This window comes from Rana temporaria, chromosome 3 (assembly GCF_905171775.1).
Source record: "Rana temporaria chromosome 3, aRanTem1.1, whole genome shotgun sequence".
Lineage (NCBI taxonomy): Eukaryota > Metazoa > Chordata > Amphibia > Anura > Ranidae > Rana > Rana temporaria.
The window spans coordinates 111,402,410-111,463,357 of NC_053491.1; the positions used below are offsets into that span (position 1 = coordinate 111,402,410).

Sequence of the window (60,948 nt, forward strand, 5' to 3'; positions counted from 1 at the left end):
ATTAAGCGCAAATGAATTTAAAATATGTGTGAGATCATGGAAAACATGCTTACTATTTTCCTGTTCATTAGTAAATGTGTTCAAAAGAAACTATACCTTAAGACCACAAAACTAAATATGCAAAAATTAAATTAGGTCAAGTATATTCAAATATAAATAATTTGGAGAGAAAACATTATATAAATTCAATAGTAAATAAGAATTGAGATTCATATATAGTTATGTAACATGAAATAAATGTTTTCTTTGTTTAGGGCTCATTCACACTTCTCAGATCCTGTGCACTGTGTTAACGTACACACAATAACATCGTTGTAACACATTGTACATTGTGTTAAGGCACACAACATGAAAAGGCACAAGAACAGACCAAGAATATGACATGCAGCATTTTTCCCGTTATGCAGAGTGGACATAGTCACAGTCCCGCTCTCCTCTATATGGGCAATCAGATGGAAGCGGACTGTCAAAATGAATGGCACAATAATGCACTAATACAAGTAGCTTTCAATAATGTGTGCATTTTTTACAGTATTCCTGTTCAGGTGTCAACTCAAATATTTACATTTTCCCTCACCTTCAGTCCAAATTCTAATGCAATCTTTCCATATTGTACAGGATGCCAGGGATAGGTCCTGGATGGGAGATATATTTCCCCACTATTTGGGTTGTTGTCTCCTTAAGGTAGAGTTAAAAGGAGTTGTAAAATCAGAAAGTTTTTTTATCTTAATGCATCTCTATACATTAATATAAGAATCCTTCTGTATGCAGCAGTTGCCCCAGCAACCCCCAATACTTTCCTGAGCCCCATCTCTATCCGGCGATGTCCATGAGTTTCCCGGCCGTCCGAGACTCTGCCTCCTGATTGGCTGAGACACAGCAGTGGTGCCATTGGCTCCCACTGCTGTCAATCAAAGTCAGTCAGCCAATTAGGAGAGAGAGGGGACGGGGCCTGGCCGCAGCTCCGTGTCTGAATGGACACAAGGAGCTGCCCAAATAGCAAGCTGCTTTCTGGGGGGCACTCGACAGGAGGGAGGGGCCATGAGCAGCAAAGTGGGGCCCGAGAAGAAGAGGATCTGGGCTGTTCTGTGCAAATCCACTGCAACAGAGCAGGTAAGTATAACATGTTTGGTGTTTTTATTGAAAAAAAAACTAGACTTTACAATCACTTTAAGGGTCATTTTCATGAGGTAGTGTGGAGTGGTTAAAGCGAAACCTCAGTTATTTTTTCAAATTTCCATCTATTAAATTTCCTGCCCTTGTTATTTTAACTTTGGATAGTAAAACATGTTTTTCTGCCAGTAAAAATCTTATACAGCCCACTTCCTGTTTCTTGTCTGGTAAAAGGCAAGGCTTATGACACCATGCACAGCTCTCTCTCTCTCTCCCTCTCTCTCTCTCTCTCTCTCTCTCATGAGAGAGGGTGAGTCATAATGGGGCCAATGAGAGCTGCAGAGCTCAAGGTGTGTGTCTGTGTAAATCCAGGAAGTGAACAGGCAGCAGCTTCAGCTGCCCACAGTTAAAATGGTTGCAACCAGACTCAGTGGGGGGGGATTTCTGCAGCATATTTGGCAAGTACAGAATCACAGTATATATAAAATAATATGCAAAGTGGTTGGAGGGAAGCTTCAGAATGGCAAAGATGTTTTTATTACAAATTATGTGAGGAGACTGCAGTTACTCTTTAACAGCTATGAAATAGTGATTACTGGAATACACAAGATGAGAGTTTTTAGGCATGTACAAAGTGACAAAACCATATTTATCAGTTTAATTATACATGAAACTATTTTAAAAGAACAGAGCCTGTACATAAAACATTATGGCTGACATAGATTGCAAGTATTTCACCATATTCTCTCTACTACCCCATATTCCAATGTATACTCTTAAAATAATTGGATAAACCATCAATTTTCAATTGCTTGAATGTGAAATAGTTCAGAACATTTCAAAGCACCTATTCATCAGGGACACGGGGTAGATTAAAGCAGATGACCAAGCACACTTATCAGCCATATAGACAATAAACATCACATTCTCAGTGATGCAGTCATAGAAAACTCAGTAGATAGATGGATAATGAAAAATGTAGCCCACAAGGACCCAAGAATATGTGCTGGCAAAGGTATCACTTTAAAGAGGAAGTAAAGCCCCTAAAAAATAAATAAAATAAAAAAACCTGCAAGACAAATGCATAATGAGCTAGGATGCATAGCATCCTAGCTCATTATGAGGTACTTACCTGAGATTGAAGCCCCCGCAGAAGCCCTTGTTTGCCTCCTCCGTTGCCTCCATTACTCCCGGAGTGACTTCCGGGTATCGCGGCTCCAGCGATGTGATTAGCCGGAGCCGCGATAATGTCACTCGCGCGCATTCATGCATCCTTCACTAACGGCGCGCTCAGTGTGCCGTAGACATCGGTGAAGTCTTGTTCCCCTAAGCAGATGAGAAGCCCACACCCAAGTTTGGAACTGACATATTGGCAATGATGCCTTAGGCCCCGTACACACGGCCGAGGAACTCGACGTGCCAAGCCCGTCGAGTTCCTCGTCGAGTTCCTCGTCGAGTTCCTTGTTGAACTTGTCGAGAAGCTCGACAGGCTTGCTTTGCGTACACACGTAACAGACCAAAATTTGGTCGTTCTCCGGCGCGGTGACGCTCACGACGTATGACGCGACTATAAAGGGGAGGTTTGATTTTGTTGGCGCCAGCCTTGGGGCTCCTTTTGCTGATTCCGTGTTTACGCGTGTTAGTAAAAGTTTGGTGAGTGACGATTCGTGCTTTTCAGTCTTTGTGCTTTCAGATTGATCTCTGCCGTTCAGTTTGTGCTTGTGGGGGTCGTATCTAGGCAATCGGGACGTGCGGTCAGGTCGTATTGTTTTACATTGCGGTCCTGTCCCCGCGTTTTTCATTGTCAGGGTCGTTCTTCATAGGTCTTGCTGTTCTTCACTGCGGTCTGTTTAGTGCAATTCTGATTTGTCGTTCGTTCCTAGCTTTGTAGCCATGTTGCAGGCACCTAGTCGTCGCCGACTTCGTGCTAAGCATCTTCTGTGTGTAGGTCTGTTTGTTTATGACCTAGACGATGAGGAGTTCATGAACAGGAGGAGGACGCGTTCATGGACCAAGAATTGGTTGCTCCGTAGGAACCAATTCTCTCACATGCCTTTGCTGCAGGAGCTTCAGGAAAATAATCCTGTTGATTACAGGAATTTCCTGAGGATGTCTGATCCCGTCTTTCAGCACCTGTTGGCTTTGGTGTCCCCCTATATTACCAGGCAGGACACCGTTATGCGGGAAGCCATCAGTGCTGAGCAGAGGCTAGTTGCCACCCTCCGTTATCTGGCAACTGGGAGAAGCCTTCAGGACTTAAAGTTCTCGACGGGCATCTCCCCCCAGGCTCTGGGCCTCATCATTCCTGACACCTGCTCTGCCATCATCCAGGTTCTGCAGGAGGAATATATGAGGGTAAGTTTGGTCCTTTAATATCACATTTTATGTCTATAATGTATGCTAATGTCTTGTAGTTATCTCCTCCTTCCCTAATTACCATGTCTGGAATATGCTGTGAATGTCCCCTTTGCCCCCATGCATGCTGTAAACTTTATTGATGCCCCTTTTTTGGCCTACATGCATATTTCCCATCACTTACCTCCCCAGCATGCTATCCTGGGCCCCAACCTACCTAGTCTAGTCACTTCCCAATGTATTGTGTTATATCCATTGTAATGTCCCCTCCCCTCCAAAATGTGTTGTAAAGTCTATGTTCACCAATATTCAATCATTTTTATTTTTGATTTTTGTACTCCCAAACTCATCTAGCCCTCCCCTCCCAAATGTGTTGTAAAGTCTATGTTCACCAATAATCCAAATTATATTATTTTTGTAATCCCAAACTCATCTAGCCCTCCCCTCAAAAATGTGTTGTAAAGTCTATGTTCACCAATAATCCTAATTATATTATTTTTGTACTCCCAAACTCATCTAGCCCTCCCCTCCCAAATGTGTTGTAAAGTCTATGTTCACCAATAATCCAAATTATATTATTTTTGTAATCCCAAACTCATCTAGCCCTCCCCTCAAAAATGTGTTGTAAAGTCTATGTTCACCAATAATCCAAATTATATTATTTTTGTACTCCCAAATTCATCTAGCCCTCCCCCAAACTTGGGCACTGGCCCATCAGAGGGGGTGTTTAATGTGTTAATTGTCTAAATATATTTAGATATAATATGCTAGTTCCCAGAAATGTTATAATGCTTATAATGTCTTTGTCTAATCTGCTTGCAAGGTTATGTGGCTAATTTTTTGCATTTTTTCATCCCCAGCTTCCGTCCACACCACAGGAGTGGCAGTCTGTGGCTTTGGACTTCCAGACCCGATGGAACTTCCCCAACTGCGGGGGAGCCATCGACGGGAAGCACGTCCGCATCGTGCCTCCACCCCGTTCGGGATCCCAGTTCTTTAACTATAAGGGGTTCAACAGTATTGTGCTGATGGCGGTGGTGTCAGCACAGTATGAATTCCTTTTTGTGGATGTCGGGATGAATGGACGGATATCGGATGGGGGAGCCTTCAGGCAGACGGAGTTTGCGCTTCGCCTTCAGGATGATGATCTGTCATTGCCACCGGATGACCAGAATGTAGAAGGCCTGCCATTTGTTTTCCTGGCTGATGAAGCGTTTGCCCTGGGACCCCATCTTATGAGGCCATTCCCTCAGCGCACCCTCACCCCAGAGAGGAGTGTCTTTAATTTCCGGCTGGGCCGAGCACGCAGAGTGGTTGAGAACGCTTTCGGCATCATGGCCAGCCGGTTCCGCCTTTTCCTCACCTCTCTCCACATGGCGGAATATAAGTGGAATACAATTATTTTTGCATGCTGCATTCTCCATAATTTTTTGCGGAGACAATCTCCAAATTATAGCTCCATCACAAACTTTGGCGGGCCTTGAAGCTGGCCACACAGGACTGCCCCCCCAGAGTGCCCGTGAAGTGTGGGACAAATACATGGACTATTTCATGGGTAGGGGGGCAATACCATCTCAAGCCAATTTGCCATAATTTAATCTTTCCCAAAAATAAATCAAAATATTTTTTATAAACTTGTTATGTCTTGCTTGTGTTGCTTGGAGTTGTTTACTAAGTGTAAGTAAGTGTATTTTCATTATCAACTAGCAAACATTTCCCAGGTGATCCCCAAACCAAACACATAGAAAATTTAACGTATTTTAGGAAAAACACCACACACTTTTTGAGGTTCAAAAGCTCTTTATTTTCATAATTTTTTTTTTGGTTTGTTTTCCAAAATACCCTCCAAAAATTTTTGTTTTTTTTTTCTCATACAATATACAATAATTTTTGTTATTTTTTTGGTCTTTTTTCTCATACAATATACAATAATTTTTGTTATTTTTTTGGTCTTTTTTCTCATACAATATACAATCATTTTTGTTATTTTTTTGGTCTTTTTTCTCATACAATATACAATCATTTTTGTTATTTTTTTGGTCTTTTTTCTCATACAATATACAATCATTTTTGTTATTTTTTTGGTCTTTTTTCTCATACAATATACAATCATTTTTGTTATTTTTTGGTCTTTTTTATCTTAATAAACATTAAAATCTGTTTTTTTTATTTTTTTGTTGTTTTTTTAATTAAAGAAACATTAAAATCTGTTTTTTTTATTTTTTGTTGTTTTTTTAATTAAAGAAACATTAAAATCAGTTTTTTTTATTTTTTTGTTGTTTTTTTAATTAAAGAAACATTAAAATCTGTTTTTTTTATTTTTTTGTTGTTTTTTTAATTAAAAAAACATTAAAATCTGTTTTTTTTATTTTTTTGTTGTTTTTTTTTATTAAAGAAACATTAAAATCTGTTTTTTTTATTTTTTTGTTGTTTTTTTAATTAAAGAAACATTAAAATCTGTTTTTTTTATTTTTTTGTTGTTTTTTTAATTAAAGAAACATTAAAATCTGTTTTTTTTTATTTTTTTGTTGTTTTTTTAATTAAAGAAACATTAAAATCTTGTTTTTTTATTTTTTTGTTGTTTTTTTAATTAAAGAAACATTAAAATCTATTTTTTTATATTTTTTTGTTGTTTTTTTAATTAAAGAAACATTAAAATCAGTTTTTTTTTATTTTTTTGTTGTTTTTTTAATTAAAGAAACATTAAAATATGGTTTTTTAGAATTTTTTTTTTTTTTTATGATTCAGACTCTCCCCAAAACATTGATTACATTTTTTAATTTATTTTCCACCCTCCTTGTTCTTTCTTTAATTTTTCTGTTGGCCAGATGAATCTCCTCCACCTCCTCTCTGCAGGCCCAGATTTCTGAGATAACCATCTGGACAGTATGCCTGTCCAAGTCCAAGCCACCACCTGCTCCTGAAATGTGGGACAAAACCATTTTTTTAAATTAGGCAGGCCTACATCTACATTACCTGAAGCTGGGTTAGTTATATGTTACTTTACCTGATGTGGTGGCAGGCTGCGCATCATCACCATCCCTCGGGGGGTGTGGCTTGCTGGACTTCTTGCTCCCGTGTCGAAGCTTCATGACGCCCTACGAGCATGAAGAAAATGGAAACAGGATTTTTATAGCTTATAGGCCTGAAAGAGGAATATGATTCACTTTATACAATTTCTGGGACTATTGATGTTTTGAAAAACCCCTCAGGGCAAAACACAGGATTGAAGGCATTCACAAAGATCATGACAATTCTTGTAGCTTTGGTCTACTTTTAAACATGTAAGCCAACCAAGTATACACTGGATCACCTCACCTCTGTGTGAACCCCAAAATGGGTTATTAAAGGGGACAACAATTATGCAAATGAGTCCACATGTGTCACCGACTGCTGAGCAGACTCTCCTTTTACTGTATATATTTTAATTTAACAAAAATTTTTTTTGTTTTAATAGCACATCTACATAATTTTCAATATTGATCTCACCCCAATTTTTGTGAAATGTCATAATTTTGAGGATTTTAAACACAATATTTTGTCGTTCCGAATGTACGTCCACTTTGACGACAAATTCTTGTGCAGAAAAACATAATACAGTACAAAGAAAATAATGTAGCGCCAAAACTATAAAGAAGGGGGTAACCACTAATTGGTTGTGAGGATGTGACCTCTATAGTGAGAGTTGTATTGAGGAAAAACAAACTCCGTGAACTAATCATACATATATAACAGAGCTATATTAACTCTGAGTGCTAATAATATACCTGGATGGTATTAAAGAGCATACAAAAGAAAAATCTTAAGTGATAGCGTAATTATAAATGTGAACAAACACAAAAATAAAATAAAATAAAAGTTCTATAACCCTGTTGATGTCTGTGAGGACGAAACCGGTCGGTTATTTTTGATCCATACCACCAACACTGTGCCAGTTCATGTTATCTGCCTGCTGTAGTTTTTCTTTGATGTGCCGTGGTGAACAAATTTTCTCTATCGTTTGGGTCTTTTATAATTTTTACTATTTTTTATACATTGGACGATTTCCTTGCTGTGTACTATTTTTAATGAGATTTGGACTATCTCTTTGTTTGTGTCAAAACATTTTTTGATCAAGAATTTTAAATAAATTTCTACACTATGAGGAGGTGTTTTTTCCCTCTTTTCTCATATCCCTCATGAAATCGGGAGTTTCCCCTCCTTACCATCTTATGTGACGTTCCTGTGGCTGGTGTTACTAACTCTCCTTCTGGGATCCATCCGGAGCATCGGAATTGGGACATCCATCCACCCATTGGTGCAACTGAAGGACGGCCAGCATATACAAGCCTTGAGGACCTACCCACCATACGGTGAGCTGTGGGTCAACTAAAGCTGGTAAGAGTACCCTAACTTTTATATGCCAAGGAATGTCCTTTTGAAGATGTGCAATTTCTGAGGGAAAGGATTCTCCATTGATGTGGAAGAGGTGTTTTCCAACTGAAGCGACGAACAGTCAGCTCTTGGGAAGCTCTGGGAGTGCCCCCCTTCCTACTTTTCAGAACTTTTATTTTATTTTATTTTTGTGTTTGTTCACATTTATAATTACGCTATCACTTAAGATTTTTCTTTTGTATGCTCTTTAATACCATCCAGGTATATTATTAGCACTCAGAGTTAATATAGCTCTGTTATATATGTATGATTAGTTCACAGAGTTTGTTTTTCCTCAATACAACTCTCACTATAGAGGTCACATCCTCACAACCAATTAGTGGTTACCCCCTTCTTTATAGTTTTGGCGCTACATTATTTTCTTTTATCTGTTTACACTTATCCACTGGTATGTTGGCTGCCTATTTACACTATATATACACTTAGATTTGTTTAGCGCAATATATTCTTTTTATATAATACAGTACAACCTGAAATAAAAAACACATGGCGCGGAACAAATCTTAAAAAATATATAACAAACTTACTTCTTCTAATCACTCTCCTGATCCTCTTCATTTGTTCCGGCTCCCGTTTTTTGAGGTCACACCACCTTTTTCGGATCTGCTCCTTGGATCTTTTCACCCCAAATTTCCGATGGAGACTCCTCCTCACCTTCTCCATTATTTGGGCCTTGACCTTATTCGGGTACTTGTATGGCCCATGCCTCCCATCATAGTCCTCTGCTTTGAAGATGAGGACCATCTCCACCATTTCCTCAAAGGTCATGTTGGTGGCCTTAAAACGGATTCTCCGTGTGATCCCTCGTCCCGCCTGGCCTGGCTCCTGTCTTGCTGCCATATTATCCAACATGTGCTCCCAACAAAAAAAAGATTGAAAAGGGGCGGGAAAAATACGACACCATGAACGTCAGGGGCGGGGAGACGTGCGTAAAGTCACACATGCGCGTGTATAAAGGGCTACCACGTGAGTAAAAGGGGCGTTCACAGTTTGTGGAAGACGGCGGAGATAACGATCGGGTCAAAGACCGGTATGTAACTACATTTTACATGTTATTCTTGATTGAATGATTTTGTGGGCTACATCTTATGTTCATAAACTAAAACATAGCTAGTTCGAAATTTGAAGGTAATGGTCCGCTATAGTGCCGTCGCTTTGCTTATGCATTTTGATCCAACTACTGTTGTGTGGGCAATCTCGGTTCTCATCAGGAAGTCTTCTAAAAAAAAGTCGGTTTAAACATGATGCAAATGGTCACTTTTATGTCTTGACCAAACTAGATCGGAGTGCTTTTCTATAACGTTTCATACACAAATGAGGAGGAGATCTGGCTTATTAGTTAGACACAACGGGTCATCTGTTTCCTACGAACTGACCCAACATGATCTGCTGCCAATTCCTCCTTGTCGTTTTCGCGACGGAAGATAAGGGGCGGGGGGAAACATCTATTTTTTTAAGCATGGGCGGATGTCGTGTGCGGAGTGTATATAAGGCTCGAACACACGTAGCGTCCATACGACCGGGTTGCGTAAGAAAGACGTTTGAACGACAAGCGTGTAGGTATGCTTCGAACTTGGGACAGCAGTGGCATATTCAGGAAAGACAGACATTTAAAGGAGCAATAACCCCAAATTGTTTGGGGCAGAAATAACTAACTTTACATTATATCAGTCTGGATTTCATGTCCTCATTGTCCCTTTTTGCTTTTAAGCAGCTGTAATCCTTTGCATAAATCCTCACTTCCTGGTTCTCTGGCTCCCTCTAAAATTTATCAGGGGAGCTTGTCACTGTGGTCTAAGCTGTGTGTCTAAAAATCCACCGAAACAATGCTAATAATTTTTGAAATGAAAATATGCCCTGGATTTATTTGTTTTTGTTCTGTGTGTCTCTTTACTTCACAGAAACATTAAATCATTTTAAAAGCAAAAGTGAAACTAGAGGCACATTATATGTATGCACTTGTATGTCTCTAGACACTGTAAACAGTCATTTCCTCCAAAAAAATTGTATCCATTAGTGACCCTTTAAGGGCTAGCTGGTGAGAAAGAGTAATTAACTTTATAGACTGTGTATTGACATTATTTATTTCTCCTTGGTTTTGGACAGGAAAAGATGAACCTGTTTAACAGACCTGATTTTTTGGACATATTTATCGACCGGTGGAAAGAACTTCCTGTTCTGTGGGCCACCAAAGACCCCATATCACGAAACAGAGACTTGCGCAAAACCGCACTGGAGAGCCTGCTCCCACTTGTGCGGAGACAGGTGGGGTTTGATGTGACAACTGACCAGTTGGAGGTCAAAATTGGGACCTTGAGAGGCACCTACAGGAAGGCACGCAACAAGGTCTTGGCTTCGATGAGGTCTGGAGCTGGAGCAGGGCAGGTATATGTACCCAAGTTGTGGTACTATAGTAAACTGAGCTTCCTGGATGACCACCTGGAGGTAAGGGAGTCACTTTCGAGCCTTGCCCCCAGAAGGAACAGAAGGTCCAGCCTTCCCTCCAGCCTTCCCTCCAGCCAACCTGCTGCTCCCTCTGCAGATGAACCCTCTCAGCAGCCTTCCATCCTGGATGAAGATCCCGATTTGCCCAGCTGGAGCCAGGTATATAGTACTTTCAATGTGCAAATTTGTGGTGTTTAAATGTTGTTAAAGAGATGTAAATTAAGATGTTAAAGGTAAAAAAAAGTTAGAGCTAAAAGTGTTATCCAGAACATTTGTCAGTATTGGCCAGGAATTATTTTTGTGTGATTCACCATAAAACATGGGTCACAATGATTGGCTTAGCTAAGTCGTGACTAAAAAATATGCAACAGTCAGGAGCTGAAAAATGAGTATTATTTTAAAAAAAAAAAGTAAAACTGTACTTTTTTTCCATACACAGGACGAGACCAGGCAGCAGGAGGATCGGGAAAATGCCAGGCAGGAGGAGGACAGGGTGAGTGGCTTGGAGGAGGCTGCAGGCCCAAGTATCTTGGACGTGTTGGCAGGCCCAAGTGGCTTGAACGTGGTGGCAGGCCCAAGTGGGGCGGATGAGGTGGCAGGCCCAAGTGGGTTGGACGAGGTGGCTGGGCGAAGTACCAGATGTCAGGTGTCTCCTCTTCGCCTGCGTCCGAGAAGGCAGGTGAGGGATACAAGGGTGCGTGACGCCTCACTAGCCCTCATTTGGGACGCCCATGCAACCCTTCAACAGCCTCCCACTGCTCAGGAGGGATTTGTGACGGTGGTTTTGGCCAAAATGTCCGAAATGACAGTAGACCAGCGCCTCCTCTTTGAGGGACTCCTCATCACCCTCGCAAATCAGGGGGTGAGGGGTCTTCTCACGGAGGACACTGTCATTTGCCGCCATCCCCATCCTCACACACCACATAACTCCCAAGCTCCCCCACCTTCTTCTTCTCCTGCTCCTTCTCAAGCTCCCCCACCTTCTTCTTCTCATGCTCCTTCTCAACCTCCCCCACATTCTTCTTCTCCTGCTCCTTCTCAACCTTCCCCACCTTCTTCTTCTCATGCTCCTTCTCCACCTCCCCCACCTTCTTCTTCTCATGCTCCATCTCAACATTATTCTTCCTCTTCTTCTCCTGCTCCTTCTGAACATTCTTCTTCCTCTTCTTCTCCTGCTCCTTCTGAACATTCTTCTTCCTCTTCTTCTCCTGCTCCTTCTGAACATTCTTCTTCCTCTTCTTCTCCTGCTCCTTCTCAACATTCTTCTTCCTCTTCTTCTCCTGCTCCTTCTGAACATTCTTCTTCCTCTTCTTCTCCTGCTCCTTCTCAACATGCTTCTTCCTCTTCTTCTTCTACTACTCCTCCTCCTTCTACTGCTCCTCCTCCTTCTACTGCTCCTTCTACTACTCCTCCTCCTTCTACTCCTCCTCCTTCTACTGCTCCTCCTCCTTCTACTGCTCCTTCTACTACTCCTCCTCCTTCTACTACTCCTCCTCCTTCTAATGCTCCACCTCCTTCTACTACTCCTCCTCCTTCTACTACTCCTCCTCCTTCTAATGCTCCACCTCCTTCTACTACTCCTCCTCCTTCTAATGCTCCACCTCCTTCTACTACTCCTCCTCCTTCTAATGCTCCACCTCCTTCTACTACTCCTCCTCCTTCTACTGCTCCTCCTCCTCCTCCTCCACCTCCTCCTCCACCACCGTCGGCTACTCATCCTCCACCACCTTCGTCTACTCCTCCTCCTGGCATGAGTACTACCCCTGTGGCACCACCTCCAGCCAGGCAGAAGAGGAAGGCTGCTGAGAAGGCTGCAGAGAAGGTCAAAGAGCAGGCTGCAGGGAAGCCACCAAGGAAGGCCTTGAAGAAATCAAGAAAGTGACTCCCTTACTTCCATGTGGTGTACCAGAGTTCAGGCTGCTATAGTACCACAACCTGGTGACATCTGCCTGCCCTGCTCCAGTTTGTGACCTCGGGGAGTCCAAGACCTTGATGCGTTCCTTCCTGAATGAACCTCTCAAGTCCCCATTTTGGCCTCCAACTGCTCACCAGTCACATCAGGCCACACCTGGCTGTGCACAAATGGCAGCAAGCTCTCCAGTGCTGACTTTTGCATACTTAATTTATTTTTATAACCAAAATAAATGGTAAATTTTTATTTTACAGTTCATACTTGTCCTTGTATTTTTTTGATTTACAATTTTGCTTGTGAGAAGGCACGTTATTTTTTAAAATAAATTGGATATAAGGTGTAATTTGAAAGGGACAGATGAGATAAGACAAAGCAATAAGGTTTCTATGGGGGGAACTTGACATTACAAAAAAATAAAAGGATTTGCATTTTTGTGAACTTTAAAATTAAGGTGAATATTAAGAGCAGGATTTAAAACACAGGACCAAAATAAGGTGAGAATATTTTCAAAAAAAAATATTGAGATCAGTAAGAAAAAGGTTCCACCAAATTTTAAGGAACTCTGTGTGAATATCCTAAAAAAAAGAAAAAAATAATATTGCTGTTTTGTGCCCTTACAAAAAATTGTGTAAAGCGCTGCAAATAAACGATGAAATAATGTTGGAAGCGACACGAATGTGCTATCTCCATTCCAAACGCTAGTTTTACCTATGTTGTTCTCCAGTGTCTAAGTTTTTGACAGGTTTCTTAGCATACACACGACCGAGTTTCTCGTTTAAAAAACAGCCCGATGAAGAACTCGTCGAGCCAAAATCCACTCCCATCGAGAAAATAGAGAACCTGCTCTCTATTTGCTCGACGAGTTCCTCGGCGGCTCCATCGGGCCGAAAATGTACACACGACAGAGTTTCTCGACAGAATCCGGCTCTTCACCGAGATTCTCGACGAATTCTGCCGAGAAACTCTGTCGTGTGTACGGGGCCTTAATGTTGCAAGGTTTATGGACTGTTTGCTTTATTTTTGCTTGTTTTGTGAGTCCAAAAAAAGTCTGTTACTTTTACAAGTGTCTGGCTGGTGATCTCAAGCACGTCATATTCCAAAACTCTATGAAAAGCCAAAAACAAACTTTTGCCTTCAAATATAATTTAAGAAATGTATTTCTAGATCTGACATATTTAGGTCAGTAGCAGGTCATAAAGATAAAGTCAGCCTGTGGAAACTGCTAAAAAACTGTGCAGACCCATCTAAACAGAAGGTTGGAGTGTCTATAGAGCTGTGTGTGACTCCCCCATTACACGTAAGGCTGGTGTGAGTATGGGACTGTGTGTCACCCAGTCCATCTACATTCTACACAGAAGGTTGGAGTGTGTATGGGATTGTATGCAGTGCATCCCATCTACACAGAAGTTTGGATTATGTATGTTACTGTGTGTGACCCACCCTATTACACAGGAAATTTGAGTGTGTATAGGACTGTGTATTGTATGACCCATTCAATCCACACAAAAGTTTGGATTGTATATGGGACTGTGTGTCAACTACCCTGGTTTACATAATGGTATTGTGTGTGACCCAACCCATCTACTCAGAATTTTGAGTGCGTATGGGACTGTGTGTGATTTATACTCTGTGGGCCAGATCCACAAAGCAGTTATGCTGGCGTATCTATTGATACGCCGCGTAACTACTAGGTTGCTCCGGCGTATCTTTGTTTTTTATCCACAAAACAAGATACGCCTGAAGCTGGGTTAGATCCGACTGGCGTACGTCTTAGTACGCCGTCGGATCTAAGGTGCATATTTACGCTGGCCGCTAGGTGGCGCTTCCGTCGATTTCCGCGTTGAGTATGCAAATTAGCTAGATACGCCAATCCACAAACGTACGTCCGGCCGGCGCATTTTTTAACGTTGTTTCCGTAAGGCTTTTTCCGCCCCTGCTATATGAGGCGTAGCCAATGTTAAGTATGGACGTCGGGCCAGCGTTGAATTTTCCGTTGTTTACGTCGTTTGCGTAAAACGTTCGCGAATAGGGCTTTGCGTAGAATGACGTTCACGTCGAAAGCATTGGCTTGTTGCGGGTTAATTTCGAGCATGCGCACTGGGATACCCCCACGGACGGCGCATGAGCCGTTCAAAAAAAACGGCGATTACGTGGGGTCAATAGGAATTACCATAGAACACGCTCCCATCTCATCCATTTGAATTGCGCGCCCTTACGCCGACACAGTTACACTACGCCGCCGTAACTTACTTTGAGGATATGGAAATTACGCTGTAAGTTACGGCGGCGTAGTGTATCTGAGATACGCTACACCGGACGTATAGATGCGCCAGGGTACGTGGATCTGGCCCTGTATGTTGGAGTATGTATAGAACAATGTGTGATCTACTCCCTCTACACAGAAGGTTGAAGTATGTTTGTATTAAACTGTGTGTAACCCACCCCTCTGAACAAAAGTTTGGAGTGTTTATGGGACTGTGTATGGCCCACCTCTGCATAGAAAGTTGGTTGCATTATCTGACTGTGTGTGACCTACTCCTCTGTACAGAAAGTTGGAGTATGTATGGAACTGTGTGTAACGTAACCAGCCCCCTCTGCACAGAAGGTTGGAGTGTGCTTGGAGCTGTGTGTACCCCCACCACTTCTGCACAGTTATGAGGGACATATGAGACAATGGGGGTTTTACGAAATGGTATTTACGAAAGGCAAATCCACTTTGCACTACAAGTGCAAACTACAAGTGCAAAGTGCACTTGAAATTGCACTGAAAGTGCACTTGGAAGTGCAGTCGCTGTAGATCCGAGGGGCATATGCAAGGAAAATAAAAAACAGCATTTTAGCTTGCGCATGATTGGATAATAAAATCAGCAGAGCTTTACCTCATTTCAGATCTACCCCTCAGATTTACAGCGACTGCACTTCCAAGTGCAATTTCAAGTGCACTTTGCGCTTGTAGGGCCAGATTCACGTAGCTCAGCGGATCTATAGATCCGCTCGATCTACGTGAATTAAGATCCGCTCCCGCAAGTTTAGGAGGCAAGTGGCTAATTCACAAACCACTTACCTCCAAACTTGCGACGGCGGATCCTAAATCCCCCAGCGGAATTCAAATTCCGCGGCTAGGGGAGTGTCATATTTAAATCAGGCGCGTTCCCGCGCCGATTTAAATGCGCATGCGTCGTCCGGGGAATTTCCCGGCGTGCATTGCTCCCACTGACGTCACTAGGACGTCAGTGGTTGCGACGTGAGCGAGACTTGCGACGCGCGTGTTCGTGAATCGGCGTACGCAAACGACGTAGGAAAATTCAAATTCGACGCGGGAACGCCGGCTATACTTAACATTGGCTGCGCCTGATAAAAGAAAGGGTAAGTATACGACGGAAAACCGCTACGGAAACGACGTAAAAACAATGCGACGGGTCCGCGTACGTTCGTGAATTTGCGTATCTCGCTGATTTACATATTATTTATCGTAAATCAGCGGGAACGCCCCCGGCGCCATTTTTAAATTTAAAAAAAAGATCCGACAGTGTAACACAGTGTAACACTGTCGGATCTAGCCCTATCTATGCGTATCTGATTCTATGAATCAGGCGCATAGATAGGACCAGTTTACGTCAGAGATACGATGGTGTATCTGTAGATACACCGTCGTATCTCTTTGTGAATCTGGCCCGTAGTTTGCACTTGTAGTGCAAAGTGGATTTTCCTTTTGTAAATAACCCCCAGTGTGTCTCACTCCCTGTGTACAGAAGATTGGAGAATGTTTGAGCTTGTGTGTGACCCACCCTCTCTGCACACAGGATTGGAGAATGGAGTATGTATGGGATTGTGTGTGACCCACCACCTCTGCATAGCATGTTAAAGTGTGCATGGAGCTGTGTGACAGGCAAGCAACCTAAATGACTAAGTCCTATAGTATATGAATACAAATAAAATATAAATACTGGCAAATGTAGAGGAAGAACGTATCCTCCCAGTTGTACACATAAGCATTAGCTGTGGTTTATAATTGTATTGGGGCCATGTAGACATACATTATTTACAGATAAGCAACCAAAATTAGCTGCTAGAATGCTAATCTTGGCATGAATGATAGAAATTAACCCCCCTGGCGGTATTCCCGAGTCTGACTCAGGGTTACATTTCTGTGCTGCGATCGGTAACCCCGAGTCAGACTCAGGCTCGCCTTGCTGAATCCACAACTAGAAAACAGCGATAATAAGTTATAATCACTTGCAGAATTGTGCAATAGCGATTTGTGGGGAAATGCGTCAAAAAAAAATAAGTAAGTAATGACAGCGACAATTCTGCAACTGAGCACATTTCAGTGATTTTGAGTTGATTACATTATTGAATAATTTTTATTATAATTATATCATTATTTGTTATAATTATTTATTATATTATAATTTATAATTTTTTTTTTTTTAAATATCATACCCAGTATGCCTACTAGACTCTTGTTTGGACAGATTTAAGTGAGTTATTCCTAAGAATTACAGGCCTACAGTATAAAACGCCAAATTTCCTTGCAAATAATGGTACCGCTTTCAGCACCTTTTTTTCTGAAATAATCATACCGCCAGGGAGGTTAAAAACCAGTGACACATGGGAACAATATCTATGTTTCTGCTTTACACAAACGTATGAGAACCAGTCACTGTTAGCTATTTTAAACTACCTGAATATCCCATCTTGAATTATATAAATAGTAACACAACAGAGCTGTGAATCTCCCACCCCTTTCGTAATAATTATAACACCTCCAGCTGCCAATAGAATACACACCCAAGTGCTTGCAAATATCATACAAGTATAAATATCAGCATTAGCTTACAATTACACACAAATACAAATATTAAATAATTACAAAATGTAGGTATAAATCAGAACACATATGAAGTTCGGTGAAATGATCTGTAAAGCTCAAATCAAAATATTAATATAACAAGTCTTCTATATCTGGTGAGCCTTTGATTATATTATTGCATAAAGTTTTGAATAGATGGTGATCCCTTTTAATAATAGAATGTGAGTGTAATACTATGAGATTAAAGTTCTAATAGTTTTGGGAGATATTGCACTATGGAGATTTTTTTTCTTTTTAAATGTTATTCCCGAGTCATGGACCAAGGAGAGTGGTGAAGGAGTGAATTTCTATCATTTGTATAATTTCTGATTTATCACTGAATCTTGAAATTATTTTAAATTTGTATTTGTATGTAGTTGGAAGCTATTGCTGATATTTATATTTGTATGGGTCTTGAATTATACCAGTGAAGTCACATTTTGCATGAGTTGCTGGTTGTCCAGTATTTTCTCCCTCTTCTAACAGAATTTAAAATTAAAATTCACATGAAAAAAAGTAAATATTGTAGATGTTCATTGTCAAAAAGGGCAATAATCTGCTGTATATCGTACACCTGGCTCATGACCTCTATTCACATATTCAAGTACCAACTTACCCATAGTTTACAATGATCACAGGATCAGATCAGATCTCCACTAACCCTACACCCCAAACAATGCTTATTGGGGCTCTTTCCTGATGCAGATGCTTATAAAAACACGACAATGTTCTTGCACAAGACTTTATTTACTACACGGAAAGTAATAACTCACAATTAGATGCAAGCCCTCCCTCCATACTTCGGTCCTGGCTTTTAGAAATCGACATTTCTAATCTCTATAAAAAGCTATTTACATTCACAGGGCTGCCCCTCTATACTGTATATAACACAAATTATTTGGTTGCCATGTGTGTATGATCCCTCACTTAATTCTGTGGGATGTGAATAAAGTCTTCTATTACGCTTTTTTTTTATTTTTTTTACACTGTCACCCCATGGTAACCAGCAATTAAGTTGCCATTACTGACTCTGAAATCCTTTGTTTTCTGCTACCCTGTTATCTTACTTTTTGGGAGTTTCACAGATTTATAAAATCATCATATTATTAGGATATAGAGAACGTTTACAAGTGCTGGTCACTTTCAGTTTCACACATCTGCACCACCTTACATTAAAAGGAAAGAAGGCGTTTCCACTTAACAATAGGAGCAATATGACTACCCAATAGTAACTGTGACCTCGGCTATGGGTGGGTTTAAATGTGCAGTCAAAGTGCCATATCACACCCCTTCAGTTTCATTACTGTGGTCTGTCTGGTTTGTTGGTGAGGAATTGAAGATGACATATCATTTCCCTATCCTCTGCCTTGTGGCAGTGGCATTATGTGAAGGTAAGTGAGCATTTATTTTATATTTTACAGAAATATTTTTATTTGTATCATATTTTTTGTGTTTAATTATGGTCATAATAAAACATGTTTTATCTTGCACAGAAAATTTCAGTAATTATTTTGACCTGTTTTTAATGTCTTTTAATTGAACAATGAAAAACTTTTTCTAAATGAGAAAAGGGATAATAATCAACAAAGGTGTTCAAAATTAATTTTCTCTTATCAACAAATCTGAACTTTAATGACATAGTATTAAATAATATTTATAATTTTTTTTATGGCTTTTATCACTTTTTTTTATAAATGTCAGTGTTATTTATGATTTTTTATGACTTTTTTTTTACTTTTTAGGCAATATAATATATTTTACATTTCCATACTTCTAACGGTATATGTGTTACCTTCAAAAAGCCATTCCATTTCTACAATAACTACAGCCAAATGTTTTGAGAATGACACAAAAATAATTTTCACAAAGTCTGCTGCCTGAGTTTTTATGATGGCAATTTGCAGATTGTCACGGAGAGTCCCTCTTTGCCATAAAAATGATATCCCCTGATCTAATCCCATAAAAAATATTTCCACTACATTTGTGAAGGAGGCTTCAGGGCGCCCAAGAAAAGTCCAGCAAGTGCCAGGACTATCTCGCACAGTTGACTCAGCTGTGTGATCGGGGCACCACCCATGCAGAGCTTGCTCAGGAATGTCAACAGGCAGATGTGAGTGCATCCACACACACAGTGAGGTGAAGACTTTTGGGGGATAGACTGGTGTCGAGAAGGGCAGCAAGGAAGCCACTTCTCTCCAGGAAAAACATCAGGGACAGACTGATATTCTGGAAAAGGTACAGTGACTGGACTGCTAAGGACTGGGGTAAAGTCATTTTCTCTGAGGAATCCCCTTTCCGATTGTTTGGGGCATCCAGAAAAAAATTTGTCCGAAGAAGAAAAGGTGAGCGCTACCATCAGTCCTGTGTCATACCAACAGTAAAGCCACCTGAGACCATGTGTGGGGTTGCTTCTCAACCAAGGGAGTGGGCTCACTCACAATGTTGCTTAAGAGCACAGCCATGAATAACGAATGGTACAAAAACATCCTCCGAGAGCAACTTCTCCCTACTATCCAAGAACAGTTTGGTGACGAACAATGGCTTTCCAGGGAGCACCTTGCCATAAGGCAGTGTTTCTCAATTCCAGTCCTCAGGCCCCCCCAACAGGTCAGGTTTTCAGGATTTCCCTCAGATGAAAAGGCTGTGGTGATTACTAAGGCTGTGAAACTGATCAAATCACCTGTGCAAAATAATGGAAATCCTGAAAACCTGACCTGTTGGGGGGGCCTGAGGACTGGAATTGAGAAACACTGCCATAAGGCAAAAGTGATGACTAAGTGGCTTGGGGAACAAAACGTCAACATTTTGGGTCCATGGCCAGGAAACTCCCCAGATCTTAACCCTTTAGCTGCCAGGCCCTGTGCTTCATTTTGTACACTCAGGTGGCCAGACCATTTTTGCAATTTTTCCTTTGCTTTTTTATGTTTCACTTATAGCTTTCAGAGTTTGTACATTTTCTGAAAGCAGATGACTAGTAGAATAAAAAAAGGTGCTACTGATTTCTAAGATCCCACAATATTTGCGCAAATCGAGGGATCGAAATGTCAATAAAAGCCTTTGACACTTATGAAATGCTTTTAATTATACCTCAGTATACCATAGTAACATTTGACAAAAAGATCTAAAAACACTAAATTAGCAGCCTTCGCGAAAATGTATATTTGCATCATTCTCAAAATGTATGGCCACGGCTGTACAAATACAGTATTGAATAATATTTTACATGAATGGCAATGCACATACACCACCATGTTACTGTGCGTCTTGGTAACAAGTGCTTTAGCGATTTACTGTTTTGCAGCATTCCAAAGATATGATCCAGCTGTTTTTATGACAATGACATTTGTGAACCAATGCCTAAGGCTATAAGGTTAGAGGAGGCAGCACTAAGCCTCAAAATTTACAAATTGGCTCAACATTTTCTTTGATTTGTTTACCTATTCTGGTAATTTTATGGACATTTGTTTCTATATCTGAAAACATTTGTAGGGAATGTTGAAAAGAGTTAGAAGACTTATGGTTTAGGAAACGTAATATCCTATCTCCATTTTTGGTGGTCTACACATTTGAAAAGCAATTCAGAAAATTAAACTCCCATGCTGATTCAATAGAAAATTCTGGCATATGTTTAATATATATGTTTAATATATATATAGACAATAGGGGCAGACATTTCCTAAAGGGTGCCATTATTTAAATTTCCCTGGAGAATCATGTTATCATGTTATCAAAAAAATGACAAATTGTGCAAAATGATTGCTTTACTATGACAAATATATTCATTATTAGGATTTCAAAATTAAACAGCATGTAATTAAGAAAACATTGTTTAGTTTAGCTAGAGTAGGGAAAGCTTCAACCCCCCAGCAAGTTGTTTCTTGTTTCCTATGTACAGCTGTGGAGATTTCATTTTGCTTCTTCTCCTGAAGACCCCAAAAATAGGAGAAAATCTCTCCAAAGTGAATAGAAATCTCCTATTAGAGAGTTTCCACAGGTATTCTTATTGATGGATTTTCCCTCACATATTGCTCTGATGAGAACTCAAATTGTTTGGATTTCCCCTCACTGTCTGTATTGGTGACATTGGCCATCTGGACATATAGAAGGTTGCTCCTCAGTGGACATGGACAGCAATAAAACTTAAGTGTCTAATCCTCTTTATCAAAAAATAAAAATTCACTGTTGTATTACAAACTTGAGATCTGTTTAACCTACCAAATTGTAATTCTGTGCAGCCACTCTTGGGATCCTAGATTAGTCAGTGGTGCTCCAGATGAGTAAATACGAGAAAAAGAGGCATAAAAAGCCATGAGAGCAATCCTTCTAAGAGCATCATTCAGTTGAAAGTATAGCAAAAAGTGTAGTAAGTGTATACTTACATTCATAAGGCTGCTGGATATCCATCTTAGGGTCAAGCAACCTATTTCAGCACATGTGGAGAATATTACCAGGGTTTTCCAGAGATTTTTGCACTGTGTTAGGCTTCAATCAGACTAAGTGAAAAGAGGTAGAGGCTCCTAAATGGAACCCTAAAATGTGTGGTCAGCAAAAGGCGTCCATTAAATAAAAAGGTGCTTGCAAGTGGATTCTTCAGGAAGGTCAGTATTTATTGACAAAGTGGCTACTTTGTCAGGATAATTATATTTATTAAAATTCTATATCACAATAAAGTTCTTTCCCAACGAAAACTAACATTTTTTAAGGGCCCATTTACACCACTGTGTGTTTGGCTGCTCAAGGTAGCGCAGTCCAGTGCATTGACAGGGCACTTTGCCTGTGTATTATGTGTTCAGTTTACACCACCATGCTGCAGTGGTGTGCTCAAAAAAAAAGTATGATATGCTGCATTTTTTGGGTCAATGCACATTGGACTTAAAAAAAAAGGCCAGTTCCCTTGGCAGAAAAAAAAGGTTCATATAGAGCATTTTTGTACGCGTGTTGAGGAGCGTTTTCTATTTTTCTGCCAGAAAATTTCTCTCAAAATCGCAAACCAGAAGGTTTTTTTGTCTGCCTCTAAACGATGAGCTTTAAAAATTCCCCTAAACGTTCTAATGTCCATGGACATATAGCAGAACATTGAGCTGCTTCTAAGGCAAAACACAACTCCTGTAGAAGCAGCTTTTTTTAAGTCCTCTGTGCATGGATGCTTAGGCAGCACAGCATGTATGCACTACACCACTTGACAACATGCTTTTTGGTGCATAATGATAAACACAATGTCAGTTTGTGGCATTTCAATAAAGTTGATGCATTGTAATTGGCGCATTGCCCTGTTCACTTTTACAGAGCATACCAGCAGCCTTGGTTTTATGTGGTCGATTGGTGTGAACAAGCCTAGAATCATAGTTAGGGAGGACCTCCATGGCTCAGTCACAGCAACTCTATATCTTTTAGGCTCCATTGGTGACTTTTTGCTGATGTAGTTGGTCTCAGTTGCCTCAGACTTCATCCAATCAGGCCATATTGTCATTTTGCTACAGGTGGAATCCCTTGTTATTAGTTTATTCTATATTATATAGTAGTGGTCTCCAAACTGTGTCCCGTGGGATGGATGTGGCCCTTTGCTTGCATTTTTCTAGCCCTTGGGACACTATTTCCACCCAATAATACAAGGTACCATTCCTCCCACTGACACCAATGATGGAGAACTGTTCCTCTGCTGAGTCCAGGCCCTATTCCTTTCACCAACACCAATGATGGGGCACGATTCCTTCCACCAAGAGCAATGATGGGGCACTTTGCCTCCCACTGATACCAATGAGGCTGCACTATTCCTCCCTGTGACACCAATAATGGTGCAATATTCGTCCCACTGATGCCAACAATGGGGCACTATTCCCCACCAATGACACTTAAGATGGGGTTCTGTTCCTCCTCCCACTAACCACCATGTCTGGGGCATTGTCTACTCCCATTGACACCGGGACATTTTCTACTTCTATTGGCCACAATCCAGCCTCCCTAAAGTCTGAAGGACAACAAACTGGCCCTTTGTTTTTATAAGTTTGGAGACCCTTGTTATAGGCAAATGAAGGCGCATTACTTGAAATTGTGACATTTGAACAAAATGCCTGGTGTAGCCTGGACATTTGCAACTAAAGAGATACTGGTAGTTTCCTATATAATTTTGCCAGCAGCCAAACACAACTAAAATTATTTTGTTTTCGAGGCTTTTGCCTTTAAGTAGACTATTCATGGGTCAGTTAATGCTGCAAAATCAGCCACCTTAGACCTCATTTTAATTAATTACTTCATGTTTCATCTGTCAATTTATCCGAAGGATTTTGTTTCTGATAATTATGTCTTATCTTCATAAAATATTATATAGATAGCAAGTAACACTGGCTCAGTTGTTTTTCGACATTTCCAACTTCATGACATTGGTATACTATGCTATGCTTATTTCTACAGAGCTGCTAATGAAGTCCATGTAATATCAAAGATAGGGTACATTATACTTTAACCAGGCCATAACTTTAATCTACACACTGTAATTATCTACAGTACATTTTATTTTCACACGTATGACAGTCACAGTGTTAAAATGTCTCCTTGACTAAAAGCCATCATTGTTTTAATAATTACTCATAGTTAAATACTGTCACTGTTCTTACATTTTTTTATTTGGTTTTATATTTCCAGGTCTTTCCAGAGGAGCTTTCCACCAGAGTTCATCAGTAATCACTGTAAGAAAAGGAAGTCATGTTATGCTGAATTGCTCTATAGATATTTCAGAACTTAACCATTATTCCTTATATTGGAATATTAACAATACAAAAGGACAACAAATAGAAACATTTAATGTCACTCCAACAAGTAATCTTGCTAAGTTATCACTGGTGATTGAAAAAGCCCAAATAGTTGACAATGGAATTTACAACTGTTCTATCACAAAAACTTTACCACCTCCTTCAAAGATTTTTTATGGTCCTTTAATCCAGCTCCTTGTTCAAGGTAAGATAAATGTGTAAAGGGGTGGGAGGGGGGGGGGTGTTAATCTCTCTTGAAGTGTTCCAAGTTTGGTCTGTATTCTCTGTGATTGGTGGATTTCCCTAGTCAAGAGAGAGCATGTGTTGTGTGTGTTGGCTCAGTTGAGAAAAGCCTTGGGGATAAGAAGTCATGTCTATAGAGCTGGCAAGTTGTCATGTAGCTGTAAGAGTATGGCAATGATGGCTACATTGCCCCACAGGTCATTAAACATCTGAGGTGAGGAACATAAATCTTTGGGCCTCCATGTAAAGTAAAAGTAAAAAGGAAGCATTTGTATGAAAACTAAAGTACTCTTGGAAATGCTTGGTATCGGTATCGGGACAACCCTACTTTTTATAAATACACGTACAATACAAGTTGTAATGGTGCAAAAGCTTAATATACTTTTCTTCTTCTTTTTATCGTTAGCTCCCCCAAAAATGGTTGTATATCCTGCTTCAAGTGGTGAACATGAAGTCACTGTAGTGTGCAGTCTGTTTGAATTGTATCCAGAAGAAATAAGTGTAGCGTTGGAAACGACTTGTGAAAAAGTTCTAAAGCCAGTGAAAAACTCAACAATTGTAAAAAATGTAGATGGGTCTGTTAATGCTACCTATGAGTTCTGGATGAATATTACCAGCTGTTCCAATCATCCATCAGTGACCTGTGAGGCTAATCATGTTACTGGTGTGGTCAAACATACAACCAGTCTTACCACATATACTTGGAAAAATTACCCTACGCCCACAAGCACAGGTATGTTATGTACAATAACCCAATTTAATTAGCATATTCTTAAATCTGAAAATTATATGCTGTAACTACATTTTCATATGATGTTATTATCAAACTATGACTAGAAGACTTGCGGTTTATTATGTAAAACAGCTTTCTTTATTAGTGAACATTTCATTATCTCCTACAACTAATAAGTCAATGTGCCAAAATTTGATTTATCTAAATTATTACAAATTAAATAAAATCTAGGAACTCTTATTTTGAATTTGAATTGCAATAAAGTAAAAGATGGACTGTTTCACTGGTCAGTTGTGGCTCTTTGGAAGGCTGCTAGGCAAGCTATCGTCACCCAAATGAACCAAACCTGTAATTTAGGTCCCCTTCACATTTGTCAAATATGATGAGGCATGTTAAAGGGCACTATGTTGCACATTTACGTGTTGCATTAAGGTATGTTGGGGTATTACTTTTTTTGGCATGGGCCAAAAAAATTAGACATGATGCACCACAACTCATGCTATTGCAGCCTTCTATAGTGTGTCGGGGAGCTGTTCTAAAATGAGTCATGCATATGTGAAAGGGGTCAAAAAGATCATGTTACCCTCAAAGTCATATGAAAGAGCCACCCCTTCCCATCTATAATAGGTTTGTGAGGGGCTACCAATGTCATTTTAGTGACATCATATCTAGCAGCCCTGCAAAAAAGGATTGACAGTGACCATTAAATATGGTCAACTTCAATGCATTTCAAAATTCCAATTCCACAAAATTTGATCAAATTTGGGTAACATTTTTATTTTCCTGTGACATATGGTTACATGTTATTTTTCTGTTGCATCTGTTGCTTGATACCAGATGTGTGCACCTGTATAATTATTTTAGCCAACCACAAAGTGACGTTTCCATACTAAGCAGAAAGGCTAAGAATATTAACAGGGTGAACCAAACTGCACAATCACTGTTCTAAAAGAACTAACCGTTTCAATAGTTAAACTCTATTTCTAATATACTGTTACCATGAAAAATAAGTGATCAATTACAATGTATGTGAAAATCCACATGTTTAACTGAAACTAAAGAATAGCCAGGCATTAGCTTACTAAAGAATGGATGGACAGACTCCAATTTAGACTAGCCCATCAGGGGACTGGAAGATGGTCCCTTCCAAATTGATCTGTCGATTTGTTTTTGTGTGTGCTGTTTAAAGGGGTTGTAAAGGTAAATGTTTTTTCACCTTAATGCATCCTATGCATTAAGGTGAAAAAACATCCGACGGTAACGCCTATCCCCCCGAACCCCCGTTTTACTTACCTCACCCCTCGAAAGTCCCGCGCGCGTCCACGTGATCCTCTTCGGTTCCCAGACTGGCCGTTGATAGGCTAGGCTGGATGGATTGATAGCAGCGCAGCCATTGGCTGGCGCTGCTGTCAATCACATCCGATGATGCGGCGCACCGGGGGTCGGGGCCGAGTGATACAGTCATTGGCTATGCCCACCACTGTATCACGGGAGCGTGCCCGCAAAAGCTTTCTACCATGCAAGCTCGCTCGCATGAAGGTGGAAAGCTCTTACGAGGAGGAGCCGAGACAGCCGCCGAGGGACCCCAGAAGACAGGATTCGGGGACACTCTGTGCAAAACGAGCTGCACAGTGAAGGTAAGTATAACATTTTTTAACTTTAGTGTTCCTTTAAAGGCAAACTATGATAGATTTAAGTCAATATATAAAAATACTAGTAGCCTGAAATTTGTTTGTGGGAGGTTGCTATAAATAGATTAGAGAGTCTTTGCCTATGTGAAGACGGGGTGTGCGACTTTCCTCCAATCAGCTGTATTGGCTGTATGCCCAGACATCACTGCAGTGGTAAACAAGAAGAGAAAATCTCTTAACATGATCTGAACTTTCTAAAGAATTTCTAAAGAATATATAAAGCTGAAGACAGCAGATATACATGTAAAACTTATGTAGGGAGATTTTTTTCATCCCTGTGTATCATCTGAGGCTGTTCACTTCACTTCACTGTGTATATGTAATGCCGCATACACACCATCACTTTATGTGATGAAAAAAAACGACACTTTCTGTGAAGTAAAAAATGACGTTTTTGAAACTTCAATTTTCAAAGACGAAGTTGCATACACACCATCGTTTTCTCACAATGATCTTGCAAAGTGAGGTTACGTTCCACCACGTTTTACCATTGAAGCTCGCTTCATAAGTAGCTTCTGGGCATGCGTGGATGAAAAACCGTCATAGAAAACGACGTTTTTTGCTACACACGGTCAATTTCTGTGAAGTAAAAAGTGCACTTTTGAAAAACGACACATAAAATTGAAGCATGCTTCAATTTTTTTTGGTCGTTTTTTACAAGACATAAAACGACGTTTTCCCCCACACACAGTCAATTAAAGTGACGTTTTTAAAAACGTCATTTTTTTTCATCACATAAAGTGATGGTGTGTACGCGGCATAAGGGTTTACATCCACTTTAATAGCCGCAATGACTTCTGTTGTCAAGATGGGACACTCCAGTCGTTCACGGTGGGTTTGTGAGTGTTGGAAGGGTAATTTGTGAAAAAAGGGAATCAGCAGCAGTATGGTCAAAATTATGGTTGGGTAAATATAATTTAGCAAGATTTGAGCGGAATGTATGTAACATTTTGACAGGGTACTTGTGTATGACTCACGGTTTAGTTAAGTCGCACAGATGTCACAGGTTTTTTCAGTGAGCATAAGGTTCAAACTAATAGGGTATCTGGTTTGTTGTGATTTGTGATTTACATATTAATTTATCTGCAGTCAGTGAGAAACAGGTCGAATTCTAAGCAGACTTTTTGGAATGCATCATGACACAGATTGAAGTCATTTTGTAATGAAGGAGCTTACGCTCGCATTTGAGAAATTAAGCTTGCCGGATAAGCGTACCTCGAATTATGGGCTTCCCAAAGAGTGAGAGGGGAAATATCTGCAGAAGTGTTATTAATAAGATAGTCATTAAGAGCATGTTTAACCACTTCCATACAGGGCACTTACGCACCTTCCCGCCCAAGCCAATTTTCAGCTTTCAGCACTGTCGCACTTTGAATGGCAATTGCGCGGTCATGCTACACTGTACCCAAACAAAATTGGCGTCCTTTTTTCCCCACAAATAGAGCTTTCTTCTGGTGGTATTTGATCACCTCTGCGATTTTTTTTTTGCGCAACAACTAAAAAAAGACTGAAAATTTTGAAAATAAAATACGTTTTTATTTTTTTCTGTAAATTTTTTTGTAAATAAGTATGTTTTCTCTTTCAATTACGGGCACTGATATGGCGGCACTGATGGGCACCAATGAGATGGCACTGATGGACATCGATGAGGTAGTACTGATGGGCACAGATGAGGTGGCACTGATTGGCGGCGCTGGTATGCGGCACTGATGGGCACACATAGGCGGCACTGATGGGCACACATAGGCGGCACTGATGGGCGGCACTGATGGGCACTCATGGGCGGCACTGATGGGTACTCATGGGCGGCACTGGGCACTCATAGGCGGCACAGATTGGCACTCATGGGCGGCACTGATGGATACTTATGGGTGGCACAGATGGGCACTGATAGGTGGGCACTGGGCATGGATGGGCACTGTGGGGTGGCACTGATGGACACTGTGGGGTGGCACTGATGGACACTGTGGGGCGGCACTGATTTACCCATGTGTGCCAATCAGTGCCCATTTGTGGGCATGCGCCAAATTGATTCCGAGCATGCGTAGAATTTTTGTGCGTCGGAATTGGCTACACACGATTGGAATTTCCGACAAGAACTTTTGTTGTCTGAAAAATTGAGAACCAGCTCTCAAACAATTGTTGTCGGAAATTCCGACAGCAAATGTCCGATGGAGCATACACACAGTTGGATTTTCCGACAACAAGCTCACATCGAAGATTTGTTGTCACTTGTCGGAAATTCTGACCGTGTACGCAGCATAAGAAGGAAAAAAGAACTTGGTTTGGTTCTCCACATAACACCACTGTACCTAACTTGTGTGAATCAATTACATGAAAAAGATGGGAAAGAAATGATAATGGATGTTTATTAGGAGCATAATGTGATACAATGGTTACAGCAACATCAGAAATGTGCCCAATAAGAATGAGGTAGCAGCCTTCAGGATCTTTAATTTCAGGTGAAAGTACAAATGGAGTAGTACAGTGAATAGCTATAAGAACACCTTGTTGTTTAGTAGCTGCCGAGGCTGTATATAATTGTGTATAGGAGGAGCTGAAAAACGTAGGAGTAGATCGCTTAGTAAAATGGGTTTCCCGTAGGCAGAGAATGTGAATTTTAGCTGTGGCAAATGAACAGAATGTTTCATGCGTTTTTGTGGTATTTTAAGACCTTGGACATTTAGAGTCAAAATATTTAATGGGGCTATATTGGTAATATAAGGAGTTGCATAATAAAAACCTTAAGTTCTGACAGTAGGATCACATACAATTAAGTATATGGGGTAGGAAAAGGGAAAGGCTCGAAGAAAAGGAAACAAATTGACTCTCATTGAGCAGATATTACTAAGATTTGTAAAATAATAATGAGAGCTAATGGCTCAACAGAACAGCATACTGGGGGAGCGACAAGCAGTCCACCAGAGGCCAAAGAGCTACTGTCAGGAGCCCACATAATAATGGGGATCCAAGGGTAGCAAACTGGAGGCGCAAAGACACCACCAAAGGGAACACTGCCAACAATAAAAAGTAATACAATAGAAATTATACCATTGTCCCTATGTCCCAAAAAGTTCCATACCCATCAATGTGTCATAAGAAAACATATGAAGAGGGATGGAATGGATGGGGTAAGGTGTATACAAGTGTAGCATTACCCCCGGAGGAGCTGCTGGTTGTTTTGGGTGGCACATTTACCTCATGGCTCCTCCAAATTCCTAGGGGTGAATGATGCGTATTGCATTTAGTAGAAGTAAAGGAATGTCCACAACAGGTGCTCTTTGCTGTGCTCTTTATTACCCAGCCGGATAAAAACAATAACTTGTAGTGAGGAAAGTAAAGTTGAAGAAGAAAGAGAACAGCAGATTCAGGCGTGATCATAGGGAAACACTTCTCTGCACCACTCCTGCCAGAGTGGGTTTAGCATACTCGGACAGGCCTCTCTCACTGACCTGGCAGCCGGAGTATCACTCGAACGTTTGTAGGATAAAGTCTCTGCCACAGACCCTCCTTGGTGAACTTGAACTTAGGGAAAAGTCTCTGCCACAGACCCTCCTTGGTGAACTTCAGAGAGACACCCCTGCCACAGGCCCTCTCTGATTTGGTAGTTACGGAGATAATCCTCTTTAGATGAGTTACACCTGGATCTCCTTCAACTTGTCACTCAGGTACCGACTGACAGGTGATCAATCCCTCAGTGTCCGGCTACCTTGATCCCCAGTGGTTTGTCAAGGCCCTTTTGGACCGCCGGCCTCTCAATGGTGCTCCTCAGACTGACTCTCCACCGAACAGAAAATACAACTTGGGATCCTCGAAGGTGGGAACCCAGTCGTTCACTGGGTCCCCGTCGCTGTTCAGATGCTCCGGGCCAACATGGTCCCAGAACCAGGAACACTGCGTGGCACGCAAGCCCCGGCCAGGTAGGCCAAAACACCAGGGCGCCGTGATGTAGTCACCCTAAAGGTGGGTGCCACACTCGAAGAAGAAAACCCAGAACCAATATGGATCCTTGGTAAGTGAAGCAAATTGAAAATGGAAAGCCCCATTGATAAGTGATTTCATGTCGCTGTAAAACTTGAAGTGGCTTAGAGATGGTGAGCTGAGATAGATCAGCAAAAAGTTGATAGGTATGACCCTGGAAAATCAGTGAATCTTTTGCTCTAGCTGCAGCTAGAAGTTGTTCCTTGGTATGGAAAAAGTGAAATTTGTTGATAATATCACGCAGTGGTCCATCAGCTTTGAGAGGTGTGAGGGCTCTATGAACCCTGTCCATCTCAATTAGTTCGACTGGTATGGAAGGCTGTAGTTCTTAAAATAGGAATAGCATAGTGGCTTGCAAATCAGTGACAGATTTATGTATTCCATGTATATGGATATTGGAATGGGGGCCCTATTTTATGAATCTTCCAAATGAGATTGAAGAACTAAGTTTTCCTCTTTGAGGTTTTCAAATTCAACTGCATAAGCATGATGTTTATTTTCAAGTACATCAACCCTCAGTTCAAGCTCTGCAGTGCGTTGGCCCAGTTCTCTGATTTCTCTAGTCAGACTGTCTGTAATATGATCTGAGGTATGTTTAAGGACTTTGTGAACCTTTTTTCAAATTGCCTCAGAAAAGAAGAATGAGCAGGGTCTGTAAAAGATGTAATTTTTCAAGTTTTCATGGATGAATCTGAGTCATATTCCCCCTGCGTTGCCAGATATGCCATAGAGCGCTGAGAGGATTTCACTGAGTGTGAGGTACCAGGGGGAGGGGATGCAGCTAGTGCCATTCTGACTGAAGACTGAGGCAGCACTTCTTTGTTGGTATTTGGCTTCATTTTCAGGCGAGAACTCCCAACAACCATTACATTAAGTGGCAGGGGTTAACAATATTTACCAGGTGAAGATGAGCTGGGACACGATATAATACGGCAGGAACGTCCCTTCACGAGCAGAGCTCTAAGCTGGCATGTTTGCTTAGTCAGGCTCCGCCCATGCACCTGTCAAATTACTTTTTTCAAAAAGAGTTAGAATAACCTGGAAAACATCTGAATTCCATGTTTCCAGTACAGACTGCTGAGTTCCAAGGGCCGGCATAAAGGTTGAACACGAGGGCCTTACAATCATTTAGTGCCGACCCATCCAACAATAAAACCTCTCCTTTTCACTTCCTCTATTAGAGGCAGTTGCTCTCAGCCAATTTAAGGGGATGCAATTCATTAAAGACTTTATAGAGCTGACAGAAAAAGACAGACCAAGTGCACATAAATGTATACAGGTAAGATGACAGCAGAATTCTTCATGCCTGGAGTTGTTCTATAAAGAGCAGAGAGATTGCTATATTAGGAAATATTTGTTTTCCCATAAATTGTGTTGTGATGTGGACCTGAAAAATAAAGTACTGTACAGAATGATAAAAAAAAAATCACATTTTGTTTTCCTGGTAACATCCTCAGTCATAATGTTCCATAACCTCATTTTAGATGCTGCTGTCCAAGATCTGCAACTAATTTTGTACACAATTGGCGGAGTCCTGATGTCACTGCTTCTGTTTTTCTTCTTCTACAGAACTGGTAAGATGTTTTAATATTTAAATTTGCAATAAGCATTCTGTGTTAAAAAGAAAATTGGGATTCTACAGAAATAATCTACCAAGAAAAATCACGCTTTTGATATCACCTTTCATGGAGTCTTCTGTGCTGCATTTGTGGTGAGCTTCAGCATAGTGTGGCAGCAGTAAACACTTTGGGGCAGATTCACGTCGATCTGCGGCGGCGTAACGTATGTCATTTACATTACACTGCCGCAAGATTTACGGGCAAGTGCTTGATTCACAAAGCACTTGCCTGTAAACTTGCGGCGGCGTAGCGTAAATCCGTCCGGCGTAAGACCGCCTAATTCAAATGGGGCGTGTATCATTTAAATTAGGAGCGTTCCCGCGCCGAACGTACTGCGCATGCTCCGTTTTGAAATTTCCCGCCGTGCTTTGTGCGAAATGACGTCGCACCGACGTAATTTTTTGAACGGCGACGTGCGTTACGTCCTTTCCTATTCCCGGACGACTTACGCAAAAAAATAATAATTTAAATTCGACGCGGGAACGACGGCCATACTTTAACATGGGACATCTAAAGATAGGCCAACAAATAGCAGCTGTAACTTTACGCCGGGAAAAGCCGACTAGCGACGACCTAAGAGAATGCGACGAACGCGCGTACCTTCGTGGATCGCCGTAAACAGCTAATTAGCATACCCGACACGGAAAACGACGCAAACTCCACCCAGCGGGCGCCGAAGTATTACACCTACGATCCGAAGGCGTACGAAGCCGTACGCCTGTCAGATCGATGCCAAAAGCCGTCGTATCTTGGTTTGAGGATTCAAACTAAAGATCAGACGCGGTTCCCTGTTAAAAAAAAAAAAAGATCAGACGCGGCAAATTTGAAAATACTCCGGAGTATCAGTAGATACTCCAGCATATTTCTTCTGTGAATCTGCCCCTTTAAGTCCAGATGCAGTAACAGAACTTTATTTTCAATGTAGTTCAAACCAGTACAACTAACCTGCGGGAAGTCAACCCAACTAAGGGCACTCACAGTATGTTGCAGCGAATAGTGTAAGCAGTGGGTTTCCAATGCACTAACAGTGTCTGTCTCAGGGGATGGAATGCGGTCTGGTCGGTCTGTGACCAACAGGGCGGTTTCCAGGAAGGTTAGCGTGTCCCTGCTCTTCCCTACTCATCTGGAACCTATCCCTACCACTAATACTGTCCCTGACAGGTGACTTGACCCTACACTATCTGCATGCGAGCCAGGGTCTTAAATAGACTCTTCCTCATCCAAGATGACCACCGGAGTCACATGGGGCAGTAGCATCTAATCTTATAGCTTCCCAAGTGACCCAGGAAACCATAGAGGAACCATGTTGCTCTTGACTTCCTCTCTGCAAATCAGATGTGGTTGATTGCCACCTGCAGTGGATAAAGTAGACTTTACCTGACTACACGTTCACTAACTGTCAAACGTTTCGGAGATACCAGCTATCACATACCATGTTGTTGATGAGCTATCATACAAACTGTAAATATGAGTATAGAGTAATTTTACCTAGAACGGTATGTACCAAAATTGAGACAAGTCAAAACAATAGTGGTAAACAATATAGATACAATTGGGAAGAGCCGCTAGCACCAAATATGGGATACCATATCACAGTGAAAGCATATCTTGGCACCCCAGATGTTTTGAAACTACATTTCCCATGAAGCTCATGCACTCTGCAGTGTAGTTGAGAATGATGGGAAATGTAGTTCCAATACATCTGGGGTGCCAAGGTTCGCCATCACTTCTTAATCATAAATAAACATATAGAGACACAAAAGTACTATGCTACTTCCTAAGAGATCACAAACAAAATGTAAAAAGTACTAAAACTATTAAATCTAACTATTAATTACAAAATGTCCAAATTAATGTAATTAACAAGAAAATATTAAACAAATAAGTAAGAGGATTGCTATTCAGCTGGAAAGATCCTACAATATACAATTACATACAGGATTAACTATTATCAATAAAGTGACATGGATCAACCCCCGCACTATTGTGGGATGTACAGTATTTTTCAATCCCCAAAATATAGTATTTCAATATTGTGGTTGTTCACACCAGTTTATGATTAGTTAGCAATCTTAAAGTGGAATTCCACCCATAAATATAACATTACATCAGTAGTTTTAAAAAAAATTCATTAGTCCTTTAAGAATTTTTTTTTTTTTTTCGATGCCTTCAAAGTGTTGTTGCTAGGCAGAATAGTTAATCTTCCCTCTTCCTGCACCTAGGTGCTTAAGCTTCCTAACCTACACCGCACAGACTCCTGGGAATGTAGTGGGTGTAACTTTCCAGGAGTCTGTGCACTCCCCAGTCTCGAAGAATCATGTGACTTGGACAGTACAGGTGCTGAAACCTGATCTGAAACCTATTACACTGCTTGTGCAGCACTGAGCATGTGCGAGATCTGCAAGGCTGAAATCCAGGAAGTCATACAGTCTGGCTTCATGATGCCCACACTTAAGATGGCCCCAGTCAATTTCTATTTTATAAAGTGTCTAAATGCTGTAATAACCTAACAAAACGGACCTTAGTTTACAGACTAAATTTACTAGAATACATTAAGCTTGTGTATTACAGGGGTATTTATATTTAAAAAGTAAAATTGTGGCCGGAACTCCGCTTTAACTAATTTGGATCTTTTGTCATTTATATTTATGATTGCATTGTTTTAATACTTTTGTAATTCCAACTGAACACCTATGAAATCAGAGCTCCAAGTTTGATTTGTTCAACTTGGAAACTCATGTTTACTGTCTGTGTGACAGCCCATAAATGCAGCATGTGACATCACAGCTGGAAAGCCCTGAAAAGTTTTAATGCACATGATTACAGCATTATCATACCTACAGCATTTATAAACTGTAAAATGAATGAAGAACAAAAACAAAAGTGATGCCCCATTTGTACACTGACTTCTGACTTTTTCAGATCAGTTGGTGGCTTTTTTCCCCCCTGGATGGTGCTTATTGTAACTACATGGTAAAGGCTATGCAGTCAAAACACACATGCATCACAAACAGATCTCAAATCTCTGTATACATTAGCCCTTATTATACAGACAGACTGGGAATGTAGCTGTGGAAATTTTTCCGTAAGGTCACTTGTGCCTATATGCACCACATTCAGTTTCTTGCTGCGTCCCCATTGAGGCTGAAAGCAAAGGAAAATCCAAGATTTTGACTTGTCACTCGAATTGGAAGGAGAAAAAAGCAAAAAAAAAAAAAACCTGATAGTGGTTTTAACCATTTCCTAATAGTGGAAAAAAAGTTTTCGCTTTATATAGGCAGCGCTACCCCCTAAGGGGCCGCTGAATTTTGGGCCCCCTTTGTCTGCACACCCAGGCAGCACGCATTTTCAGCAAGCACACAAACTTGGTAATAAAGAACAATTGAGGACAACTTGAGTGATCACAGACTTCTAGCAAAGATCCCAGACTGTATTCCCCCCTGGCTAGCCACAAGTCCCAACTTGATTTCAGACGCTTTATGCAGCGTACACTTGATCGGAAATTCCAACAGGAAAAGTTCGATGTGAGCTTTTGGTCGGAAATTCCGACCGTGTGTAGGCTCCATTGGACTTTTGCTGTTGGAATTTCCGCCGACAAAAGATTGAGAGCAGGTTCTCTATTTTTCCGACGGAAAAAGTTCTTATTGAAAAATCTACGCTTGCCTGTATGCAATTCCGACACACAGAAAACCACGCATGCTCAGAATCAAGCAGAAGAGCCGAACTGCCTATTGAACTTCATTGATCTCGGTTCGTCGTACGTCTTGTACGTCACCGCGTTCTTGACGGTCGGAATTTACGACAAGATTTGTGTGAACGTGTGTATGCAACACAAGTTTGAGCCAACATTCTGTCAGAAAAAATCCACGGTTTTCTTGTCAGAATTTCCGATCATGTGTACACGGCATTAGCCTTCCCTGCAAAATGCCAGTGCATCTGGCTCCAACTGAGAACTCCCAAAGTAAGAACTGAGGATAACAGTATGCTGTGCCTCTGAAAGCTAGCTGTATATTACTGTAGCGCCTGGCTACTTTCATAGCAGGTGCTGCTGTAAATTTAGAAGGGGGGTCAGAGAGTTAATTGACTCTGACCAGGTTTATTTGGAAAAATTGAAGGCCTCTGTTCCAGCTCTGGCTGTTATGTGTGCCTATCCTCCTGTCTGGGGACTCCAGGTACCCCCAGACGGTAGGTGGCAGCAGTAGAATCAGGGTCGTGTGGATACTTCTCCTCGGCAGCCAATCAGCAGGGTTGATCGCCTCGCTGTGCATGCTGGGGAGCGGTATTTAGGGGGCAGACGGGGAAATCCATTGGTCAAAAATCCAGAATCAAGTCGACGCATGCTCGAAAGCATTGAACTTAATTTTTCTCTGCACGTCGTTGTGTTTTACGTCACCGCGTTCTGACACAAATGTTTTTTTAACTGATGGTGTGTAGGCACGACTGATAAAAGTCAGCTTCATCGGATATCTGATGAAAAAATCCATCAGACCGTTCTCATTGGATGAACCGATCGTGTGTACAGGGCATGACAATTTTGAAAAAAAAAAATTAAATATTTTTTGATTTCTGCTATAAAACATATCCAATAAAAAAATGTAGAAAATCAAATTTCTTCATTATTTTAGGGCAATTAGTATTCTGCTACATATTTTTGATAAAAAAAAAACAAAAAAACAATAAGCATATATTGATTGGTTTGCACAAAAGTTATCGCATCTACAAACTAAGGGATAGATTTATGAACTGATGTAATGGCAGTAATCAACAATTTTTTTTTGCAGGACTGTGACATTGTGGCGGACAAATCTAACACTAAGTGACACTTTTTGGGGACCAGTGACACAAATACACTGATCAGTGCTAAAATAAATGCACTGTCACTGTATAAATGACACTAGTAGGGAAGGGGTTTAACATCATGGGGTGATCAAATAGTTAAATGTGTGCCTAGGGGGTGCTTGCTAACTGTGTGGGGGATGGTTTGACTGAGGGAAGAGAGAGATCTGTGTTCCCTCTTAGCACTGTGTTCTGCCTTGTTTACATAGGCAGACCGCCGTTCTGCCTCTCTACGAACGATCACTGGACCCGCTGATTGGCTCCCGCTGTGTCCAATGACAGTGGTAGCGGGTCGCCGGGGGTGCGTGCCCTAGACCCGGAAGACGCGAACAACGTAAAGGTACATTGTTTCGTGAAGCCGGGCCGCCCTGTTGAAGTATATGTGCGGTGGGCGGTCCGGAAGCAGTTAAAGGATAAGTTCATCTTTTTGAACATGTTACATGTTACACCCATATTTAGGGTGTAACATATTCAGCATCTGCCTCCTCTCACTCCGATACCCCCTCCCTGTGAGAGCAGGCCAAATACAAGGCCAAATACATGGCCAAATACATCCAGCGTAAATATGCATATTTACGCTGGATGTATTTGGCGCTCCCATTGATTTTCTATTCACATATGCAAATGAGGGAGATACGCCGATTCACGAACGTACGTCCGTCCGTAAAGTTATGCGTCCAGCGTAAATAAAATACCCACTCTACGCCGGCGTAGGCAAGTTACGTTGGTCGAATGAAGCCTATTTTCAGGCGTATCTTAGTTTCTGAGTCCGGCGCATAGATACGACGGCGAAAATTTGCACTTACGCTGCGTATCTCGAGATACGTCGGGCGCAAGTGCTTTGTGAATCCGGGCCAAAGTCTTCAGAAGCCTGATACTGCAACCACAATCTGCTGATCCCAATTGTTTTATAGGCTATAATAAAAAAAAGTAATAATAAATGCACATTTTTTAACCGGCAAACAAATGTGCATTGATTATTATTTTTAAAAGGTGAACTTATCCTTTACATTTTAGGTGCGTGGAATGAGAAAGCTAGAGGAGAGAGATTCTGTACCTACTGAAAGAGTCATGTTGGAGGGTTTGTACATATTTTTTCATAGGCAGAACAATCTATGGGAGGCATTAAAGGGTTAGTTCATCTTTACAGAAAAAAAATGTAAAGCTGAAATAACACTAGACAACTTTCCCACCCCGATGGTCCCCCACCGTTATACTTACCTCTTGAGGTTGCTAAGCTGTCAGCACCCCGCAGCTCCAGTGGTCCGGGGGATTTTAAATCCCTGCTGTTCTCATTCTTCTCCATCAGTGCTTCCTGGACAGACTATATGGATACTGATTGGTCATTATCACCACATTAACCAATCAGAATTCATCTGGTCGATCCTGAAAGCACTGATGAAGAAGAGGGAGAAGAGAGAGGATTTAAAATCCCCGGATCACTGGAGCAGCTGTAGGGGTGCTGACAGCTCAGAAACTGGAGAGGTAAGTACAATGGGGACATATGGAGTGAGGAGGGTGTCGAGTGTCAGTTCAGCTTTTAATTTTTCTGTAAGAGTAAACTAACACTTTAAAGGGGTTGTAAAGGTTAGTTTTTTATTTCATCTGAGCAGTTCTGGCTGGGGGTTAGTCAGCGTGCTTTCCCCCTTCCTTGGGACTCATCCCTGCGGGGAGATCATCTCCCTGCAGGGATGTAGTCCCAAGGGAGGGGGCGAGCACACTGGCTAACTCCCAGCCAGAACGGCTCGGATGATGGGGGCAAGCTTACTGAGGAGAAACAGGAAGTGAGAAATTCAGACAAAGAAAAAAAACATTTAGAAGGGAAATCGAAGGAAAATGTAAGTGAACCAACAATGCACTAGCTTAAAGGAACCTATTTAGAAAATAAAAAAGTAACCTTTACAACCCCTTTAAGCAAAAATATTTTTTGCAGCAGCAGATTTCTACTGAATTAAGCATTCTGGCCCAGATTCACAAAGGAGATACGACAGCGTATCCAGTGGCGTCACTAGGGTTGGTGTCACCCGGTGCGGTGAAACATGGTGTCACCCCCCCCACCCCCCCCAGCAGGAAAGGCAGTAGGGCATTATGCGCCTCTCATGCCGTCGTCCCCCAGCTTGCCGCAGTGCTATTTGATAGTGTCACCCAGGGCATTCTTCTCAGGGAAAAGGTGCAGGAATTCAACCTTGCACCACACCTTCCCCCAAAGTAGGGGGTGGGGAGGGGGGTGAGCGTGCCACAGCAACTGGGTGTGGGAGGGTCCTAAAGGGTCATTAAATACCATGAGGGTGCTACATACAGAGTGCAGAGTTCAGGTGGGTGCAGGGTACAGAGTGCAGGGTGCAGGTGGGTACAGAGTGCCGGGTGCAGGTAGGTGCAGGGGGGTACAGAGGGCAGGGTGCAGGTTGCAGGTGTGGTACAGAGGGCAGGGTTCAGGTGAGTGCAGAGTGCAGGTAGGTGGTGGGTGCAGGGTGCAAGTGGGTAGAGAGTGCAGGGTGCAGGTGGGTACAGGGTGCAGGGTGAAGAATGCAGGTGGGTGGTGGGTGCAGGTGGGTACAGAGTGCAGGTGGGTACAGAGTGCAGGTGGGTACAGAGTGCAGGTGGGTGGTGGGTTCAGGGTGCAAGTGGGTGCAGGTGGGTACAGAGTGCAGGTGGGTGCAGGAGGGTACAGAGGGATGGGTGCGCAGTGCAGGTGGGTGGTAGATGCAGGTGGGTGGTAGATGCAGGTGGGTGGTGGGTGTAGGTGGGTACAGAGTGCAGGTGGGTACAGAGTGCAGATGGGTACAGCGTGCAGGTGGGTTCAGGGTGCAAGTGGGTACAGGTGGGTTCAGGGTGCAGGTGGGTACAGGGTGCAGGGTGAAGAATGCAGGTGGGTGCAGGGGGGTACAGAGGGATGGGTGCACAGTGAAGGTGGGTGGTAGATGCAGGTGGGTACAGAGTGTAGGTGGGTACAGAGTGCAGGTGGGTACAGAGTGCAGGTGGGTGGTGGGTTCAGGGTGCAAGTGAGTGCAGGGTGAAGAATGCAGGTGGGTTCAGGGGGGTACAGAGAGATGGGTGCACAGTGCAGGTGGGTGGTAGATGCAGGTGGGTGGTGGGTGCAGGGGGGTGCAGGTGGGTACAGAGTGCAGGTGGGTACAGAGTGCAGGTGGGTTCAGGTTGCAAGTGGGTGCAGGTGGGTACAGAGTGCAGGGTGCAGGTGGGTTCAGGGTGCAGGCGGGTACAGGTTGCAGGGTGAAGAATGCAGGTGGGTGCAGGGGGGTACAGAGGGATGGGTGCACAGTGCAGGTGGGTGGTGGGTGCAGGTGGGTACAGAGTGTAGGTGGGTACAGAGTGTAGGTGGGTACAGAGTGCAGGTGGGTGAAGAGTGCAGGTGGGTGGTGGGTTCAGGGTGCAAGTGGGTGCAGAGTGCAGGGTGAAGAATGCAGGGGGGTACAGAGGGATGGGTGCACAGTGCAGGTGGGTGGTAGATGCAGGTGAATGGTGGGTGCAGAGGGTACAGAGGGATGGGTGCACAGTGCAGGTGGGTGGTAGATGCAGGTGGGTGGTGGGTGAAGGGGGTGCAGGGGGGTACAGAGGGATGGGTGCACAGTGCAGGTGGGTGGTAGATGCAGGGGGGTGTAGGTGGGTACAGAGTGTAGGTGGGTACAGAGTGTAGGTGGGTACAGAGTGTAGGTGAGGGGGTGGGGTGAGACAGAGATGGAGGGGGTGGGGGTGTGACAGAGAGGGGGGTGACAGAGATGGAGGGGGTGGGGTGGGGGTGTGACAGAAAGGGAGGGGGTGAGGGTGTGACATAGGAAGGGGGTGAGACAGAGATGGAGGGGGTGTGATAGAAGGGGGGGGTGACAGAGAAGGAGGGAGGTGACAGAGAGGGAGGGGGTGAGACAGAGAAAGAGGGGGTGGGGGGTGAGACATTCTTCTCACTGGTGGCACACAGTGGATACCCGCAACCCCCCCCCCCCCGCTTCGATGGACACCCCCGCACCTGTTGTTATTATGCCGCGGTCGTCGGTGGACACGCACCTGTTTGCTGTTTCTATGCCGCGCCGATTCTGGAGACAGAGCAAGGACTGATGTGGGCATCAAGGCAGCAGGTCACACGTGCAGAAGTTGAGCTGCGCCACCCGCGCGGAGAAACTGAAAGTACTGTGTGATGATATGACTAACGTCACATCAACACACAGTGCAGTGTGACAGGCACACAGGCTGAGCTCTGCTGAGGCTCGCAGCTCGCAGGTGGCTGGCTCAGTAGGGGAGCGGAGGAAGACACACACGCGGCGATGCAGGGCATGTCGGCAAAAAAAAAAAAAAATCCCCCAAAAAAAAAAAAAAAAAAAAAATCAATGTCGGGATGGTGTCACCCCTCTAGCGGGTGTCACCCGGGTGCAGACCGCACCCCCCGCACCCCCCTAGCAACGCCTTTGGGCGTATCTCCTGATACTCCGTCGTATCTCTGTTTCTATCTATGCGACTGATTCACAGAATCAGTTACGCATAGATATCCATAAGATCCGACAGGTGTAATGGTTTTACACTGTCGGATCTTAGGATGCAGTACCGCGGCCACCGCTGGGGGGAGTTTGCGTCGTAAACCAGCGTCGGGTATGCAAATTAGGAGTTATGGCGATCCACGACGGAATTTCTCGTTCGCTACGTCGCCGATAGTCTAGTTTCCCGTCGCATCGTTCCCGCGTCGAAATTTAAAAATGAACGTCGTTTGCGTAATCCGTCCGGGAATACGGAATTACGCTACGCGCGTCGCCGTTCGAAAAAATGACGTCACTGCGCGCAAAGCACGACGGGAATTGCGAAACGGAGCATGCGCAGTAGGTCCGGCGCGGGAGCGAGCCTAATTTAAATGGCACACGCCCATTTGAATTGGCCCGTCTTGCGCCGGACGTATTTGCGATACACCGCCGCAAGTTTCCAGGTAAGTGCTTTGTGGATCGGGCACTAAAACTGGAAACTTGCGGCGGTGTATCGTAAACGGGTTACGTTACACGGCCGCAAATGTATGTGAATCTGGCCCTAAGAAACTTAACACGGATGTTTGGTGTACATACCTGCTCTGTTCTTTTTACTCACCCTTCACACAGTCCCCATTCACATTGAACAATTTAGGAAACCCAATTGCTGCCATTTCATTATTGTGGACTAGATAGTTCTGCATTAATGTAATTCAGAATGGCTGTATTATAATTTGCCAGTAAAGTACCAGATTTTACCATGTCATGTGATTTGATAAGAATCTGAAATCAAATAACTTACCAAATTTAATGAAATAAATCAATGTACTGTTCTTAAAAGTCTCAAAGCTCAAACTGCAGAAAACTGTGCCCTCTAGTGATCTGTTTATATACTACAATATGTGTGCACATGTGATTTAGTGTTTAGTTGCTATGAAATGGAACTGTTTCCATATTAGCCCCTGTTGCTTCTTGCTGAATACATATAAGATACAATGGAGAAACATTTTACTCTTGTGTTTTATCAGTAAAGACCAAAGTCAAAGACCACAGATCTGCATCAGACAAGTTTTAAAGGAACATTTCTGATGGCTGCAGAAGATAGAGCATTCTGCACATTGTTCTATGGTTTAATGAGTCTTGTCACCTGTGTCTATAAATAGATTGTTAAATATTTTATTTTTCCATTAACAGGAAAGAAGTATTGTCTGAGCAAAAGGTACAGTATGTCTTTATTCACCTGAGCACCACAGGCAACACTATACAACCCTTTCAATGGGAAATAATAAATCAACTGATCTATTAAACCTGGCTTGTGACTATGACATCAGTTTGATATTGGTCTGAGAAGCATCTGAGATCATTCAGAAATAAAGTGGAATTACAGCTATACACCTAACTAACCTGAAAACTGCCCCCCTCCCCCTCCAAACATCTATGCTAACTAACCACTTAAGGACCGGAAGGATTTTCCCCCATTAATAACCAGGCCATTTTTTGCGATACGGCACTGCATCGCTTTAACTGACAATTGCGCAGTCGTGCAACGTTGTACCTAAACAAAAAAAAAATCAACACAAATGGAGCTTTTTTTGATGGTATTTGATCACCTCTGCGGTTTTTATTTTTTGCACTATAAACAAAAACGAGCGACAATTTTGAAAAAAAACACAATGGGCCAGATTCCGAAAAGACTTACAATGGCATATCTCCAGATACGCCGTCGTAAGTCCAAATGTGCGCTTTCGTATCTTTAAGCGTATTCCGGAAACCAGATATGCTTAAATTTGGCCAAGATACGACCGACGTAAGTCTCCTACGCCGTCGTATCTTGGGTGCATCTTTACGCTGGCCGCAAGGGGCGCTTCCGTAGATTTACGTGTCGAATATGCAAATGACCTAGATACGCCGATTCACGAACATACTTGCGCCCGCTATGCCGTTTACGTAAGGCTTACGTCCAGCGTAAAGTTACCCCTGCTATATGAGGCGTATGTAATGCAAAGTATGGACGTCGGAACAAGCGTATCTTTTTACGTTGTTTACGTAAGTAGTACGTGAATGGGGCTGTGCGTAGGTTACGTTCACGTCACAGGCATTGAGCCGGCGTATCTTAGGGAGTAAATTTGACGTGATACTGAGCATGCGCGCGCATGCGCCGTACGATCGGCGCTTCATTTACATGGGGTCACGATTCATTTCAATACAACACGCCCCCTACCAGCCTACTATGAATTAGGCGGGCTTACGCCGGCTTATTTTCGCTACGCCAACGTAACTTAGGGAGCAAGTGCTTTGTGAATAATGCACTTGCCTCACTATGTTACGTCGGCGTAGTGCAAATGGGATGCGCTACGCCGGCCAAAAGATACGCCATTGTATCTGAATCTGGTCCAATATTTTTAACTTTTTGCTATAGTAAATATCCCAAAAAACGAATTTCTTCATCAGTTTAGGCCAATATGTATTCTTCTACATATTTATAGTTAAAAAAAAAAATTACAATCAGCGTATATTGATTGGTTTGTGCAAAAGTTATAGCGTCTACAAAATAGGGGATAGATTTATGGCATTTTTTTTTCTAGTAATGGTGCCGATTTTTAGCAGGACTGTGACATTGTGGCGGACAGATTGAACACCTTTGACACATTTTTGGGACCATTGACATTTATACAGTGATCAGAGCTATAAAAATGTTACTGGCAGGGAAGGGGTTAACACTAGGGGCGATCAAGGGGTTAAATTTGTTCCCTGGGAGGTGTTTCTAACTGTAGGGGGATAGAACTGACTGGAGGAGGAGAGAGATCGCTGTTCCTAACCACTAGGAACAGCAGTTTACATTGACAGATCCCTGTTCTGACTCTATGTGGAGCGATCGCGGGTGGCGGGCGGACATCCCAGCTGCCGGCCATGCGCATCGGCTCCGACATTGCGCCCCCTAGAGCTCTTAAAGGGACTGATGTACAATGACAATGATTCGCCCAGGAGAGCCAACCTGCCGCAGTACAACTGCGGCGGCTGGTCTTCAAGCGGCTAACCTGTGTAAGAAAGATGTATACACTTACCCGTTTTCAGGTCACTTCAGTCTGGTCATGTTATCTGGTTACCCTGTGTCAGCCAATAAAGCTTTAGGAGAGAGGAGGGATCACGGACAACAGATAGGCTATTGAAGCTTATGGGTGACATCATCATGCAGGCTTCACTAGCCATTGTCGAAAGCGTTCTCTCCTCTCCCCTGCAGCTGCCGAAGACTGATACAGAGGAGATTACATGACTGCAGGCTGAAAATAGGTAAGGAGTGTTAGGAGTGGGGGAGAGAGTAGAGTTTTAAAGCTAGTTAGGTGTATAGTCAGGATTCCATTGACAGGTGCATTTGACCTACAGTTGACCACCTTCAGCCTTGCATTTGACCTGCTTCAACTGGGTTTTGCATTCCCATAGACTTGTATGGGAATGGATGTGGTCTGCCCCCAAGCTGACATCACTTTCGCTCTATACCCATGGGCAGGCCCGGACTGGCCATAGGGCAGACCGGGCAAATGCCCGGTGGGCTGCGGCCACCCGCTCTGTGACATGCTGCTGATCAAGCCGCACAGCGGGAGTTAAGCGACGACCGCGGCCTGGACAGGGTTAACACAGGCCGCGGCTGCCGCTCGCCTACCGCTATGCGGCCATACCTGTCATCTCTGGCGGAACTAGCGGCTGCATGGGCTGGGCTGTGTGTCTCTCTCACACACAGCCCAGCCTCAGAGCCGCGCTGACAGTTCCGCTCTCCACTCCTCCTCGTCCAGCCATGAGCGTCCGCACAGGTGGGGAGAGCTGCAGTCCGGAATGTTTCCCCCGCTGGCCCCCCCCTCTCCTTCTCATGTCGGCAGCATGGAAAGAGAAGTCATTCCAGCCCGTTCTTCTCCCCTCCCCATTGGCCACAGCGGAGACCAATCACAGAAAAATAGAGGGCATCATGGGAAATGTAGTCCCAGAGATAGGTGGCCCAGTTGTTATCAGTGGGGAGCAGACTACATTCCCCAGCATGCACTCTGTTGGGGGGAAAGAGAAAACCAGGAAATAGGCTGAGCAGGCTGCAGCTACTACAGGAGAGTGGAGACATAGAAAAAGAAAGAGGACTGTGCTGGGGGAACTAATAGCCCCAGCATCACCAGAGAGTGCCACACTTTACCCTCACCACCAGAGAGTGCCAAGCTGTACCTGCACCACCAGATAGCGACATGCTGTACCCGCACCACCAGATAGCAACACACTGTACCCGCACAACACCAGAGAGCGCCACGCTGTGCCCGCACAACACCAGAGAGCGCCACGCTGTACCCGCACAACACCAGAGAGCGCCACGCTGTGCCCGCGCCACCAGAGAGCCACGCTGTGCCTGCGCCACCGGAGAGCCACACCGCCCGCGCCACCAGAGAGAGCCACGCTGTGCCCGCGCCACCAGAGAGAGCCACACTGTATCGACGCAACCAGAGAGAGCCACGCTGTACCTGCGCCACCAGAAAGAGCCACGCTGTACCCACGCCACCAGAGAGCCACGCTGTACCCTTTACCCTCACCACCAGAGAGCGTCAAGCTGTACCTGCACCACCAGAGAGCACCACGCTGTACCCTCACCACCAGATAGCGACACGCTGTACCCACACAACACCAGAGAGCGCCACGCTGTACCCGCACAACACCAGAGAGCGCCACGCTGTGCCCACGCCACCAGAGAGCCACGCTGTGCCCGCGCCACCAGAGAAATCCACACTGCCCGCGCCAACAGAGAGAGCCACGCTGTACCCGCGCCAACAGAGAGAGCCACGCTGTACCCGCGCCAACAGAGAGAGCCACGCTGTACATGCGCCACCAGAGAGAGCCACGCTGTACCTGCGCCACCAGAGAGAGCCACGCTGTACCCGCACCACCAAAGAGAGAGCACTACCTTTGTGTAAAGGTTCCTTATTGGTTGGATGCTGGCACCAAGCTGACTCCTACTTACTGTACACACTGACACTGTACACTAAATGCCACAGTCCTTCTACCCACAACTACTGTATTACAAGTGAGAGCTTCACAGACACACAAACTTGAAGAAATATCTTTAAATAATAAAACAAATAGGCCGAGTGCAGCAGGGCACAGCCTTTATTTGTCAAAACCCTGGGACAGTCTTAAGAAAGAGGGTACAGGTGTCAGGGGTGAGAAAGAGTACAGGTGTGGAGGAAGTTGAAGAAGGAACATTAGCACAAAACTGAGGACTCACGGAGTGGCGTTGGGTTATAAGCGTAGCACCCTCTACTTAGGTAGGCAGTAGAGGTGAGATTTTAGGTGAGTGTAGGTAAATTTAGGCAGGCCTAGCTGGAAGCTAGGCCTGTTTGTTTTTATTTGTGTGGGCTGGGAGTGACTAAGAGTGGGCTGGTAACTCACAGATAGCATCACTTTTCGGCTATCTCCCTCTGGCTTCTAGAGGATTCTAGAAGAGAGGAGGGGAAGAGAGGTGGAGCTGTTTGATGTGTTTTAGGGAGCTCTGACCAATCCCCATTTAGGATTGGCAGGGGGCAGGCCTCCTTGATATACCCAGGGTCAGCCCAGGATCTGGACAGAAGGCAGAGAGAGGAGTCAGAGAGGACAGCGGGAGCTAGCACCGGGCAAGTCTTCAGGAGGGAACCACCGGTGTATGTGTGGCCAGGAGGGTCGGTGAGTGACAGGCACAGTCGGGAGAACTGGGGAGGCACGTCTGAGAGAACTGGGAGTGTGCAGTCTGGGATGGGTGCAGAGCCAGCAGTAAGGACTGTGATGTCAAGGGTAGTGGAGTCGGGCAGCTGCAGCCAGGAGGGCTGGCAGGGCCTGAAGAGGACTTACTGGGAGCAGTAGTCTACCATAGGACAGCTAGCACTAAGAGTCATTTCACACTGGGGCGGTGAGGGCGTCGGTGCTATTTTTAGCGGCGATTTACCAACTGATTTTCGTGGCACTATTCGGTTAAAAGCATCCTGCTAGCGGCCAAGCCCTCAGATGTTCACACTGGACTGAATGGAGCCGCTCTTTCAGGGCGCTTTGCAGGCACTATTTTTAGCGTTATAGCGCCTGCAAAGCGCCTCAGTGTGAAAGGGGTCTAAAAGTCTTCCTATTTCTATTTTTGCCACATCAAAGGTCCCTGCCTGCAAAATTCAGTTGCTGAGGTTGGACCTAACCATGTGCTAGCTGTGCCTGGAGTAATTCCCTGTACACACGATCGGTTCGTCTGATGAAAACGAACTGATGGATTTTTTCATTGGATATCCAATGAAGCTGACTTTCATCAGTCTTGCCTACACACCATCGGTTAAAAATCCGATCGTGTCCAACGTGGTGACGTAAAACACAACGACGTGCTGAGAAAAAGGAAGTTCAATGCTTCCGAGCATGCGTCGACTTGATTCTGAGCATGTGTGGATTTTTGACCGATGGATTTCCCCACAGACGATCGTTTTTTTACATCGGTTTTTTAACCATAAGAAAAATTTAAAACAGGTTCTATTTTTTTTCACCGATGGGAAAAAAAACGATGGGGCCCACACACGATCGGTTTGTCCGATGAAAACGGTCCGTTTTCATCAGAAGAACCGATCGTGTGTACAGGGCCTTAGTGATGTGCTAAAGAGGGAGAGAGTAAAGCCTCGTACACACACACGCACGGTTTTCTCTACAAGAAAACTGCTGGCAGAGCTTTTTGCCAAGAAAACCGTTTGTGTATATGGTTTCTCGTCGAGAAAAATAGAGAACCTGCTCTCTATTTTCTCGTCGTGAGTCTCAATTTTCTTGTCGTGATTCTCCTTGGACTGGTTTACATTTACGTATGAGACGGGAGCGCACCTTCTGACGTTCGTAATCCATCACGCTGTAACGGACTGAAAAGCACAAGGCTAAAAAGCGCGAATCGTCTCTCACCAAACATTAACTAACACGCGGTAACACGAAATTAGCAAAAGCAGCCCAAAGGGTGGCGCCAGTGGAATCGAACTTCCCCTTTATACTGCCGTCGTACGTCACCACGTTTTAGAAGGACAAGATTTTGGCTTGACAGTGTGTATGCAAGGAAAGCTAAACAAGAATCCCATCGAGAAAAACGTGTGTACAGGGCTTAACAGTCTGCAAGTAAGTGATGTTCTGAAGGAGACTGGAGTAAGTCAAGTATATATAGTTGTCCCATCTGATTGATATACAATCAACAAATTGCTTGTTCTACTGGGCATCCCATATATTCCCATCCCTATCCAAGTTCAAACCCCTCAATAAAAATACGAAACAACCTCATGGACTGTTTATTGTCTCAAAAGTGACTGGGAAGTGAATGTCGGGCTGGGCAGGGTGACAGGAAGGCCACAGCTTTCAGCAGCCCTTACGGGGGTACCGCTATGTAAGGAAGGCAGACCTCCCAACTTTTTGAGATGGGAATGAGGGACACCTATTAGCAAAACTATGTAGGCATAGTACACACCCCCTGCCATGCCACCCTTAGCCTACGTTCACATTGGGCCGATTTGACATGCAATTTGACATGTCAAGTCGCATGCCAAAGCAAAGCCTATTGCCAGCAATGGCACCGTCCAAATCGGTGTGACGCAGACTTTGCGGCGCTGCACCGATTCCCGAAAATAGTTCCTGCACTACTTTTGATGACTTCAGGGGCGATTTCAATAGAAATCTGTGCATGAACCCGCACAGATGTCTCTCAAATGACCCCCGAAGTCGGACTGAAATGCGGGTTTGAAATCATGCTAGTTCAGCTGAACGCGCACAGATTTCAAACCTGCATTCAGTGTGAACCTAGGTTTATAGGAGAATTGTACAAAAAAAAAAAAGGTTGGTTAAACCCACAAGTCATTTTTTTACCACTATTATTCCTTTATACTGGCTTTTGGAATTCACAAATGCAGAAATTTAGACATTAGATGAAAGGTTTGGATATACAGTATACTATAAGTAGTGCATTTTATATACAACTATATAGATCAGAACAAATTGAGGGACAAATGAGGAGGAAGGAGGAACAGAGGGACTTTGTTCCAAATGAGGGACAGTTCTACCCAATCAGGGACAGTTGGGAGCTATGGGAAGGCTCTCAATAATTGTTTCCTCAAAATCTTGCCAGTGTCTATTAACCTGAAGGCAGGGCCATCTTAATAGCATCATGGGCCCCTGGGCAAAGTAATGCTCTAGGGCCCCTACAATGGAGACAGTGCAGGTAAACTGAAATCAATTAGGTAGGAGGTAGGGGATATCTAGGGTGAAGAGGAGTCAGAGTGCTGGGGGGACATCTGGGATGTAGAGGGGCAGCCCGGGCTCAAGGACAAGCTGCTTTGGGGAAAGGGCAGGGGCCCCCCATGCAGCTGGGGCCCCTGGGCAGTGCCCAGGTGTGCCCTCTCATTAAGACAGCCCTGCCTGAAGGTACAAGTCTATAACCCAGGGTCTATGAATACTTGTCTATATCCTGTACTGCACAATTCAAATATATGGTTTACATAAAAATACATTCATGCTTTGTTTACAATATTATAAAGTATATATAAATGTATTTTCTTTTTTTTCCCAAGAGTGTGCTTCTCACTAAGACAGGAAGATATTAATAATTTAGGTAAGTAAAAGTCAGCATCATCCTATATCTGTCAATTATTATTTGTCATGGCACAAAATAGATTATTATTATTATTATTATAAAACTTTTATATACCCAATGTCACACAAATAAAGAATGCAATACTTTAAGAGGATGTATACAATATAATAAAAGAGATATTATAGTATCTATAGTAAGAACCCAAGGTATCACACAGTACATAGGCATTACAATAGGTACCTAGCTGACAGAGAAATGCCCGGTAAATATTACCAACAAGTGCTGCTGATTTTACAGAGCTGTACGAGTACCGTTTTTATCTCCCTATTACGCGCTCCGGCGTATAGCGCGCACCCCTAATGTAGCCCTGAAATTCCTGGAAAAAAAATGTTTTATACTTACAGTTTTGGTGTCTTGCAAGGGCGTCCATCGGCGGCCTTGTCCGGTCCGGCGTCCTTCAGTGGCCATCGTGGTGTCCTCCCGCGCTGTCTCCGAGTCGAATCCCCGCTTCCCGCGCTGTGTTTGAAGTGAACCACTCCGCCGACATATACCGAGCGCAGTACACTCGGGTATTGTCGGGCAGGCTCGGCTCCTCTCGCGTAAAGGACGTACAGGACGCACAGGACGTGACCGCGAGAGGAGCTGAGCCTGCCCGAGTATACCCGAGTGTACTGCGCTCGGTATATGTCGGCACAGTGGTTCAAACACTGCGCGGGAAGCGGGTATCGGCGTATATCGCGCACCCACAATTTTGCCCTGATTTTAAGGGCAAAAAAGTGCGTGGTATACGCCGATAAATACGGTATATGAGCTAAATGTCTCAATACGAACCACTAACAAAACTAAAGAAAGTTTGAAGTTTACATGATACTTTTTATTGGTTAACTTTATTTAAGTTGAATAAACTACACTTTTTTTCTTAAATGGGCTTCTTGGAGCTTTATGCCATAATGTGCTATTGTGCACACCATTATGGCAGACTTGCCTGTCAAATAATGCCCTCCAGTGCTGTGCTCACGGGCACTTCCATCTTGTCATAGTCTTTCTCATGAGTCTGGTCTGTTTGGCTGCCTGAGATTCTGTTTGGCATGCACACAGGAGTCACATCATCACGGCACAGAAAGGTGCGTAACATTATATTACTGCTGCATACCTCCCAACTTTTTGATATGGGAACAAGGGACACCTATTAGCAAAGGTATGTAGGCAACCTCTACCATGCCATCTTAAAGGAGAATTATACAAAAACTATATAGAAAGAAAATGTAACGGCTTGTCCTGCGGCTGATGGACTTTACTGGCGCCCATACAAGATCCAAAATCTATTTTTGTAAAAGTATCAAATATTTATTAGTACAAATATTAATAATTAATATTATTAATAATATTTGTACTAATAAATATTTTATAAATTTACAAAAATAGTTTTTGGTCTTGTGTGGGTGCCAGTAAGGCCCCTTTCACACTGGGGCGCGAGGTGCGCTGGCGGTATAGCGCCGCTGTTTTTAGCGGCGCTATACCGTCGGAATTGCGGTGGTATTCCAGCGGTTTTAACCCCCCGCTAACCCCCACTAGAGGCTGAAAAAGGGTTAATACCTCTGCAGAGGCGCATTGCCGGCGGTATAGCCGCAGTTTCCCATTGCTTTCAATGGGAAGTAGCAGTGGAGGAGCTGTAAACACACCGCACCTCTCAACGCTCCAAAGATGCTGCTAGCAGGACTTTTGGAGAGCTCCTGCTAGTGCACTGCGGGATGGGATAAGGGGCTTTATCCATGCCTAAACGAGGCTTACGGAAGTGAGAAAACTAAAAATGAAAATTGGAAATGAGTTACAGATGTGTGATCCTTGTTTTCCTCAGAGCCTATGCTCTCCTTTCAGCGAATGCCATTGGCAGGACCTAGAAATGTCAGCTATGGCTTTTTCCTGAATAAGGCCTGGATCACACCTATGTATTTTTTAGTGCATTTCCAGTTTTGCAGAAACACACTACAGTCCATTTACCATGGTTTCCTATGGGTCATGTTCACATCTGTACATATTATGGAAAGGGCCAGGGACTTTTGTCTGTTTTTTGGTTCTATAAACTTCAATGGATAAAAAAACGTGTATTGAAAAACGCAAAATGCACCTGGAATATGCAAACTGCAACCTGCATAGGCGTGAACCAGGCCTAAAGTGGAATCCACAACGGTTTCCTTGCTGTTAAATGGACGAGCAGCACCCTCTAATGGTTCAATGGGATATTTAGCCAGATTTTTTTTTTTTTTTAACCTTTTAACCATCAGTCTTTTTCTCGTCGCGAAAACCGCTCGTGTGTATGCTTTTCCGAGGGGGGAAAAAAACGTGCAAGCTCAGAATCAAGTATGAGACGGGAGCGTTCGTAATGGAGATAGCACATTCGTTACGCTGTAATGGACTGAAGAGCACAAGGCTGAAAAGCGCGAATCGTCTCTCACCAAACTTTTACTAACACGAGGATCAGCAAAAGCAGCCCAAAGGGTGGCGCCATTAGAATGAAATGTCAGGAATACCGGTCTAAATGGCCTTTTACGCGACCAAAGATGCAGTAATATGGGTCCATATAACTTTTCTTGTGTGTCCATTATATTCCTGTGTGACATGGACCCTTCCTATTGATTGTCCAGAGGCGGAGTCCTCTCCAGAAGAGGAGCCTGCAGCAGTGTCATCAACACAAGGGGACTGTCAGGGACTGCATGGCCTGGACACATCTGCGGGACTGCATTATTGGTCCCATGCACCTGGGAACTAGGGTTACCACCTCATCCCTTTAAAACTGAACACATATTAATTACACAGGTTCTGTGACTGATTAAGGTGGTAAATAATTCACTTAGTGCCTTACCTGCATTACAATAGCCCCAGAACCTGTGTAATTAATATGTGTTTGGTTTTATAGGGATGAGGTGGTAACCCTACTGGGAACAGTGCTGACGAGGGATCCGGATGGTAGACTTAATTGAGTATATCTTACTTCACAAGGTGGGGAAAAGAAAAAAACACGTAGGATGGATTATTTGCCTGGAGAAAAACCTTAACCCCTCTATGACCGCAAGACACATATGTGCATCAGCAAAAAGGTGGCTAACACCCATATGTATTGCTGGGCGGCCAATATTTATGTGCTGAGAGCATGCTCAGACCACAAAGACTTCTGATCATGTGACCACAGTGATAGTGGTCACATGACCTCTGATCCTTTCCGCCCTGGGCGTTCTAAACTGTTTAATGCGGTTCTTCAGTCATGCTTTTAACTTTCCATCTATTAAATCTTCTGCCCTTGTTTTAACTTTGGATAGTAAAACATTTTTGTTTATCTGCTTGTCTGGTCATAGGCTTATGACATCATGCATACCTCCCAACTTTTTGAGATGGGAATGAGGGACATCTATCAGCAAAAGTATGCAGGCATAGGACACACCCCTTGCCACGCCCCCCTTAAATGAGAATTGTACAAAAAAAACAAGATCGGTTAAACCCACAAGTGCGTTTTTTTACCACTATTATTCCTTTATATTGGGTTTTGGAATTTACAAATGCAGCAATTTAGAAATCCGATGAAAGGTTTAGCACTGGGAAACACTTTTTGATAGATAGAAAGTTCATTTTATATACAACTATATAGATCAGACCAAAATGAGAAGGAATGAGGGACAGAGGGACAGAGGGACATTGCTCCAAATCAGGGACAGTTGGGAGCTATGCATCATGCACAGCTCTCTCTCTCTCACTCTGGTGAGAGTTTGCCAGGAAGGAAGGGGGGGGTGAGTCATAAGAAGGCCAATGAGAGCTGCAGGGCTGGAGGTGTGTCTGTGTAAATCCAGGAAGTGAACAGGCAGCAGCAGGGCCGCCATCAGGGGGGTACAGGCAGTACACCTGTAAGGGGCCCGAAGGTCCCCAGGGGCCCGGATGGCAACCCCCTTTAGTTTTTTTTTTTTAGTTTTTTTAGATTTTTTTTTTTTTAGGGGTCCGGAGGGGCCCGGAGGCCCGGAGGCCCACAGGGCCCCATATGGAAACTCCCCCTTTTTTTATTATTTTTTTATAAAAAATATATTTTTATTTTATTTTTTATTAAAGGGCCAATTGTTTTATTTTTTTTAGAGGTCCAGAGGTCCCCAGGGGCCCGAAGGCCCCCAGGGCCCCGGATGGCAACCCCCCTTTTTTTTATATAAAAAAAAAATTCTAATATATATTTTTATTTTATTTTTTATTAAAGGGCCATTTTTTTAGGGGTACGGGGGGCCCGGAGATCCCCAGGGCCCAGGATGACAACCCCCCTTTTTTTATAAAAAAATAAGTATTTTTTTATACATGTTTTTATTTTATTTATATATATATATATATATATATATATATATATATATATATATATATATATATATATATATATATATATATATATATATTTATTTATTTATTATTATTATTATTATAGGGCCCAGAGGTCCCCAGGGCCCCGGATGGAAACCCCCCTTTTTTTTAATAATAAAAAAAAAATTATATTATTTTATTTCTTTTTTTTCTTTATATATATACATAAGACAATTGCAGGCGGCACCCCCCCCCCCCCCCCGGTTCTCTGCTCCAGGGGGCCCATGCCTGAAGCTGTGTAAGGGGCCCCATATTTCCTGATGGCTGCCCTGGGCAGCAGCCTCAGCTGACCACAGTTAAAATGGATGCAGTCAGACTTAGTGGAGGGAGATTTCTGCAGCATATTTGGCAAGTACAGAATCACAGGCCTAGATTCAGGTACGGCCGATCTACGTTGCACGGGCGTAGCATACCGTATTTACGCTACGCCGCCGCAACTTAGAGAGGCAAGTGCTGTATTCACAAGCACTTGCCTCCTAAGTTACGGTGGCGTAGCGTAAATGGGCCGGCGTAAGCGCGCGTAATTCAAAGTAGGCTGTAGGGGGCGTGTTGTATTTAAATGAGGCTTGACCCCATGTAGATGCATGGCCGAACGAAGGGCGCATACGCGCGCATGCTCAGTATCACGTCGTATTTACGCCCAAAAAAACGTTGGCTCAATGCCTGTGACATGAACGTAATTGACGCACAGCCCTATTCGCGTACAACTTACGCAAACGACGTAAAAAGATACGCTAGTTCCGACGTCCATTCTTTGCATGGGATGCGCCACCTAGAGACCTGCTTTATCTTTACGCCGGCGTATCTCTAACGTAAACGGCGTAACTAATTGCAACGGGCGCACGTACGTTCGTGAATCGGCGTATCTAGTAATTTGCATATTCTACGCCGAACTCAACGGAAGCGCCACCTAGCGGCCAGCGTAAATATGCACCATAAGATACGACGCCGCTCGTATCTTAGCCTAATTTAAGCGTATCTGGTTTCCAGAATACGCTTAAATTTACGACGGCGCAGATCTACTGATACGCCGACGTAAGTCTCTGAGAATCTGGCCCACAGTATATATAAAATAGGCAAAGTGGTTGGAGGGAAGCTTCAGAATGGCAAATATGTTTTTATTACATATTATATGAGCAGACTGCAGTTCCTCTTTAAAGGGATGCCAAGGCAGGCGGGCAGGAAGGTGTTATCATTGTTGTTATGTTTCTATATAAACATTTTAAAGTGCTTTTTTTTTCCAAATACGCATTGTGTTTTTTTTTTTTTGTTTTTTTTTACAGGAGCTTCAGCAGAATTTGCACCTTCAACAAGGAAAGAGGTAGGAATTCTAGAAAAACCGGACTGTCCTCTATGGTAGTTGTGTGAGGGTAACACAATACATATTATGTTACAGAAGAATTAGGAGCTTGAACATCCCCAAGGAACTGAACACTGCATGACTAGACATAAAACAAACAAAAATATACATGTAGTCCAAATACCTGCACATGATTTTTTGAGTTAGCTTGTTCAACAGGGACATATTTATTACAGGTGAATCTTACTGGTGAATGTGTTTGAAAATACAGCAAATGACACCACCAGTAAGGCCCCTTTTACACTGGGGCACAAGGCCGGGTGGCTGTATAGCCCCGCTAAAAAAAGCAGCGCTATACTGTCAGAAATGCCGCGTATTAACCCCCGCTAGCGGCCGATAAAGGGTTAATACCGCCCGCAATGCGCCTCTGCAGAGGCACATTGCGGGCGGTATTTCCGCGGTTTCCCATTGTTTTAAATGGGAAGGAGCGGTATACATACCGCTCTTTTCACCGCTCCAAAGATGCAGGTTGCAGGAGATTTTTGTTCCCTCCTGACAGCGCATCGCCTCAGTGTGAAAGCCCTTGGGCTTTGACATTGAGAAGGCTGGGCAGGAGCTTTTCAGGCGGTATTTAGGTGCTATTTTTAGCGCTGTACTGCCTGAAAAACTCCTCAGTGTGAAAGGGGTCTAAATGTTTAGTGAATCTCACATTCGCTGATTTCTAAGGTAATTGTCAGGCCCTGATTAACACATCCAACAAAATCCAGACAGCAGATTCCTGCAGTTGGAATCACAGGTGCTTGTGGACAGCTGTAGCTGGGAAGACGACAAACAATAGCAGGCTGACAGGCACCACAACTGTCTAAAGCCTCTTACACACAATGGATTTTTTTCCGAAGGGCATTGGCCGTGAATTTGTTCTGCATACAGACAGCAAAACTTTTTCAGCCAACATTCACAAAACGACTTGGTTTTTTAGCTCTTTAGCCGCCACCCTTTGGGCAACTTCTGCTAATGTTGTCTGATGGTTAGCATTGGTTCGGAGCATGTGTGTTTGTACTTTGGATTTTATTCTGATGGACTTGTGTACACAGGATCGGATAATCTGACGTAACACATTTGTTGTCGAGCAATTTGAGGGCATGGCTATACAACATTTGTTCAATGGAGCATACAGAATTTTTGTCCGAATATCTGACCGTGTGTACAGGGCTTAAGGCTGTCCGCCCCTGTTTGTATGTGTCCGTTCATCCAGCGGTTACATGCGTCTAGGGACAGGTGACCGATGCTGGATGCAGGCAGATTGCTCCTGTACCCAACTATTTTTTTTTGTATTTTTATGTTTATAGCGCAGAAAAAAAAAGCAGAGCTGATCAATTACCACCAAAAGAAAGCTTTATTTGTGGGTAAAAAAGGACGTAGTTTTGTTTGGGTACTGAGAAACACTACCGCACAATTGTCAGTTAAAGCGACATAGTGGCGTATCGCAAAAAAATGGCCTGGTCATCGAGTCCGCAGGCAATCTCCCGTGGCGCGCAGCGAGTGCGCTCGCCCACTATGCTCTGTGCATGGACCGACGTACAGGTACGTCAGTTTGTGCAGGAGAGCAGATCTGCCGCAGTATATCTGCGTGAGCTGGTCTGCAAGTGATTAAAGTAGAAGCTCAGTTAAAGTGATTGTACAGTCTTGTTTTAAAAAAAAAAAAAACATGTTATAATTACCTGCTCTGTGCAGTGGTTTTGCACAGTGGCCCAGATCCTCCTCTTCTCAGGTCCCTCTTCTGTGATCCTGGCCCCTCCTTAATGTTGGGTGCCCCCACAACAAGCAACATGCTATGGGAGCACCCGAGCCGAGCCACAGCTGCCTGTGTCCATGCAGACACGGAGCCACAACCCAGTCATGTCCCCTCTCTCTCCTGATTGGCTGACTGACTGATTGACAGCAGTGGTAGCCAATTACGCCGCACTGCTGTTTTAGCCAATGAGGAGGTGAGTCCCGGGCACTCCTGCAACATCGTTGCATAGAGATGGGCTCAGGTAAGTATTAGGGGGATGCATTAAGATAAAAAAAATTCTGTTTGCAGCCCCAAAGCACCCTGTCCCCATGTTGATGAGGACAGTCCCGCTTCCCAACAACCCTGGCCGTTGGTTGTCGGGGTCTGCGGGAGAGGGGCTTATTAGAATCCGGGAGCCCCCTTTAATAAGGGGGCCCCCATATCCCGGCCCCCCACCCTATGTGAATGAGTATGGGGTACATCATACCCCTACCCATTCACCTGGTGGAAAAAAATGTCAATAAAAAAAACACTACACCAGTTTTTAAAGTAATTTTAACCAACGGCCAGGGTTGTCGGGAAGAGGCCCTGTCCTCATCAACATGGGGACAGGGTGCTTTGGGGTGGGGGGCCGCAGAGCGCCCCCCTGCCCCAAAGCACCCACCCCCCCCCCATGTTGAGGGCATGCGGCCTGGTACGGTTCAGGAGGGGGGTGCTCGTCCCCACCCCTTTTCCTGATCGGCCAGGCTGCGTGCTCGGATAAGCCAGCTGTCAGAGTAAGAAGTGACTCTATATGCAGAAACAGGGAGAAAACATCAATTTGATGAAAGACTGCACGGTGAGCTAGCTGTTAATTGTTCTGCCAGTATGTGTCTGTATCAGATCTAATTACTGTCTAGCTTTCACCTACAGAGCACTAGACTGAAAAACCCAGAAATTGTGGAATATATAAATTTCTTCACAGTAAATTCTTAGATTAAAGCCAGAGGTCACACATTAACCAGTGCAGTGCCATGCTACATGCCTAATGTTTGAACACAAACAAAAACTGCTGACAGGGAAATGTGCCTAATTCAAATTGTGAAGAGGTGGGCGTGTTTAATGCAAATAAAGCATGACCCCACGTAAATGACGTTTTTAAGGAACAGCGCATGCGCCGTCCGTGGACGTAACCCAGTGTGCATGCTCCAAATTACGCCGCAAAGACTCATTGCTTTCGACGTGTACGTAAGTTACGGCCAGCCCCATTCGCGGACGACTTAAGCAAACGACGTAAACATTTAAAAATTCAACGCGGTTCCGACGTCCATACTTAACATTGGCTGCGCCATCTTTTTGGTGGTTTATCTTTATGCCTGAAAACGCCTTACGTAAACGGCGTATCTTTACTGCGATGGACAAGTGTACATTCGTGAATAGGCGTATCTCGCTGATTTACGCATTCTAGGCGTAAATCAGCGTACACGGCCCTAGCGGCCAGCGTAAATAGACAGCTAAGATACGACGGTGCAGGCGGTCGTATCTTAGCAACATTTAAGCGTATCTCAATTTGAGAATACGCTTAAATATACGACGGCGCAGATTCGGAGTTACGACGGCATATCTACTGATACGCCGGCGTAACTCTACCTGAATCTGGCTATATATCTACAATACATGATACATTAGTGTGATGGTCAGTAGGAAGAATGGGCCAGATTCTTGTAGATCGCCGCATCTTTGCGGCGGCGTAACGTATCTCATTTACGTTACGCCACTGCAAGTTTTACTGGCAAGTGCTTGATTCACAAAGCACTTGCCTGTAAAGTTGCGGCGGCGTAATGTAAATCCTCCGGCGCAAGCCCGCCTAATTCAAATGATCCGGGTAGGAGGCGTGGATCATTTAAATTAGGTGCGTTCCCGCGCCGAACGTACTGTGCATGCGCCGTCCCTAAAATTTCCCGCCGTGCATTGCGCTAAATGACGTCGCAAGGACGTCATTGGTTTCGACGTTAACGTAAATGGCGTCCAGCGCCATTCACGGACGACTTACGCAAACAACGTAAATTTTCAAATTTCGACGCGGGAACGACGGCCATACTTAACATTGACTGCGCCTCATATACTCAGGGGCAACTTTACGCGTCGCAAATCTTACGTAAACGTCGTAACTTCACTGCATCGGTCGGGCGTACGTTCGGGAATTCGCGTATTTTGCTAATTTGCATACTCGATCGGGAAAACGACGTCGGCGACACCTAGGCGAAAAAAAAATGCATTTAAGATCCGACAGTGTAAGAGCCTAACGCCTGTCGGATCTAATGGTTATCTATACGTAACTGATTCTATGAATCAGGCGCATAGATACGACGGGCGGACTCAGAGATACGACGGCGTATCAGGCGATACGCCGGCGTATCTCTTTTGAGAATCTGGCCCAATGTTCCTTATACTTGTGCTCATTGGGGAGAATTAACCCTGTACAGATAGATACAAAGATCAATGGTGTCAGTGGGAACTTATCTGAGAGGCAGAAATTGCTCATTGCTCAAGGAACCCCTAGCAGCCTTTGGGGGAACTTCAGGGTTTTATGGAACCCTGGTTGAGAAACCCTGGGCTATAGGCTCTGCATACAGAGCAACAAATGACACCATGAAACTACATGATCAATGCACTCCTTATATGCAGGTAAAAAACACAAGGTGCGGATAGGATGGTTTTAGAAATCCTTAACTGCATGCTTGCCATTGATGCGGAAAGACTTTGAGCCACAGGAACCACATAACTACTAAAAAGTTAGCATTTTTCAAAAACAAAAGTGAATAAAAGTTAAAAGTTATGGAATGTTCTTATGGGCCTACCAAAATGACTTGTAAATCCTGCATTGTGAGTATGCCTGACAAATCACTCTCTGTTTTTTTTTTTGCAGGATGACAGTTCAGATGTTGTCTATACAATGCCAATATTCAACAAAGGAAAGATAAGGCAATCTAAAGTTAATGAGTGTGAAACTGAATATATTGCCTTAAGACGCCTGTGACCCTGGTCCATCATGGAAACTAAACTGGGAGCAAAACTTTGGTATAAAAATTAGAACAAGTGTTGTCACCAGGTTGTGACTATCAATGTCAATTCTAAAAGCAGGGCTGAACATTTAAATGATACCTTATTATAAAACACTGTATACCAAGTCAGAAATCATTTTCTAACCATTTTCATTCGTTCATTTTTAAGCTTAATAGCTTCCTTTACCTTACTGCAGTCCTGGTTTCATGTCCTCATTGTTAGTTTTTGCTCTAATCCTTCTCTGTTCTGAACCCTTCCTGGTTGTCTGTTTCCTGATGAAAAAAGTCATGGGAGCTTTCTCTCTGTGATCACTAATCAAGGAGGTGTAATTACTGTGTGTCTAAAACCCCTCAGCACCAATCAGTTTCCTTTTCCAAACCATCACTGCCCTGTATTGGCTCTGTGCAGCAGAGAAGCAGGAAAC

General features: G+C 43.4%; 1 protein-coding gene across 1 annotated transcript; it reads left to right on the forward strand.

Annotated features, from left to right (window-relative positions):
• The first annotated feature begins 23,662 nt into the window (after positions 1-23,662).
• Positions 23,663-60,498, forward strand: LOC120930374. The gene is made up of 7 exons (XM_040341566.1): positions 23,663-24,065; positions 24,510-24,836; positions 31,993-32,082; positions 42,621-42,645; positions 49,994-50,034; positions 55,689-55,726; positions 60,388-60,498. The coding sequence occupies exons 1-7, from the start codon at positions 23,819-23,821 to the stop codon at positions 60,496-60,498; spliced, it is 879 nt and encodes a 292-aa protein (XP_040197500.1). The 5' UTR covers positions 23,663-23,818.
• Positions 60,499-60,948: the final 450 nt, after the last annotated feature.

Coding starts and splice junctions, on each gene's coding strand:
- LOC120930374 (XM_040341566.1), top strand. CDS start 23,819: ATGCTGAATTGCTCTATAGATATTTCAGAACTTAACCATTATTCCTTA. Junction 32,083..42,620: donor TTTCTTCTTCTACAGAACTG/GTAAGATGTTTT, acceptor TTCCATTAACAG/GAAAGAAGTATTGTCTGAGC. Junction 42,646..49,993: donor AAGTATTGTCTGAGCAAAAG/GTACAGTATGTC, acceptor TTTTTTCCCAAG/AGTGTGCTTCTCACTAAGAC.